The sequence below is a fragment of the Salvia splendens genome, chromosome 7, assembly GCF_004379255.2.
Source record: "Salvia splendens isolate huo1 chromosome 7, SspV2, whole genome shotgun sequence".
NCBI lineage: Eukaryota > Viridiplantae > Streptophyta > Magnoliopsida > Lamiales > Lamiaceae > Salvia > Salvia splendens.
In genome coordinates this window covers 24,513,498-24,585,586 of record NC_056038.1, presented here as the reverse complement: position 1 = coordinate 24,585,586, position 72,089 = coordinate 24,513,498, and the positions used below count along the sequence as shown (strand labels likewise).

The 72,089-nt window shown below is 37.5% G+C and overlaps 2 protein-coding genes, 1 long non-coding RNA gene and 1 pseudogene across 9 annotated transcripts; 2 read left to right on the top strand and 2 right to left on the bottom strand.

Moving 5' to 3' along the window:
* Nucleotides 1-12,249: 12,249 nt before the first annotated feature.
* LOC121741473 lies at nucleotides 12,250-23,357 on the top strand. 7 transcript variants are annotated; one of them, XR_006037876.1, is made up of 14 exons: nucleotides 12,250-12,387; nucleotides 12,478-13,393; nucleotides 13,475-13,821; nucleotides 13,923-14,157; nucleotides 14,240-14,341; nucleotides 14,479-14,516; nucleotides 14,609-14,735; nucleotides 14,820-15,002; nucleotides 15,105-15,235; nucleotides 15,315-15,420; nucleotides 15,500-15,560; nucleotides 22,459-22,512; nucleotides 22,622-22,700; nucleotides 23,171-23,357. It is a non-coding gene; the product is annotated as an uncharacterized LOC121741473 (long non-coding RNA). The 7 variants fall into 7 exon arrangements; XR_006037874.1 differs by having other exon boundaries at nucleotides 22,622-22,721; XR_006037877.1 differs by having other exon boundaries at nucleotides 13,475-13,615; nucleotides 13,731-13,821; nucleotides 22,459-23,357.
* A 25,012-nt stretch (nucleotides 23,358-48,369) lies between these two features.
* LOC121741225 lies at nucleotides 48,370-54,629 on the bottom strand. The gene is made up of 5 exons (XM_042133930.1): nucleotides 53,647-54,629; nucleotides 49,925-49,999; nucleotides 49,537-49,619; nucleotides 49,350-49,448; nucleotides 48,370-49,105 (listed from the first exon to the last, which is right to left on the bottom strand). Exons 1-5 carry the CDS (start codon nucleotides 53,762-53,764, stop codon nucleotides 49,094-49,096), a joined length of 387 nt encoding a protein of 128 aa, XP_041989864.1. The 5' UTR covers nucleotides 53,765-54,629; the 3' UTR covers nucleotides 48,370-49,093.
* LOC121741224 (probable inorganic phosphate transporter 1-7) lies at nucleotides 51,483-53,653 on the top strand. Its single transcript, XM_042133929.1, has 2 exons — nucleotides 51,483-51,511; nucleotides 51,764-53,653. Exon 2 carries the CDS (start codon nucleotides 51,773-51,775, stop codon nucleotides 53,327-53,329), a length of 1,557 nt encoding a protein of 518 aa, XP_041989863.1. The 5' UTR covers nucleotides 51,483-51,511; nucleotides 51,764-51,772; the 3' UTR covers nucleotides 53,330-53,653.
* A 4,475-nt stretch (nucleotides 54,630-59,104) lies between the features above and the next one.
* On the bottom strand, nucleotides 59,105-62,583 carry LOC121810597 (annotated as a pseudogene).
* Nucleotides 62,584-72,089: the final 9,506 nt, after the last annotated feature.

Sequence of the window (72,089 nt, the reverse complement as noted above, 5' to 3'; positions counted from 1 at the left end):
TATTTGGCGATGAAATGAGTGTAGAAACTATTTGAGTAACTGAATCAGAAGATTCATCAAAACTTTCTATCTCTTTTGGATGTGCCAATAGAATCTGGACAACGTCCTCATTGGATATTCCTTTATCATCGGTATAAACCAAGACTTGTCTCACTACTTAAAAGAAAGTAGTTTGACCTTCTTCCTCAAAGAACTTATCGAGTACATGCATAAAATGCATTCTCAAACTTTCTTTATAGAATTTTGTCGAGGAAATGGAGGACATGAATTAGTGAGTACAAACTTTAAGTTTTCAGCAATGAGAATCTTATCCATTTAATATTTCCAGTCTACATAATTTTGGCCTTCGAGTTTGATTTCTTTAAGGTTCGCAGACATTATTAAGAATTTGGCTGAGAAGACATAAAGGAATTTATCACATATTATGCTTAATATATAATCGCAAACAACCACAAAACAATTTATGTATCTCGCAACCGTGAAAACCAAAATAAGTACGCCTCTAGGGAGGTCATACAAATTCGGATTCCAACAATTTCCTGGTCACAATACCGACAGATAGTCCAGAGACCACTAAGGTGGCATGGCCGCCAAATGTTGCCTAAGCATTTACCATAAATATTTGCATCTAGGAATTTCATTTCTGTTTTGATACTCCTTCTAGGGAAGGTCGTACGCCACTAACAAAATTCCATAGCTATCTTATAAATATGCTTAAACATACGAACTTGCAATTTCGTAGGATTATGGCTCCCACTAGGGTGGGTCGCGATAATATTAGAAACAAGCTTCTAGTTTAAGCAACCAACTATAAAGAAGTCTAATCTTATGAACTTGCTATTTCGTAGGATTATTGCTCCCACTAAGGTGGGTCACGATAATATTAGAAACTGCTTCATATATAGACCAATTTATGGAGACCATATACAACACACTGTTGTAATTATCGCTTAGTCATTTTAAATATGGCTTTTGCATAATTATCACATAAGTAGATAAGGCAGATAATCCACTTAAAACATATTAACACCAAATAAATAGATAAATCCATTTAATTCATGGTGATTAATCACACTGGATAATTATTGAAATTATTTAATAAATCTAGGGAGATTTAAATAAATAATTAATTCTTTATCTTATCCAAAATATGAATTTCGGATTTGATCAATTTATCTTGGATAATGACTATCCAAATTAATTTAGGATTTATCTAGATAGAGTTGAATCTATCTAAATCCTTTTTGGGATTATTCTAGATTTTATAAGAATAAAATCAAATCCTTAAATTCAAGATAAGACTGATCTTGGATTATCATTATCAAAATCATACTAGGATATTTCAGCATAGAAACAAATCTATCCAAATCCATAAGACGAAGATAAAATCCAATCGTTCTAAGATTTAAACAATCTTAGATTATTTAGAATAAGAAACTAGAATTATCATATCTATTAGGATTCATACTTGATAAAATTAATTTTATCAAAATCCAATTAGATAAGGATTATCTTGTATTATCTTTATCCAAATTTATCTAGGATGTTTTCTAAATAGAAATAAATCTATTTATATCCATAAAATTAGGATAAACTAGAATTAATATTAATTAATTCAACTAGGATTTAACTAGATATAACTAAATCTATCTTAAATCCAAAAGATAATTACAATACTAGATTAACAATTATCTAAATCTTCTAAGATATATTCTAGATAGATATAAATCTATCAATATCTATAAGATATAGATACATTTAATTATCTAAATCTACTAGGATATTTTCTAAATAGAATTAATTCTATAAATATCCACAAGATAAAGATAAACATGGATTTTAATTATCCAAATCTACTAAGATATATTCTAGACAGATATAGATCTATCAATATCTACAAGATATGGATAAACTTAATTAATATTTATCTTAGTTAATCAAGGATTCAATAACATAGAATAAAATCTATCTAAATCCATATGACATAAATAAATTTAATTATTCATCCAAATTTATCTATTATTTCTCTAGATATAATTAAATATATCTAAATCCATAAAATAAGGATAAAATCCAATGTAATTAATTATTTATCTAGTCTAACTAAGATTTATTCACATAGAATTAAATCTAAATAAATCCATAAGATAAAATAAAATAAGATTAATTATTATCCTAATTTATCTAGAATTTGTCTAGATAGAATTTAATCTACCCAAATTCATAAAATAGAGATAAATCTTCAATTAATCCATGATTTAATCAAAATTAAATTGTAGATAATCCAACTAAAGATAGATTTAAATTTTATTCAAAATTAATCTTGAATTTATCCAAAATTAATTTCTAGGTTTTAGGAAACATAACTAATTTTGAAATTTTCTCCAAATTAGTTTCTAGGATTTGGGAAACCCTAACTAATTTGGAAATCTGCGCTGCCACACGAGCCTGGAAACGCCACCAACGAGCTCCCACTCGGACTGCAGTCTCTGCTGCCCCGTCTCTGCAGCACAAACGCCGCCGTTGGAGCTGTTGCGACGTTGAGACAACCCAGCTTGGGCAGCCTTCTCTCCAGTCGCCGCTGCATCATCCAGGTGAGCAGTCTCGATGGCAGATCGCCGCTGCTTCGGTGCAGCTGCATCGCTGCTTGATCGCTGCTATTGCCTCACCGGACTCCAGCCTGCGTGACGACGACGCTACTGCGTTGTCCTTGTCATCGCTTCGTCGGCGCTGCACTGCGGGATACCGACGCTGCTGACGCTGCGTCGTCGCACCCACTGCTGCCCAATCGTCGCTGCTTTGCGTCTTCTTGCCATGGCTGCCGCGTCGACCATGGGAGACTAGCTCCCACTCAATTTGATTTCAATTTGAAATCTCATAACTATACGTCTTAATTCAAATTGAATCACGTACATTTTTTGTAATCATTACATGGAAGTAATGATAACATATCATCAATTAGTTGCCAAACACGGTCAAAGCATCATAAAAGATTTGTTTCAAGCAGCGGACATATTCGCAAGCATTGTACGTAAACTAGAATTACATACCTCCGTCCATGGATGTTTTCGTTCTTTATGTACGGACTTTGTTTCCATATGAAAAATCACATAAACAACGAACATAAAACGAAACACATATGCATTCAAGCAATTCACGTAACATGAAATTAATCCACATAATCAGAGCCAAAAATTGGCTCTGATACCAATTGTTGGGGATTGGAGCGAGCCCCTTGCACAGCGAAAGTCATGCATTCACAAATAAATCATACATACAGATCTATTTGACCGATTATGGGATTAATTAACTACATATTAAACACAGAATTGCATCCAAGAACGCACATAAATCATGTAAAAGGAATTAAAACCTAAAACATGAATTTCCTACGGATTATAAATACTGATCTGATTCTCCAAAGAATCGACGATTGCTTGCGCCTTCTCCACGTGATGTTCTTCGTACTCAACCACGAATCTTCTAATCTGTATCCCGAACTCATAATCTAACCTTTGGGTGGGCAAAGCTTGTCAGAATCGAAAAGGGCTTGATTAGAAAGAAGACAGAACTTCAGTTCTTCGTAGGACTGAGAAAAAAATCGTTCACTGCCAATGAGGAGCACGAAATTTTAATGTTAATTCTTGTTAAATCTCCTTTCTAATCTCTTTTTATATAGAGTTATGATAGGGATCCATGGAGGTTGGACTTGGGACAAACTTGTTGGACTTTTACTAATTAAATTGAGCCCCAATTTAATACAAGTCCAATAGAATATTATTATCATCCACTATAGTATAACAATATTGACTGCCCGTCCAATCCCAAGTTACGAGTAATCCGGGCTTTACCTCTTTAATTTATTATTTCTTGTGTTTAAGATATAAATATCCATTAATTAATTTAAGTCTGTTATTTGACTTTAATTAATTAATATCTTTTTCCAAAAGTTGTCTAGTTCAAAATCTTTATTTATTATTCTGGAATAAATTTCAACCGGCAGGGTTTCTGAATAATAAAACCTTTTTCGAACACCTCTTGAGGACATTATTAAACTGGACTCACCCAGCACACGATTCATTGCAATAACAATACTAGCACCTCTAGACATTGATCACCACTACCCAAGATACCAGGATTCTTGGATTGCGAAAAATACGCACCATTTGATAAATCAAAGTAGTGCATAATCAATATCGCATGCTCAATGTTATGTCAACAATGATTAAGAAATAACAATCACCGAGACCTCGTCTTTCAGTAAATAGCAAGAAAGACTTATCTCAACTGTTAGATCCTTCAGTGCTATACCACACCAGTGTCGTTTATTTCCAAAGGTAAGGAAACATGCGGACTGACACTGCAACCTTTCACGATAGGTAGCCAAAGCCTATCTAGGTTGTGAAATTATTTTTCTCTTCTACAAAGAACCGACTGCGTCACCTTCTGTGAACGTCGTTCACAGCCAGTCTACTATGCAGAAGAATTAAACTTATATGCTTCTTATACATTTAAATGTTTGAGAAACATCTTATAAATGCATAAGCAAACACCAATGCGATAAAATTAATTCTTCTCGCCTTGGGGTAAAAGTGGATTGTAGAGTTTATTGTATACAAGCAATTCTATCCGTGCAACATGCTCGAAATATGCTTTTGAGTATATCAATCCTAACAGTACCACTATTCATTACTTGAGTTCCAGAGGGACCCACACTATCCGCCTCGTGGCTGATTAACTTTGGGTCATCCATATTGGTATCCTGTTGGGGTTCGGTGGCAAAGGGACCAGGGCTAAGAATCTGGAAAGTAGACAAGGTTAGGTTGTGTGGGTGGGGAGGGTTATTTGAGGATAAATTACGTTTTGCAAGGATTGAGGTTGGGAAAGGCCGAGTTCTATAAGGTGAAGATCAGAATTTTTGCAAGGTAAAATTGAGGGCTTGTGTTTTTCGAAGGGTAAGGTCATAGGTAGGTTTTTGAAGGGGATGTGAGAGGTTATTAGAATCAGCAAGAGAGTTCAAAAAAATTGAGAAGGTGTTGGGGTCCATATGTAGAGAAACCATATCACGTACCTTGTTATTGAGCAAGACATCCCCGGTCCGATCAGCCACATCCTCAATCTGAAGAACTTGTGTTTCCAGAATGTCAAGACCGTCATCTTCTTCCAACGAGCAAACACTCTTCGAACTTTGGCTGCTTTTAGAACGATCAAAAAGGCCAACCAAGTTCGACACCAACCCAGCCTTTACCGATTCAAGATTAGGGGCTGTCGTTCTCTTCTCCAAATCCGTCGTGATCTTATCATCACCGGACTCCTCACCACTAACATCCTTCACGCCTCCATGGATTGCGATCACATCCGAACAATTGTAATCTGGTGAAGAAGCTACAACTGAAACCATATTATCGTCTTCCCCAACTCCACAACCATCATCTCCACCATGAGGGTCGGCCATTGAAGGCGGAACCCTAAGAGCGTTGGGCAAGAGCAAACAAAACCCTAGCCACCGAAAAGACTACACCACCAATTCCGACGAGCTTCAACTTCCCCGACGCAAGACCACGCTATAACTTAAATGACTTGAGAAGAACAGACCGAAACTGGTCGGACAAACTAGCCCCAGCCGATGACGAAGACAAAAATACAAACCCTAGACAAACCCTAATTTGCGCCGCCACCCACAGCCGCCGCCACCCACAGCCACCGCCACAGACCTCCGCCGGCCAAGCCCACCGGACAACCACCACCAAGGCTATGACACAACCTTGCCGGAAAAGCACCCGCCGGCCACCAGAAAAAGACACGACGATGGACACGACTCTAGAACTGAAAAGGCGACACTAGACTCAAAAAATAAAAATAAAAATGGCAGAAAGCAACAAAAAGACACGATGAATCCAATGAAACAAACCGGAACGAATTCCGACGGGTAAAACTAAAGATATTGGCGATTTCTGCATGACAGAAATCGAAAACTTAGAGAGAGAAAAAAAGTATTATGTGTTAATTTCATTTTAGTTTGTCTCATAAAAGATGTCACATTTCCTTTTATGAAAAAAATCTCTCACATTAATATAAATATACTATTTTCTCTCTCTACTCAACACAAAAAACATCTCCTAAAATCTCATCTATTATGGGACGGATGGAGTACTATTTTTTTCCTCATTTTATTTTACTTTTTTATCCTCCAATTGATCCAAAATCATCTATAAATGCCTTATCCATCACATACGTCCTCTGTCAGTCATTTATAGTTTCATTTTTACTCGACATGAATTTTGAGAAATTGTTTGATTTTGTAAATAAAAATTGGAAAATGAATTAATAGAATGTGGACCTCACTTTTATTTATTAGTTTTATAATAGAATTTGAATGTAATGATTTAGTTGAGTGGTGGGTCCACTTACTTGAAAGTGGAAAGAGTAAATGAGACTTTAATCGCAGATATCCCAAAATGGCAAAATGACACATTCTTTTACGGACACAAAAATAACTCTATTTCACTCACTCATTTTTCTCTCTACAAATTTTCCATCCTTATTCTCTAAGTATGACTAACTCAAGGGAGGAAATGACTCGGTTGCTTGCACAAGCACTTCAAGAAAGAGACCGGGAAGAAGCCGCAAATCCATCTCCCACACAAAGAACTTGCCGCTACATCCATCGTGAGCGAGAGGAAACCGGCCAAAGGCTCATTCGAGATTATTTTTATGAGCAACCACAGTGAGGAGATGAATAACTTTCCACGTTGTTTCCGTATGTACTGACATTGCAAATATATTAGTGGTTCTTGACGAGTACTTCCAAGAACGATTCGACTGCAGCGGTCGGCAAAGTTTTACAACACAACAAAAGTGTACATCTGCAATCCGACAGCTTGCTACTGCTATTGAGAAATCAAAGATCGTTCTGGCACTTGGAGAATGGAGTAAGAGAATAAATAGGAGCGTAGAGCCATCAAGATTCTACCTTTGGGTTTTATTATACATATAAGCTTTCTTTCTTTATTATGGATTTTGTTCCTTCATTCATGAATAACTAATTTGTTGAGTTTGGGGGATTGTAAAGTAACTCTTCATGTTTATTTGATTCATATTTTTTATATCCAAGACTTATATTTTGATTCTTAAACTTATATTTACTTCGTTCAATTCTATCCTATAATGCTTCAAGTGGTGTGACAAATCTTGTCGATTTAATGGCATGTGGGGGAATCAAAAGAAGATCCATATGTTAGATTCGGATTGAGGACACTACATGTAATATCCCAAAAAAGGTAAACCTAAGAGTGAGTGCATTATAAGGGTCTAATTGTGCTTTTAGGAGTTAGCTAAGATTGACAACCTTAATGCTAGTAATCCACGTTGTTCGGTCAGCTGCTGTAATTAGGTGACTCGCCCTAGTAATACTAAAGTCATTGTTTGGATATGTTTTTTAAATAAACTGAAGTAATGAAATATTATCGTAAAATTCCCTTGTTTCATCTGTTTTCTCAAATTAAATCATTCTATTTTGCACATTTTTCACAAAACACGTTACAATATCAAATCATACAAATATAACATTTTAAGAACATATTTTGCATGAAAGATAGTCAAAAAGAGTCAAATCTATATCTTAAAAATATGAAAAATTCATCTTTTTTGTCAATATGGACGATTTTTCCTCATACTTTGTGTAGGAATCATGTCTTTTCTCTATTTAAGACATAGACAGTTTTGATAAGTTTAGCCCACCCACCCTATGATCAAAAATAAAGTTTGGGAAACAGTCAGAAGATCTGTTATTGAGATCTTAAGATTATTACGTGGAGAAGGCAAACAATCTTCAAGTCATTGAAGATTTAGTTCGGTAATTCTAAACCGTGAATTCATGATTTAGGATTTAATTTTTTTTACATGAACTATTTGCCCTCTAGCATGCAATTAATTGTTTAACATATGATTTGATTAATCACATAATCGGTCAATTAGATCATATATCTATTTTTATTTATTTATGCAAGTCTTCGTTGTGCATGGTTAACCATAACCCCAACAAACAATCTATCGTGAACAACTGATAGTATGAATCCGAAGTTATTCTTACCTTGGATAGTTGATTACACTGAAGTGTGGTATAGTACCGAATAAGATCACGTTGAGCTAAGCATTTCACGCTTGAGAAAATCAAGTACATGATTTCAATGACTGTTTATTTCTTAATCTATATAAATAACAATGAGCATAATGTGTTGGTTATACGCTACTTTGTCTTGTAAATATGTGCGGATTTTTCGCTAACTTAATAATCATGTCATTTTGGGTAGTATTAGTGATCAACATACGAGAAGGGCTAGTATTGTTATTTGATAGAATCGTCTTTCCGTACTCCAGAACTAATACTATTTCCAAGAAATATTCCAGGCAAGTTTTTAATTTACAGAAATCTAGCTAGTAGTTGAAATTTATTCTATACAATAAATAAGGCCTTCACTCCTTAGAAAAGAGAGCACTTATTTATGATACTCAACAAGCTTTTATTAATCAATGAACATAGAACATCTTAAAAATGGGATAATTGAATTTAAAAATGTGCTCAAATTTGGTAATTTGAATTTTGATTGGAAGTTTACATACTTAAATAACTCAATTTTTTAAATTTTCGTTACTTTGGTAATTTTGATGGGATAGTCCTAAGCATATTAGCATTTTTTTTCAAAACATTTGAACATTTTGCTATTTTGGTTACTATGTTTGCTTGCTTCGTCTTCCAAAAAATTATGAATTTATTCATATTTTGTTAAAATTGACGAAGTCATTAAATTTTGATGATGTTGAAATTTCAACAGTGGGTTTAAAAACTCAATCCAATATTCAGAACCCCTTTTGATGCCCTGCCATTAAATCTCACACCTGCAGGGAATTTTGAAGACGAAGTTAGAGCCTGAATTTGAGCTTGCGATGAAGTTTCTTCTCATAATTTTCTACAATGGTAGTGTTTGAATCTATCGGCAACAGTGGTAATGTGATTCAAGGTTTGAGGTTTTCATGCTAAATCCTAATTTTGAAATTTTTGGAAATTTCAAAATTTCAAAAGTATGATTTTTTTGTAAATTGTTTTTTGAAAAACAATAATTAATAATTCCTCATTCTCACAAAAATAGAGACTCTTTCCATTTTGTACATCCCGTAAAAATAGTCCACTTCCATTTTTGGTAACTTTTTCTCTTTAACGAGGTGATACCTATTATCCACTAATAATACTCCAATAGTTTTTTCTTTCTATCTCTCTCCCACTTACCAATCATGCATTACCCATTTTGTCCCAAAAGTCTCTACTTTTATGGGACGGATGGAGTATATTTACGTGTGTATTACTAGCATCGTAAATTCTGAGGAGAGCGACATCGCGTGCCATATTCAGGTCCTGGTTTCGCCTCTAAAGTGCACCACCAATGTGCGATTTAATGGTCGAGCATTAGAAGTTTTTTCCAACATTCTTAGTCGATATCAACTGAAATATTTATTGGAATTAACGCGATTTACATCGCGAATGAAATCCTGGACTGTCAAATTTAACGGGCCCATCAATATTTTACAAAATACTCCTTCCGTCCCATAAGAATATGCACTTTTTCCTTTTTAGTATGTCCCACAAGATTATGCACTTTCTAATTTTAGAAAGTCTTTTCTCTCTAATAGGCGAGACTCATTCTCTACTAACAATAGTTTAATTATTTTTTCTCTCTACCTTTCTTATACTTTACCAATTTTACATTAAAATCCGTGTCATACCCAAAGTGCATATTCTTTGGGGACGAAAGGAGTAATGAACAATTCATAAGTAAGCTAACAAACATATTATTTTGGATTAAAATTATAAAATTATCATATATTTAGAACCAAAATGACCCTTTAGTTTAATATGGAACAATTAATTTTATTAATTTCTATATAAATTTGTTAGGTATCAATTCAAAATCAATGTTTAGAGGTTATGAGTTCTATTTTAAACATTTTGATTTTATTATATTTTCATTATTTTATTAACGAAATGAAGCTCATAAATTGTTGGAAATTGGAATAGTGGAATAGTTTCGAGAATTTAGTAAATTGAAATGAATAAATGGAACGTTAACACTGGTGGGTCAGTACCTCTCCCTCTTCCCTCGCCAAAAAACCTCCCAATCCACACAAGGATTCAACGGCTCCGAAATCGTAGGGTTTTCAATGTCGCTCTTCTCCATAAGGCCATCCGCAATGGGCGGACGATGGCACGCCCGATGGCGCGCATCGTCCGCGCCATCGATCGTCCGCGCCCATTGCGGATACGGACGATAGGTCGCGGACGATCGTCGCGGCCGATACTAAGGGCGCGGAGGATGGCGCGCCCGATGCCTATCGTCCGCGCCATCGTCCGCCCCATTGTGGCGTACACGGACGATGGCTGCGGACGATAGGCATCGGGCGCGCCATCGTCCTCCCCATTGTGGCGTACACGGACGATAGGTCGCGGACGATGGCACGCGGTTTGGTTGTTTTATAAATAGAGTTCATTCGTTTTACATTTCATTTCACAATTTCACTTTCGAAACTTACATTTACATAATTACTACGAAATGGCTTCAAGTCCAAATAATTACTACGAAATGGCTTCAATTACATAATTACATTTACATAATTACATTTACATTTACATTTACACAAGGCCCTCAAGAAGTGTACCGACCCCGACGAAGCCGAATACCTCCGGGCATTGATAGATGAACTGCGTCGGAAGTTGGGAATTGCACCGACTTAGTTTTTTTTTTTGTAAGTTGAACGGTGTAACTTCTTTTTTTATTAATGTGTCCCCGTTTGTTATTTCGACCTTTTTATTTACTCGTTATTAATTGTTAGTTGAAAACATTTAAATCAATTAAACAAATAAATAAAACTGCTGACGTGGCGCGCCATAGGGCGCGCCTTAGGGCGCGCCTTAGGGCGCCCCATTGCTAATGCCCTAAACCCATTCTCACTACTCACTCCTAAACATTAAAAATTAATTTAAAAACTCTGACATTGCCGCGGATTTTGCATATCTGTTCTGGCCGCGGATTTGTGGAAATCATGTTCAAAGCTGTGATCACGAATTTTGGTCATTGAATGGTAATCAGGGTTCGGTTCCTAAAATAAAATGGTATGTTGATGGTTTTAATTTGTGGATGCATTTTGCATGTGCTTTAAACTCTAGCTGAAATCTTTGCTGAATCACGTTTTTGTTATCTTGAATCTTCTCTATAGATCCGGCAATATCCATACTTAGAAGTGATGTGTTTGATTTCATCTAAGGATATTTGGAAAATTAAATAAATTCGCCCCACAACTAAATGAAATACAGAAAAGTTGGTAGAGAAATAGTGATATTGTGGAAGCATGATGATGCTGATGTTAATACTTGTTTAACTTTATTTTTTGTAAAATTTTAGGAATCACTATTAACTGAAACTTCGTAGTTGAACTTCTTGTATCCAACATATGCTCTTACATTTTCTTGCAGGGCACCCCACCCAAAGTATATGAAGGTTCTCACATTTGTGTCGAGGATCTGGAGGTTGTTTGGATTAATGGGAAAGTACTAAAGATTCTCGGGGAAAAAGTTGAATCGAAACATCTGATGGAAGGACGGTAAAATAGCATTGTTTTTTAGCTGAAGCTTTTCCTCTTTTGTATGGAGATGGTGTTGTTCTAGTATGGTTTCAAGAACTATAGTATAGATCCACCTCACTTCACTATCTCATTGCTCGTCTTCTTTAGATCAAAAAGTACAATTTACCACCAAAGAATTGTTTGCTCTGAAACAGTGAAGATAAGTTTCCATAATTTAGTGTAATAAACATACTTTTCTCTGATACACACTGTCAAGGTTAATCAAACTGCAGTCTAGTATGATTTCCTTCTTCTTATTGTTATTTTTAAAATCGATCTTCAACTGTCAAAATGTTGCCTGTTTTAGACACTTGAGATCTGTTTAACTCTTTCCATTGTTAAGGTTACTGCTAGTATATCTAAAACATACCCGAAAGATGAAGAGGACCATGCTGAGGGATTCGACGACATGAACGAACTGGAGTTCTGCATAACTTGGAAATAAGATACCAGATCAATAAGATTTATGTAAGATGATATCTCCCTTCACTTCTAACCATTATGTTCAATATATGTCCATTATGATAAGAGTAAAATTGAGCATCTCCTTTTCACAATGTTTTTACTGACTTATAGTAAGGGAATTCTTATTGCCGTTAACCCGTTTCAAAGACTTCCCGACTTATACGACGTAAAGATGATGGAACGATACAATGGAGCACCATTTGGTGAATTGAGTCCACGTGTATTTGCAATTGGAGAGGCTGCCTTCAGGTAATATATAGTTGCCACACTCTTGTTCTTGGTGGTTTTTTCAATGAAAAGTAAATTACAGTTATGACTGAGTCTTGTAAGATAAATTAGAGACATGATGAATGAGGGGACAAATAACTCAATACTGGTAAGCGGAGAAGTGGTGCTGGTAAGACTGAAACTACTAAGATGCTTATGCAATATCTTACTTATTTGGGTGGCCATAAAGAAGGTGAAGGAAGATCAGTAGAACTGCAAGTTCTTGAGGCAGGTTTTGTCTTCTAATTTTCTATTTAATCACTGATAATCTTATCATTCATGGTTTATTTTCTTTCAAAATATTATCTTGAAAAGGTTCTCATGTAGAATATGTTATAACGATAATTCTTTCGAATTAGTGAGTAGCAAAGTTTGACTAGTTGAACTGGTACCATGTGTACAGTCAAAGGTGTTTCTGGAAATGAAGTGTACTGTTTGCCAGGTAAGGTTTACAACTTCAAAATGTGGTTAGGAAATACTTTTTCCTTTGCCTATTAAGTGTCCTATTTTAAAAAGTATTGTCCCCGAATAACTCTCTTATTTGAAAATTATATGCAGAAATGATGGCACCAAATTTACCCTTTGTTCAGTTTTTCAATATTATGACTTTGCAGAACTCTTCATATTCCCCATAATAATTAGGGGAGAAACAGTAAACCTTCCCACTTTCTTGGAATACGAGTTTTGATGGTCGGGAACACTAACTCGGCAATTACCACTGTTTTTTTACCTTTTGTGTGAAGCGCCAGAGGAGATAAGCCGCTTCTACACCATCTTCCTGTTTATGCTTCATCAAAAGCCAGTAATCATATTTCTTATTATTTTTGTCAGGACATTAAGAAGTATAAGCTGGGACATCCATAGACATTTCACTACCTAAACCAATCTACTTGATTTGCGCTAGATGATGTGGATGATGCTCATGATTATTATTTATTTGGCAACAAGGAAAGCCATGAATGTTGTTGGAATTGGTCAAGAAGAGCAGGTACGATCTTTAACATATTAGGATCCCCTTTGTCCCATATGCTCTCTTTCTGTCACTTATTTATATTTTCTTATTCTACAGGATTCAATCTTCAGAATTGTCGCATCAATTCTCCATCTTGGTAATGTTAGATTCCCCAAGGGGGAAGAGATTGATTCATCTCGAGGATGAGAAATCAAAGTTCCATCTTCATACAGCAGCAGAGCTTTTAATGTAGAATAGGTCATTTATACTTGCAAGACTCCCTTTTTTCGCATTAGTGTAATAATTGTCAATATTAGGTGTGATTCTAAAGCTCTGGAAGATGCGTTACTGAAGCGTGTGATGGTCACTCCAGAAGAAGTTATTAATAGATGTCCCGATCCTGATGGTGCAATAGTTAGTAGGGATGGATTAGCTAAGACTATATATTCTCGCTTGTTTAACTGGTATGATATTTGTGCACCATGTGCTACACTTTTTCTTTTCTAAAAATTAATCAACTATTCGTTTCCTGGTTTACCTAATTTCATGTTGTCTGCATATTTAGGTTGGTGGAAAAAATATATTTATCCATCGGGCAAGATTCGTCTTCGAGAAGTCTAATTGGAATCCTTGACATATATGGTTTTGAAAGTTTTAAAACTAATAGCTAAGCTTTGATTGAATGGAGAAACTCTGTATAGGGCCATAGACACCCGAACTAACTAAAAGTTTATGGCTGCAGTTTCGAACAGTTTTGCATTAATTTTACCAATAAAAAGGTACAGCAACATTTTAATCAGGTATTCAGTTTGACTTGCTTTTTAGCAGCTAATAAATCTATGCTCAGCACAATAACTTATTTTTTCTTTATACTTTCTTCAGCATGTTTTCAAGATGGAGCAGGAGGAATATATCAAAGAAGAGATTGCCTGGAGCTACATAGACTATGTGGATAACCAAGGCGTTCTAGATCTTATCGAGAAGGTTTGTATAATACTAAACCATCTCTCTCTAGGCTACATTATTTTGTTATCACATTGTACTTTGCACCTAAACATAGACATGGTCTATAATCTATAGCAAATGCAAATTTTTTTACAACTGCTTTTGATTGGATGCAGAAACCTGGAGGAATCGTTGCTCTTCTTGATGTGGCCTGGTATGGTAACACATGTCAGCCTTTAGGTAGTAAAGGATGTGTAATTTTAAACTTCTGTTGATGTCAGAATAATTCTATTTTTTTGTTTCCAGTATGTTCCCAAAGTCCACACATGAAATATTTGCAGAAAAGCTTTATCAGACATTTAAACCCAACAAGCATTTCATCAAACCAAAATTGTCACGTACTGAACTTGCAATTGCTCATTATGCTGGAGAGGTAAACTGGGTCTAATTATTTTTCTAGTGCATGGTTTCGGGCTCTTCATTTTTATTGAAAATTTAATTTTGCGTTTTCTCCAAGGTTCAATACCAATGTGATCAGTTTTTGGACAAAAACAAAGGTTATGTTGTCCCTGAACATCAAGTCCTACTAACTGCTTCACAATGCCCATTTCTAGTAGAACTTTTTCCTCCAATCCCAGAAGAGACAACCAAATCTTCAAACAAGTCTTCTAAATTTTCATCAATAGGTTCTCGCTTTAAGGTATGTTTACTCTCTCTTTCTTTTCCTTCATTACTGTTCGAACGTATTTGTTGTAGCTTCTTTAAAAAGGGTTGAAGCTGATAGATTGGTTGATTGGTACAGTTTCAATTTCAACAATTGATGGAGACACTGAATTCTACAGAACCTCACTACATTAGAGTGTGAAACCTAATACCCTTTTCAAGCCTTGTATTTTTGAAAATCCCAATGTCATGCAGCAACTCCGTTGTGGTGTGAGTGCCTCTTACTTGTAGTCTTCAATAAATTTCTATATGCTTCTCAAACTTAGCACTATTTTTTGTCTACTGGCAGGGTGTTTTAGAGGCAATTAGAATTAGTTTATCTGGTTATCCTACTCATAAGACTTTTGATGAATATTTCAACGGTTTTCTATTCTGGTCCCAGAATTGGAAGGAGAGTAAGTCGTTTTCTTCATATAGTTATGATCTCATGTGATTAACCTGATGGAATTAACTGTTTTATCCCCATACGAGCAGCACTGACACACAAGCTGCATCCATTATGATCTTGGAGAAGATGGGCATTGATGGAGCTCAGGTATTAATTTCTTTTTGTGCTCAATATGGAAGTATTCCTTTGCCCAGAACTGCAATATAGAGACATTAAGAGTGGCCATTTTATCTCTTGCTTTTTTTTGCTTAACCCTTCTTTCGTTGACATTTTATGTGTTCAATTCATAATTACGATTATTTTCAAATTTAGTTGAAACTATTCTGGTTTTTAGATCATCTTCGATAGAATCTTTGATGAAAGGGTTTCTCAGTAAACAGTTGAAAAAACTAGCTGACATAAATTATAATCTTTATCTTAAGACAAAAAGCTGATCTTGAGCTTGAGTGCCAAATACCAATCAGCACCAAAATGCTTATATTGGTTTTAACAACGTTTAGCTACGGTCTTTTGGTCTTCTTGGCATCTGTTGTTCTTGCACAAATAGTTTTAGTTCTTAAAAGAGAAAACAGTTTGTGAAGGTTCGACGTGAATTTCTAGACTCCCAGATTCATGGAGATCAGGTCTGTTAAATAAAATATCTTTTTATTCTCAATTTTGTATAATAGAAAAATAAATTGTGAATAACCTTTTATTAACTTCCTTTTCTATGCGAACTTTGAGGACTCTCTTGTACTTGTAGCACATTCTTAGTCAATAATAAGCATAATAGACAAGGTTTTGTTTAAATAAGATTATTATATTTAACTTTACCACAATTTTATTTTAGACAAGGTAATAGAACGGACTAAAAGTGTGGGAAACAAAGACCTTATGCTACATGCTTTCTCCTCTTGTAGTAGAACGGGCTCAAAGTCTGTCTAGCTGTCACATGGCTTATTTTTTTATAAAATTTCTCTTTGTTATATTGCTGCTTTATGTTTAAGGGGATTGCTTCTGTTTTATCAAGAAATCATGTGAAGTTTAATTTTGTGATTGCATATAGGAAAAACTAAACTCATTCAATTTCAAAGCTTCATCGTTAGATTGAACTCTAAGAAGTTTCTTTTGGTTAACTTTATAACTTGGCAATATCTCCAAAGATAAGATGAATTGATGGTAGCATTCACAATATTTTGTCGACTACCTTTAAGAACAACTGACAAAATTTGTCTAAACTCACCACCCAAAACTACAGTTTTTCCACCAAATGGCTTCTCCATACTTAACTCATCACATACACGCATAATATCCCTCAAACACCGATCCACAGCTTCAATCCAATGTTTGTGAATCACCGGAGCTTCATCCAATAATTAGCTTAGCTCTCACAATCAATTCAACAAGTGGACTACCTTGATTAATATTGCACATGGAATCTTCATTCACGTTGATAGGAATTTTAAACCGTGAATGTGTTGTTCTACAAACAGGCAACAACAATGAAGCTATACCACTGAAAGCCAGATTTAAAACAATATCCCCCTTCAATCAAATCCTAGCTGACAACGTACAAAAGACATTATTGTATCATGCACACATGCACATGAAGTTGTTCATCAATGAATTTGGAGATAGAGTCTAAATATTCTTTGGAAATGCTTCACTATCACTAATCAGTCGATTTTAAGATGTTTCAAAATATTCGGTACTTGGATATGGCATACAGTGAAATTCCCGCAAACTTTCTTCCAACATTTATCAACAATTCCCGAATTTTAACCAATCCAAAATTCTTAATTTCATCATCATTTAACAACAAACCTACATTAACAAAACCCAAAAAATTGTTGGAGTAAAAGTCGGTCATTAAATTAACAAAACAAATACTAAAAAATACACAATAACGAAACATATAAGTTACCTTGATGACTCTCATCAGTTTCTGTTGGTTGTAGGTAACATATTCACATAAATATTTCCAACAACTTTGCTAAACAACATCGGGGTGTGAAATAGATTCTGATATTACAAACTAACAAACAACAGTCTCAAGGAATTGAGGTTGGGAAAGGCCGAGTTCTAAAAGGTGAAGATCGGAATTTTTGCAAGGTAAAATTGAGGGCTTGTGTTTTTCGAAGGGTAAGGTCATAGGTAGGTTTTCGAAGGGGATGTGAGAGATTATTAGAATCAGCAAGAGAGTTCAAAAAATTTGAGAAGGTGTTGGGGTCCATATGTAGAGAAACCATATCAGGTACCTTGTTATTGAGCAAGACATCCCCGGTCCGATCAGCCACATCCTCAATCTGAAGAACTTGTGTTTCCAGAATGTCAAGACCGCCATCTTCTTCCAACGAGCAAACACTCTTCGAACTTTGGCTGCTTTTAGAACGATCAAAAAGGCCAACCAAGTTCGACACCAACCCAGCCTTTACCGATTCAAGATTAGGGGCTGTCGTTCTCTTCTCCAAATCCGTCGTGATCTTATCATCACCGGACTCCTCACCACTAACATCCTTCACGCCTCCATGGATTGCGATCACATCCAAACAATTGTAATCTAGCGAAGAAGCTACAACTGAAACCATATTATCGTCTTCCCCAACTCCACAACCATCATCTCCGCCATGAGGGTCGGCCATTGAAGGCGGAACCCTAAGAGCGTTGGGCAAGAGCAAACAAAACCCTAACCGCCGAAAAGACTACACCACCAATTCCGACGACCTTCAACTTCCCCGACGCAAGACCACGCTATAACTTAAATGACTTGAGAAGAACAGACCGAAACTGGTCGGACAAACTAGCCCCAGCCGACGACGAAGACAAAAATACAAACCCTAGACAAACCCTAATTTGCGCCGCCACCCACAGCCACCGCCACAGACCTCCGCCGGCCAAGCCCACCGGACAACCACCACCAAGGCTATGACACAACCTTGCCGTAAAAGCACCCGCCGGCCACCAGAAAAAGACACGACGATGGACACGACTCTAGAACTGAAAAAGGCGACACTAGACTCAAAAAATAAAAATAAAAATGGTAGAAAGCAACAAAAAGACACGATGAATCCAATGAAACAAACCGGAACGAATTCCGACGGGTAAAACTAAAGATATTGGCGATTTCTGCATGACAGAAATCGAAAACCTAGAGAGAGAAAAAAAGTATTATGTGTTAATTTCCTTTTTAGTTTGTCTCATAAAAGATGTCACATTTCTTTTTTTGAAAAAAATCTCTCACATTAATACAAATATACTATTTTCTCTCTCTACTCAACACAAAAAACATCTCCTAAAATCTCGTGTCACCCAAGTGTATCATCTATTATGGGACGGATGGAGTACTATTTTTTCCCCATTTTATTTTACTTTTTTATCCTCCAGTTGATCCAAAATCATCTATAAATGCCTTATCCATCACATACGTCCTTTGTCAGCCATTTATAGTTTCATTTTTACTCGACATGAATTTTGAGAAATTGTTTGATTTTGTAAATAAAAATTGGAAAATGAATTAATAGAATGTGGAGCTCACTTTTATTTATTAGTTTTATAATAGAATTTGAATGTAATGATTTAGTTGAGTGGTGGGTCCACTTACTTGAAAGTGGAAAGGGTAAATGAGACTTTAATCGCAGATATCCCGAAATGGCAAAATTACACATTCTTTTACGGACACAAAAATAACTCTATTTCACTCACTCATTTTTCTCTCTACAAATTTTCCATCCTTATTCTCTAAGTATGACTAACTCAAGGGAGGAAATGACTCGGTTGCTTGCACAAGCACTTCAAGAAAGAGACCGGGAAGAAGCCGCAAATCCATCTCCCGCACAAAGAACTTGCCGCTACATCCATCGTGAGCGAGAGGAAACCGGCCAAAGGCTCATTCGAGATTATTTTTATGAGCAACCACGGTGAGGAGATGAATAACTTTCCGCGTTGCTTCCGTATGTGCCGACATTGCAAATATATTAGTGGTTCTTGACGAGTACTTCCAAGAACGATTCGACTGCAGCGGTCGGCAAAGTTTTACAACACAACAAAAGTGTACATCTGCAATCCGACAGCTTGCTACTGCTATTGAGAAATCAAAGATCGTTCTGGCACTTGGAGAATGGAGTAAGAGAATAAATAGGAGCATAGAGAATAAACAAGCTTCGATAATCTCATCAACATATTCTTTATCATCATCTAACAACCCCAACGCATGGCAGGCATCTTGAAATGTATCATGTTGAACGCCATTCACACATCTAATGTCTTTATAAGATGTAGCTCACTTAACAATATTCAACAAACATCTCAAATAATACATATCACCAAAACCTGGAGCAACATAAAACAACCGGTCAATCGAAGATCGTTGTTTCCGAGGTTGCCAATGATCTTTTTTCACACAAACTTCGCCAGAAATTCTTCATAGGTAAGATTTTTTCCTTCAGCATATACTGTATTGGCTTCCATCCAGCCGAAACTTCATCAAAAATTATAATTTGCTCATTTGGAAGATGAAAACTAATCTTTCAACAGAAGGATCCTTATATTGAATCTCAAATCCAAATATTCTCCATGAAACTTCACAAGACAGTTACCCACAATCGTAAAACAAACTTACTTTAACCTAACTTTTTTCGGACCCTTCCGCATCAGACTAGAAAAAATATGTAGTCGCACGATCATAACCCTCATTTATGTACTTGAAAAAAATACTTAATGGACCGTGATTGATTACATCATTCAACATTAATATGTCAAGCATATTTCATAAGGAGAAAACGATTATGCGACACAACATACTTATTATCTAATGGCACACCATCCTTCAGAACAACACGACCATTATCTCTACGCCTATAAACGGGATTACCATCCTCATCAAACATAGTGTTTGTCAGCAACATATTTCTTTTAGAAATATTTTGAACATCGCCCATTAGTCATGCAAGGAGATGACTTGCGAAGTACGCCAAACGGCCCATATTTCTTCACATTTTCATAATCTTCTGAATTATGAAATTGTGAAGAAATTCATGATGCATGGGATGTGTGGCGTACTTTGCAAGTCATCTCCTTGCATGACTAATGGGCGATGTTGAAAATATTTCCCGAAGAAATATATTGCTGACACTGTTTGATGAGGATGGTTATCCGGTTTATAGGCGCAGAGATAGTGGTCGTGTTGTTCTAAAGGACGGTGTGCCATTAGATAAAAATAAGTTGTGCCGCACAATCGTTTTCTCCTTATGAAATATGGTGGGCTTATTAATGTTGAATGGTGCAATCAATCGCGGTCCATTATGTATTTGTTCTAGTACGTAAATAAGGGTTATGATCGTGTGACTAAATTCTTTTTCCACTCTGATGACCGAAAAAAGTTGGGATTATGTAAGTTTGTTTTACGATTATAGGTACCTGTCTTCCTGTGAAGCTTTGTGGAGAATATTTGGATTTGAGATTCAATATAAAGATCCTTCTGTTGCAAGAATGATTTTTCATCTTCCAAATGAGCAAACTATAATTTTTTATGAATCAGAGTCATTGGATAGTGTATTGGATCTCGAAAAACGACTTACGAAAACAAGTTTTTAGGTTGGATGAGATGATGGTAACATTCACAATAGACTGCCTTTTGGAACAACTGGCAAAATTTGTCTAAAGTAACCATCCAAAACTACTTTTTACACCATATGGCTTCTCCATACTCATCACATACACGCATAATATCCCTCAAACTCCGATCCACAGCTTCAATGCAATGTTTATAAACCATCGGAGCTTGATCCAATAATAAGTGGCCTACCTTGATCCAACTCTTCAAAATCAATTCAACAAGTGGCTTACCTTAATAATATTGCATATGGAATCTTCATTCACATTGATAGGAATTTGAAACCGTGAATGCGTTGTTCTACCACCAGGCAACAACAATGAAGCTATAATGGAAGCCACATTTGAACAATATCACTCTTCGATCAAATTCCAGCGGCAATGACTTCCATATGAAAGTTTAACCGGTACCACCATATCCACAGACAAAAAAATCCCACCATCATTTGAACGAACAAAAGACATTATTATATCATGCACATGAAGTTGTTCATCAGTGAATTTGGAGATAGAGTCCTGAATATTCTCCGGACAATGCTTCACGATCATGACACAACTTTCACTAATCAATCAATTATAAAATGTTTCGAAATAATGTGAACTTGGATACGACATATAGTGGAATTCACGCAAACTTCTCCCAACAACAATTTCTGAATTTCAACCAATCCAAAATTCTTAATTTCATCATCATTTAGCAGAACACCTAATTAACAAAACCCAAAAAATTATTGAAGTAAAAGTGGGTCATTAAATTAAAACTTATAAGTTACCTGGATGACCCATCAGTATCTGTTGGTTATAGAAAACATCTTTACATAAATATTTCCAACAACTTTGCTAAAGAACATTGGAGCGTGAAATATATTCTGATGTCAACAGACTAATAAACAACAATCTAAGGGAATGAGCAGAGGCCCAAAACGAAACTTCGATAATCTCATGAACATATTCTTTATCATCATCTAACAATCCCAACACATAGCAAGCATATCGAAATATACCATATTGAACATCATTCACACTTCTAATGTCTTTATAAGATGTAGCCCACTTAACAATATTCAACAAATATCTCAAATAATACATATCACCAAAACCTGGAGCAACATAAAACAACCGGTTAATCGAAGATCGTTGTTTCCAAGGTTGCCAATGATCTTTTTTTCACACAAACTTCGTCGGAAATTCTCCATAGTTAAGATCTTTACCATCACCATATACCGTATTGGCTTCCATCTTATCTTTGGAGATATTACAAAGTTCTGAAGTTAACCAAAGGAGACTTCTTGACTAATTTCAATGTTTTTTGGAAGTTAAACCATTATTTCAGTCGTTTATCCGTCTTACTTGAATTACGATGTATTGACTAATTTTTTGCATTATCATGCGATTCTTGCTTCAACTTTCAGTCTGGTAGAAATTATTTGAGCTCTGATAAACTCTGATGGAACAGATGGTTATGCCGAAATACATTTTGTTGAATTTCTGAACAATTTGAAATTTTCAGGTACTCCTAATCATTGTTGTTGAAAGTTGGACTCCTATCATGTTGTTTAGAAATGTAGATCACTCACATGGATTGTGTAATGGGACCTGATTGATAATTGTTCAATTAGGTGACCATGTTTTGGAGACCGAAGTTTTGGGTGGTCATATAGTTTTGATTCCTCGAATGTCCTTGGCATCTGATCCAAGGTTGCCGCTCAAGTTTCAACGGTGACAATTTCATTTGGTTGTGTCGTATGCTATGATGATTAATAAAAGTCAAGGTCAATCACTTTTGCATGTTGGATTGTATTTGAAGCCTGTCTTGTCTTCAGTCATGAACAACTGTATGTTGTTGTATCAAGAGTTATAAGTCGTGAAGGATTGAATATTTTAGTTTGTGAAGATGAAGTTGATAGCAGTGGTGTTTACAAAGAAGTGTTTCAAAACTTATGAATTTTTAGTCTGGTGTTCGCTTCTAAGTTTGAATTTACAAATGTCTTTAATCCTTACTTTGTCATACTATTTTTTTAAAAATTTGTTTACAATTTATGTTTATATTTCAAAATTTATTGGTCTCATATATATAGTACAGGAGTCATTTTTTCTTTTATTATTGTTCTATTCTCATTAGCCTTCTATATTATACTTTTGTTCTCTCTTTTCGTTGCATTTTGCAGGATCTGGAAAGTGGAAAAATGGCCGGGAGGAGGCATTCGGTGACCTTTTCTGATGGAAGTTGTTCTGTCAGTGTGTTGTGTGTATATCTTCCCTAGTTAGAAATTAGTTGGGCTAGATTTTAACAATTTGATGTCACAGCAGATACCGCAGTTAACATGGAACACCACCCACTTCTTGTACTGACATATCCCACATGTATATACAGAAAATGTTTAACATCAACGTTTATTAGTTTCTTCTACGTAACCAATTAACACGGGACATGATAATGCAGGTTATAATAATACACTGGCATACAGTATTCAAATCTAATTCAGCTTTAGTCATTTCGTTTAGCATGCTTATAACTTAACGGGAGTTTATATGAATTTATTGAGTTACTGCAAAACTCAGAAGCTTGTTTGGTCTTCTGCAGTGGGGTGATAATAGATAGTCTTCCTAGCCAGTGTTTAGTACTCCCTCCGTCCCATAGTAGATTTCACACTTTCCTTTTTAGTTTGTCCTACAAAAGATGTCACATTTCCTCTTTTGGAAAAAGTTTCTTCTCACATCAATTATAAAATTATATCTTCTCTCACCACTTAACACACAAAACAACATCTCCTAAAATCTCGTGTCATCTCCCAAGCGTGCCATCTTCTTTGGGACGGAGGGAGTACTATCTTAGTGTTTATTTATACAGAGTACCATCTTCTTTGCCATATCTACTTATCTCTGCTTAGGTTCCTTTCCTTTGAAGTTCCAGCTTGTTTTTCATTTAATTTTGAAGACACGATAATCTTAGTGGTCAATTTTTGTGTAGCTGTAGATCTTCGCATACAATTGTGTTTACTACTATCCATCAGCTCCATACGGATTTATTCTGTCCAGACTGATTAATCTGTGCAAGGTCCCAGACAAGTATTTTAGCAAGGAAAAGAAAACCGTTCAAGGGTCATGTTAGGTTGACAACTATTTTAAATTAAATTGATAACGGACAATTATGTCAGTAACCTACGCTACGGATGTTAACTCGAAGACAATTTGTATGTCAACTAAATGTAGTTATGTCTTATGCTATATTTAGTTAACATACAAGTATCTTTCGAGTTGACATCCATAGCGTAGGTTGGTGACATAGTTGTCAGTTATTATTAATTTAAGATAGTTATCAACAGATCATATAGTAGAATAATATATGGCCCTTGTTTTAATGACATTATGAATCTGCATCTTTTCTTCTCCCTTAGAACATACATGTAATACATGTAAAAGGTAGTTTTACCCAATCCCTGCTTCTTCTTGTACAGTTTCCACAACGTAAAATTCCCGTCCATTTAGTTAGGTCTTAGAAATGCTTAGAGTTAAATCTCTTGTGATCTAATCTATGCTTTAGTTGGCACTGACTTATTTCATTTCCTACCAAGTTGTGGTTGAATTCCTTATTGCATAATTTGTTTCAAGTTCAAGACTTATAATGGATTGCTATGTTAAACAATAAATATCTTGAATATATTTAAGTCGAAAAAAGGCATTATTCAATACTCTTCTGATGGTGGATTGTTTTGGCTTATTTGACTTTGCATCAGTATTCATCTCTTTTAACTCAAGGAGTTACGACTGAATTTCATGAAGTTTAGTTAAACAAACTTTCCCTTTTTCACCCAACTTGTGCCGTTGCGTCTATTAGAGTCGTGGCATTGATGTATTGAAATGTGACCTTTTTCTTTTAACTCTTTTGCTGTTGTAATGTGTGTCTATTAGAGTCGTGCAATTCATCTTCGACACGAAAAAGGATGTAATTTCTTCATGAGGTCTACTTTTATGCACTTAGGGTTTGCTGTCATGACTGTGCAGATTCTTCAACTGCCGGTTTATGATACTCCCTCCGTCCCTAAAGAATATGCACTTTGGGTTCGACACAAGTTTTAATGTAAAATTGATAAAGTAAGAGATGAGTAGAGAGAAAAAGTAATTAAAATATTATTAGTGGAGAATGACTCCTACCTCGTCAAAGAGAAAATACTTTTCAAAATTAGAAAGTGTATATTCTTGTAGGACGAACTAAAAAGAAAATAGTGCATATTCTTATGGGACGGAGAGAGTAATTTAGATCTTATTTGGATTGAGTGAATGTCTCATATTTTATCCTACATACTGGGTCTTGCTTGGACTCTAGCCCTATTGCCATGAAGACATTCATAAACCTTATCATAAATATGTCTGCTTATTCGGTTATCCGATTCCCGGATAACCAAATCGATTTTAATCGGTTTCGTAAAGAATAAAAAACTAAACCACCGGTTTTCGGTCTGATTTGGTTACAAGATTTTGTTCTCATCGATTTTCAGTTCTATATGGGAATCGATCGGTTTTACCCAGATCCTTCAATTTTAATTTTATAATTTATAATTTGTTATTATTCAAATAAAAGTATTATAATATTAATATAGGATAATGAATAATGAATAATGATTATTATTGTGTGTTGATTTCAAGTTTTAGGTATTGAATTTTAAATTTTTAACCGAATCAGTTCGAATTAAATATGGATTAGGAATATGTTGTTTCAACGGATTAATTTAATTTCATCATTCAAATTTGAAAAGGAATCAGTTTTTTGAATTTAAGCATAGTTAATTTAATTACTAATTTTTTGAACTAATAAAATTGAAGTAAAACTCAGTTTTTCGGTTCCTACACTAACAGATCGGTTCTTAACCATTCGTTCAATGCTGGAACCAAAAACGTATTCGATCTAGTTCTGGTTCTTGGATTGCGAAAAATCTGAAACTGAATAATCGGTATTTTAGTCTAATTAGAACCAGAACCAGCCTAATAAGTAAGCCCTAATTGTTAGGGTTTTGTATACTAGAAATCACCTTTCGAGTGATTGCATACTGTAAAACTCTAATGGTTATTTTCCAATAAATGCAACAGATTATTTTTGTCATAATGTTGTTATGTTTTACATTTAATGGTTGTTTATTGCATATTTAAATGTATAAGCAAACGTAACAAAGTCTAAGTCTTTGTTTTAGTAGACCGGTTATGGGTGTCGTCCAATTTAAGGTAACACGATCAGTTCTAAACAAAGAAAAATAAGAATTTCACAACCTAGATAGGCCTAGACTACCTATCGTGAAAGGTTGCAATGTCAGTCCGATTATTTCTAAGCCTTATTGAAATAAGATGACGTTGGTGTGGTATAGCACTGAATGGATCTAACAGCAAGACGAGTCTTTATGCTATCTACTGAAATACGAGGTCTTGATAATTAATTTCTTAATCAATGTACGTTAGCATTGAGCATACGATATTGAGTATCCACTACTTTGACTTACCAAAGGTGCGGGTTTTTCGTAACCCAACGATCCAGGTATATTGGGTAGTGGTGATCATTATCTAGAGGTGCTAGGATTGCTATTATGTTGAAACGTGCGCGAGGAGAGTCTCGTTTGATAACATCCACAAGAGGAGCTCGAAACAAGATTTTATTATTCGGAACCTAGCTAGTTGGAGTTTAATTACTCTATGAATAATAAATAAGAGTTTCTTGCTAAGTCCACTCTTGGAGAATAAAATATGTTAATTAATTAAGTCCATAGCAGACAATAATTAATTAATGGATGTTTCTATCTTAAGCACGGGAAATAAATTGAACGCGAATAAAGGAAACTCGGAATACTTGTAATTTCAGATTTGGAAAGGCAGTGCAATATTACTTCTGTAGTGGCTGCTTGTAATATTCCAATATAAGCTTATATTAAATTGTGGGTTCAATTTAATTAGTAAAAAGCGAATTGGGTGAGGCCTGATCCAAATTCTTCCTTAGATCCCTGACTGGGCCCAATATGTGACTTATATAAATAAGAGAATAAAGGAGACAGAAAACACACCTTTTTCCACTCACAAATTTTCATCCACTCCTTTGAGAGAGAGAAATCGAAAATTTCCTTCCTCCGTGAGCTGAGTTCTGTCTTCGTTATTCAAGTCCTAATACGTTGGTGAGATTTGCCTACACAAATATCGGCGTATAGTCCGGGACACCAGTCAGAAGATCTGAGGTCTTGTATTGAAGATCTTCACGTGGAGACGGAGCGAGCCATCATCGATTCTTGATTGAATCAACGATGTAAATTGGCTAATTCCGTAGTAAGCATGTTTTAGGGATTTTATATGCTAAAGCATGTTTTAATTCAAGTTATGAGCATGATTCATGTGAAAATTGCGCGAATAGAATTTGTCTAAATAATCTACTAAAAAGATCAAATTCATGTGATCGGATATTGAACGCGCTTCCGCTGCCAACCCCTTCAATTAGTATCAGAGCCAGTCTTTGGCTCTGATTATTTGGATTTAAATTTCGCAAAATTCATGTATGCATGTGTTATTTGATTGCGAAGCATGTTCTTGGTGTTTTTGTTTAATTTTATACATGATGAACTCAAGAACTATCGATTCAAAGAACTTGAATTGCTCGAACGCACCACGTGCGATCGAGGTAGGGATGTCGAGACAGTGGGAGCCGGGAGCCGTGATCACGGGGCGACGCGCAGATGAGTGGGGGCTCGTGCGCGCCGCCGGCCGAGACCACACGCACCAGACGGAACCCGGGTTGAGGTCGACTTGGCGGTGACTGGCGCGGAGTGGTGGTTCGTCCGATAACCACCGAGACACCGCGAGATACCAGGCCAACCCTAGGTGGAAGGCTTCCCGAGACGAAGCTCCAGTCGTGGCCGAGACTTGTGCGCCATAAGGTGCGACGTGTGCCGAGACGAGAGGAGAATCCAGGCTCGGGAGGGACGAGACGGGCGATAGCAACTGGCCGAGAGCAGCGCCGCAGTCGTTATAGCAACTGGCCGAGAGTCGCGGGACCCGACGAGCCACGACACCGAGACGGACTTAGCGGCTGGCCGAGAGCTGAGGCGCCTGTGCGCGTCTCACTGGCTGAGAGCTGCCGAGACACCGACGAGCCGGTGGTCTAGCCAGGCGGCCGAGAGCATGTGCGCACTTGTGCGCTGCAGGCCGAGACGCTTCATGCGTCGTGATCCGACGACGAACTCGTCGGATTTTCATCGTTCATCGTTCGTACGAACCTCGTGCGATGAGATAACGATGAATGATTATTTTAATGATTATTTTATTAAAAGATATCATTAAAATATTATTATTTAATGGAAATAAAATCTTTTTGGAAGATTTGTCTAGATTTTAGGAATATTTTTATTATTATCTATATCTATGGAAATAAATAATATTATTTTATTCCTAGATGATATAGATGAGAATAATTTAATAGTTTCTTAATATTTATCTAGATTTAAGGAATATTTTTATTATTATCTATATCTATGGAAATAAATAATGATTATTTTATTCCTAGATGATATGGATGAGAATAATTTAATAGCTTCCTAAAATTTATATATCTTAGATCCTAATAAGGATAGATATGTATGAATACATTAAATAATAAAATATCTCTTCCTAATCTTGAACAAGGAAATAATTTGAATTTATTTTTCATGTCTTATTAAGGATTAAATAATTTGTTCATTTTAGATATACCTTATAGTAGACATGAATAAGAATAAAATTCTAGATCAACAATTTCCTACAGGAAGAAAACAACATTAATCTAAAGATTTAATTATCCAGTAGATTAAATACCAACATAATTTAATTAAGCTTTAAACTGCCTCAAGGCTAAGGATAATTAAAGTAAAACCATAACCCAAAATATCTAAGCTATAATTACGAACTCAACGTTTGTATATGGTCTCCAACAATTGGTCTGCAATTTATGAAGCCTTTTTTCTAATATTATCGCCACCTGCTCTGTGGGGACAATAATCCTAAGAAAATAGCAAGTTCATGAGGGCGGACTTCTCAAATATAAATAGTATGAACTAGAATGTAGTTTCCAATATTATCGCCACCTGCTCTGTGGGGACAATAATCTTAAGAAACTGCGAGATTCAGAAGTTCACACAGGATTTATGAGATAGCTTGATCTTGTTAGCAGCACATGAGCATTGTTATGGGAGTGTGTTGTAGAAATGAGACTCTGTAATGCTAAAGAGATGGTCTTGCTTAGGCAACATTAAGCGGCCATGCCACTCTGTAGTCTCTGGACTATTCGTCGGTGTTGTGACAAGTAAAATTGTAAGATTTTAATGCATATTGACTTCCTCTGGAGGGTACAAAATTTTAATTTTACAGTTGTAAGATTTTAAAAAGTTTTATGGTTATTCTAATCAAACTTCTTACATAAGTTTATGACAATAGTAAAATACTATGTTTTGCAGTGCAAATCAAATCGTCAATATGTCGTTTAATCCTCTTTCCGCAATTCTCAAAGAAAATAAACTCGAGGGCCAAAATTACATAGAATGGAAACAAAATTTGGACATCGTTCTCTCAGCAGATGAGTACATCTTTGTGCTCACCACCCCGCGACCTCCAGTGCCACCGGCTAACGCTGCGGCAGGAGTCAGAGATGCACACAGACGGTGGCATAAGGCGAATGAGATGGCTAAGTGCTACATGTTGGCTTCTATGTCTTCGGTACTCAAGCATCAGCATTCAGCCATGGAAACAGCCGCCGAGATTATGCAGAATCTTAAAAATCTTTTTGGTACTCAGAATCGAACGGCTAAATCTCAAGCCTTTCGGAGTATCATGTCGAAGACAATGAAGGAAGGCTCATCTTTGAGGGATCACGTCCTCGAGATGATGGGCCACCTCAACCAAATTGAGGTCTTGGGAGGGACCATCGATCCCGAGTCCCAGGTGACTATCATCCTTCAGAGTCTTCCCCCTAGCTTCCAACAGTTCAAGCTCAACTTCGAGATGAACAAAAGGAATTACACCTTGGCAGAGCTGTTGACTGAACTTCAGTCGGCAGAGGACCTTATGGTCCAGGCTAAGGCAGCCATGATGATTTCGGCGCTTCGTTCCTCTGGCTTAAAGCCTAGCAAAGGAAAAAGGCAGGCACCGAACTCAGGACCGGCCAAGATAGCTAAGGGAAAGAAGAAGAAGAGGGCTAACAAGAAGCCCACGAGGAAGTGTTTCAAGTGTGGAGAGAAGGGGCATTGGAAGCCAGACTGTCCTAAACGGGGCAAGGCTACAGGTATGCACCAAGCTCTAGTAGTCGAGTCTTGTTTGACTTCGACATCAATCTGCACTTGGGTTATTGACACAGGAGCCATTGATCATATTTGTTTTGATCCTGACTTAATGCAGGTGACAAGACGGCTACATGATCGCGAGATCGAAGTCCAGCTGGGCGACGCTACCAAAGTGGCAGCCGTTGCAGTGGGAGACATTTATTTGCATTTTAGTAGTGATAGATTTTTTGATTTTGAAGAATGTTTTGTTGATACCTTCTTTTAGAAGAAATTTAATTTTAGTTTCTAAATTGGTTTATGATGGATATTCGATTTCTTTTAATGACAACTGCGTTATTAAGAAATATGGTTCTTATATCTGTCGTGGTATCATGGAAAACAATCTGTACACAATCACTTCTACACAGTTTAATAATCGCAAATCAGAACTCAATACAACATCGAAAATTTCAAAGAAACGAAAGGAACCTTCAAGTTCAATGAACGAAACGTACTTGTGGCACCTTAGACTTGGTCATGCCAATGAAAGGAGGATCCATTCTCTTGTTCAACAAGATCTTATCAAAGGTCTAGAGGAGGAACCTTTTCATAAGTGTGAGTCATGCTTAGAAGGCAAGATGACCAAGAGGCCTTTTAAGGCTAAGGGCAATAGGGCCAAGGAAGTACTTGAGCTCGTTTATTCCGATGTATGTGGACCAATGTCTACTGAGGCAAGAGGTGGTTTTCGATACTTCATCACATTTATTGATGACTTCTCGAAAATTGGATATGTCTATTTGATGCGTCACAAGTCAGAGTCTTTTGACAAGTTTAAAGACTAAGACTCTTGTGGAGAAGTATCATGGAAAAAATATCAAATGCATACGATCTGATCGTGGAGGTGAATACCTCAGTGACGAATTTTTGGACTACTTATCGGAGTCGGGAATTGAATCCCAACTGACTGCGCCGGGCACGCCCCAGCAGAACGGCGTGGCTGAAAGAAGGAATAGGACCTTGTTAAACATGGTCCGTTCGATGATGAGTTTTGCACGGTTACCTATTTCGTTTTGGGGACATGCCTTGGTTTCTGCAAGTCACATTTTAGACAAATTACCATCAAAATCCGTACCTAAAACTCCATATGAGTTGTGGACTGGGCGTAAGCCCAATCTAGCACATCTCAAGGTTTGGGGTTGCCCGACTCATGTATTGGAAAATGATCCAACTAAGCTAGGATCAAGGACGGAGGTATGTTTGTTTATAGGGTACCCTACTGGGACGAAAGGCTATGAATTCTTTAGCCTCCGAGACAAGAAAGTCATTGTGAGTACTCACGCGACATTATTAGAGTAAGACTATGTAATGAATCATAAACTCAGCAGTGAAGTTGTAACACCCCTTACCCGGTAGGTAAACCCACCGAATACGTGATGTCACGTTTCAGTATCGACAACCCGTACTGAAATTTTCATATTTTCTTTTTAGCTTAAAAAGCATAATTAAAATCTATTACGTTTAAAAACTTAACATTTATCCAGCAGAAGATCAAGATTGAACTATTATACAACATGCCACGACTTTTAACCATGTTGACCACCAGTGACCCGCCAAAAATTGCAAAGCTGCGCAACCACACTGACATAGTATCAACTCTAACCTGCAAGGGGGTAAAAGAAGATAGGAGTGAGCTTTCCACAGCTCAGTAGATATATCCAAACTATGAAAATCAATTCTCTAATCTAAACTATATTGAGACTTTTACATTATTTATCTTTTACTTATAACCATTTATTCTTAGGACTTTCCACTTTCATAATTTACTATATTAATCTTTTGCTCGTCAACACATATTAATTTCCGTATCGCCTTCCACATGTTGTCATTTCTTAAGACATCATATATCATCATTCTTTTCTTGTATTACCACATATCACTTTATTACAACATCTATACGTTCACCATGTTTTCCAGATAATATCGCATATCAATACTATCACGTTGCACCATAATTCTTCATATACTTACTTACAAAATACATGTTTCCATATAATTCCCTAATTTACTCAATTAGTTAATTATTATTTATTCACACTTATTCTTATCTTATAAGCATATTACTTCCCATAATCTGTCATACGTCCTATTTCCATATCCAAAGTCATTCATTCATTTATAACTTTATGTCACAGTCTTATCCACACACCAACGCAGACAAATCGCAAATGTTAACCCATTTCAAACACATATAACGATCACCAAGGTACTCATATACTGAAATACATATAATCAGAAATAATATATAACATAATTTAAAAACAAACCATTTCATATTCATATGCATATGCCACTCCATTCAATTTATTATTCTGTAACAGTCAAGCCTGGTATCTACTCGGGATTCCTCTATGACCCGAAGGTCTCTCTGTAATTGGACTCATAGGTCCCTCTGTATTTGACCCGAAGGTCCCTCTGTAATTGGACTCATAGGTCCTCTGTATTTGACCCGAAGGCCTCTCTGTAATTGGACTCATAGGTCCCTCTAAAATTTCAGATCCAGTACAAGGCTGTCACAGATCCTCTTTAATCACATGATTCATGTACTTTCAATACCATATGTAAAACATCAATTACATATTTCTATCATATAATTCATTTACAACATTATATCCATATCATATTCCACCATCTATATCAAATAATTCATAATCATATCAATTTCACACCATATGATCCAATAATTCACTCCAATTCAACATATAACAATCAACCACATAACACATGTAAAACTAAAAGTGTGATTTATACACACTTCAACACATGTTATCACATTTCACACCATATTATTTCTATCATCATCATATAATTATATTTATACCATTTCTTTGTAGAACTTTCATATCAGGTTTATAAATATCATAATAATTCCATTTGTGTGTTCTAATGACATATATACAATTATCACATAGAATAACACATTATTATACATTTAGTTCACATAGTTCAAATCAGAGAAGTAAAGTTTATAGTAAGGATATCCTACCTCTTAGGCTTATGAACATAAGCATATTTCACCTTGATACTTCTCTACCTTCTAGGTTCACTCCTTTGTCTCCAAAACGCACTATAGGTTCCTTCGCCTGGATATGAATGATAATCTAACTGCACTTTTGATTCCATTTTCCATATATAAACACCGATCCTCATCTTTTTCCTCTTGACTTCGTTTCCTAAATATTTCTTCCTCTACCACTCTTTATATTTTTTTTACTGTTTTCTTCTCTATCTCCCTCTCCTTCTCCCTATGACATATACTTAATAATAGCTACATTGTGTACACGTAGTTATTATACAGTGTACACGTATAGATATTCTATAAAACATACATAGAATTGGGTGACTAACCTATTCCATGCAATTACACGTGTATACACTGATATACATATACGAGCATATAACATATTTTATTATATTAAATTAATTCTATCTCACTACATATTTGCATGCACAAAAATAATACTTCCATACACACTATCTCGTTTATTACATATGCACATATGACTACTATTTAATATTTAAGATAGCACATATACATATAATATATAATAGTATTTATTTGTAATTACTTTAAAGGGTCTAAATCTCAGATAATTAATTATATTGACCATTAAGATTATCAGATACTATATTACTTTTGTAAATACTCTGCATTACTTTTATAATACTCATATACACAATAATTTCAGATTTTTCAGATTAGGGATGTTACAGAAGTGGCTCTTGATGAGCTAACTTCTGTCACAAGTTCCATTAACCAAGAACAAGTACCAAGTGTACAAACAATTCCCCGAAACTTCAACTTCTACTCAAAATATTGTAGTGTCGCGCGGCAGTGGGAGGGTCTCGCAAGAGCCCGACAGATACATTGGTTTGGAAGAATCTATGGATCACTCCTCGGACAGCAATGTATTAGATCCCTGGAACTTTGCGGAGGCGCATGCAGATGTCGATCATTGCGAATGGGTGAAAGCAATGGATTCGGAACTACAATCTATGATAGACAAAGACGTCTACGATTTGTCCGTCCTACCCGAAGGCTGTACTGCCATTGGGAGCAAGTGGATATATAAACGTAAACGTGGACTCGATGGACGAGTTAAAGTCTTCAAAGCAAGACTAGTGGCCAAGGGGTATACCCAAAAGAAAGGCATCGATTATGATGAGACCTTCTCCCCAGTGGCCATGCTCAAATCGATCCAGATACTGTTGTCTATTGCAACTTATATGGATTGGGATGTATGGCAGATGGACGTTAAGACTGCGTTTCTAAACGGCAGTCTTGAGGAGACCATCTACATGGAACAACCCGAAGGATATTCCATAAAGGGCAAAGAACACATGTTTTGGAAGCTTAAGAAGGCTATTTATGGCCTCAAGCAAGCATCTAGATCGTGGAACCAATGTTTCGATCAAACTGTTTGCAAGTTTGGATTCGAAAAGTGCCCAAGTGAAAGCTGCGTGTATAAGAAAGTTGATAAGGGGAATGGAGTGTTCTTAGTTTTATATGTAGATGACATTCTTCTAATTGGAAACAATAAAAAGATGTTGTCATCAGTTCGAACATGGTTATCAAACCAGTTCGAGATGAAGGATATGGGAGACGCGGGACATATCCTCGGGATCAAGGTTCTTCGGAATCGAGAGAAGAAGATGTTGTGCTTATCTCAAGAATCTTACATCGAAACAGTACTTAGTTGTTTTAGCATGCAGGATGCCAAGAAAGGTTTCTTACCTTTTAGACATGACATCCATTTATCTCAAGAGATGTGCCCTAAAACGCCGTCTGAGATACAGGAAATGAGAAGGATTCCATATGCTTCGGCAGTTGGAAGTCTCATGTATGCTATGCTTTGTACTAGACCTGATATTTGCTTTGCTGTTGGCATGGTGGCAAGATATCAGTCGAATCCGGGCCAAGGACATTGGACTGCCGTAAAGAACATACTCAAGTACCTTAAACGGACTAGGGACTATGCTCTAGTTTACAATGCAGCCGAGCTATGTCCTTTGGGATATACTGACTCAGACTTTCAAGCTGATCAGGACTCGAGAAAATCTACTTCAGGATATGTGTTCACCTTAGGAGGTGGAGCCGTAATTTGGAAGAGTGTGAAGCAGAAATGCATCGCGGACTCGACCATGGAAGCCGAGCATGTGGCCGCTTCGGAGGCTACAAAAGAGGCTGTATGGTTCAAGAACTTTCTTATGGATTTAGGTGTGGTTTCGAATCTGCCCAAGAGCATCACCATTTATTGTGACAATTCTGGTGCTGTGGCAAACTCGAAAGAACCAAGAGCTCACAAAGCGAGCAAACACATAGAGCAGAAGTATCATATCATTAGAGATATAGTGCAGAGAGGAGACATAAAAGTGGTCAAGATTGCGTCAGAGAACAACCTGGCAGATCCTTTTACAAAGGCTTTGGTGGTGAAACCGTTCGACTGCCACGTTGAAGGGATGGGAGTTCGACTCATTCAAGACCTCAACTCGCTTTCAGTATAAGTGGGAGAAATTTAGACGTGTGCACTACCATTTTGTATACTCGAAAGCTGTTTTGAGTATAAGTGGGAGATTGTTAGGGAACTAGAAATCACCTTTCGAGTGATTGCATACTGTAAAACTCTAATGGCTATTTTCCAATAAATGCAACAGATTATTTTTGTCATAATGTTGTTATGTTTTACATTTAATGGTTGTTTATTGCATATTTAAATGTATAAGCAAACGTAACAAAGTCTAAGTCTTTGTTTTAGTAGACCGGTTGTGGGCGTCGTCCAATTTAAGGTAACACGGTCAGTTCTAAACAAAGAAAAATAAGAATTTCACAACCTAGATAGGCCTAGACTACCTATCGCGAAAGGTTGCAATGTCAGTCCGATTATTTCTAATCCTTATTGAAATAAGATGACGTTGGTGTGGTATAGCACTGAATGGATCTAACAGCAAGACGAGTCTTTATGCTATCTACTGAAAGACGAGGTCTTGATAATTAATTTCTTAATCAATGTACGTTAGCATTGAGCATACGATATTGAGTATCCACTACTTTGACTTACCAAAGGTGCGGGTTTTTCGTAACCCAACTGTTGGGATTTACTCACACAAGGCTTTCACACACTCAAGAAGATCACACACACACTCACTGTTGTATGAGATCACACAATGCAGAAACACACACACTCACACTTTGAGTATTGAAGATGATAATCTTGGAGAGAAACTGGAAAACTCTTTATTGATTAAACTACTAACTACATACACGGTTTATGAGCTATTTAAAGCTCTACAATCAAGTAGCAACTGCTACTAACTAACTACAACAAGAATCAAGAAAACAAGAAGAATAACCGCTACATCTCAGCTAACTAACTGCTGCTCCAACGGCTAGTTTCTCTAGGTTGCTTCTTCCTTCTCGGCTCAAGACCGAACTCCCTTCTCGGCTCAAAACCGAACTCCCTTCTCGGCTCAAAAACCGAACTCCCTTCTCGGCTAGTTCCAGCTCAAAGCCGAGCTTCCTTCTTCTGCCTTCTTCTTCCAACTGAAATGAGCACTCCATTATTACAATTCTCCACCTGAGGGCTCATCTCAGTTCTTGCACAAACATTGATCAACTTCTTGCAATGATCAAACTTGTCTCTACCTAGAGACTTTGTTAGCATGTCAGCCGGATTGTGCAAGGTGTTAATCTTAATCACCTTCACTCTCCCCTTCTCAATCTCATCTCTAATAAAATGCAACTTTATGTCTATGTGCTTGCTCCTTTCATGAAAACCCGGATGTTTAGCCAAGCACATAGCTGAGCTGCTGTCACAATGAATCACCATTGTCTTTTGGTCAAAACCAAAGTCAGAAATCACTCCCTGAATCCAAAAGCTCTCCTGTACAGCTGCAGTGAGAGCTATATACTCTGATTCTGTTGTTGAGAGAGCAACAACACTTTGCAAACCTGATTTCCAGCTGATTACAGTTCCAAACATGGTGAAAAGATAACCTGTTTGGGACTTTCTATTGTCCAGGTTTGCAGCATAGTCTGCATCACAATAGCCCTGCACAACCTCCTCAGATTCACCTTCCCAGCCATTGAAGACAATTCCCCAGCCACTGGTTGACTTCATGTACCTCAATATCCACTTAAGAGCATTCCAATGCTCCTTCCCCGGGTCAGCCATGTATCTGCTAGTCACTGAGATAGCATGTGCCAGATCTGGTCTGGTACAGATCATAGTATACATAACACTTCCAACCACACTAGCATAAGGAATAGACTCCATCTCCTCAGCCTCTTGCTTAGATTTAGGGGCCTGCTCCTTTGAAAGCTTAAAACTCTGGGACAGAGGAGTTGATGCAGCTTTTGCATTTTCCATTTTGAATCTCTGCAAAACTTTCTCAATATAGTCAGTTTGAAGCATCCACAGCTTCTTGCAGCCTCTGTCTCTCTGAATGTGTATGCCTAGGATCTTCCTTGACTCTCCTAGATCCTTCATTTCAAAGCTAGACTTCAAATCCTCCTTGACTTGCTGAATTTCTGTCATAGAAGGTCCTGCAAGTAGCATATCATCCACATAGAGCAATAGATAGGCAATAGGTGTTTTTCCCTTCCTCTTGATGTAGATGCAATCATCAAACTCTGATCTAATGAAGCCAATCTTCTTCATTTGTGCATCAAACTTCTTGTTCCACTGTCTAGGACTTTGCTTAAGACCATAAAGACTCTTTTGTAGCAAGCACACCTTGCTTTCTTCACCACTCTTCACATAGCCCTCTGGCTGATCCATGAAGATAGTCTCCTCTAGGTCTCCATTTAGGAAGGCAGTCTTCACATCAAGCTGCTGCAATTCCCAATCTAGCTGATTCACCACAGCCAACAAAATCCTAATAGAAGTGTGCTTAACAACCGGAGCAAACACCTTATTGAAGTCAACTCCTTCTTGCTGTGTAAATCCCCTTGCCACCAGCCTTGCTTTGAACCTGATTCTGTCTTTATCAGTGGTCTCTACCTTCTTTTTAAACAACCACTTGCAACTGATCAGCTTCCTCTCCTTTCCATCTGTATTCAGCTTGGATTTGTCCACCAAAATCCAGGTTTTGTTCTTGAGTAAAGACTCTATTTCTTCATTCATGGCCTCTATCCATCTCTCTCTGTCTTTGCTTCTCATGGCCTCTTTATAGGTGAGAGGATCAGCAATATCAATACTCTCAGCAGCACACAGTGCATAATAGACCATATCTGCAAATTTCTCAGGAGGCTTTGCATTTCTCCTTCCCCTATCTCTTGCAATCTGGTACTCTCTGGTAGGATCTGCTGTGGGCTCATCATTTCTTCTACCTTGAGCTGGAGCACCATCACCCTCTGGATCAGGTTCATTTTCTGAGTCAGTGACTCCACCTGCTCCTAGGCCAACTCCCATAGGCTCCACCTTGAAGAAATCACTCTCAACTTCACTGGAGTCACTGGAGTCCAGCTTATCTTTCAAGTAGGGCATCTGATCCTCCAAGAACACCACATCCCTACTCACCACCACCTTCTGCCTACCAGGCTCAATACACCAGAGCCTATACCCCTTAACACCCCTCTGATATCCCAGCAAGATACATTTCAGAGCCCTAGCTTCAAGCTTACTTTGCCTAGCATGAGCATAGGCTGCACACCCAAACACCTTGTATTTTGAGTAGTCACTATGAGCTCCATACCACATGTAATCAGGAGTTTCAGATTTCAGGGCAGTAGATGGGCATTTATTGATGAGATAGGCTGTTGTATACACCGCCTCTCCCCAGAACCTGCTGCTCAAACCAGAACCAAGAAGCAGGCACCTCACCCTCTCTAGGATAGTCCTATTCATCCTCTCCACAACACCATTTTGCTGGGGATTACCAGGAACAGTACGGTGCCTCTTCATACCCTTCTCTTTGCAAAATATATCAAATTCAGCAGACAAGAATTCCAAGCCATTGTCAGTTCTTAAACATTTAACACTCCTTCCTTTCTCTAGCTCCACCTCCTTACACCATATCTTGAACTTAGTGAGTGTTTCAGATTTTTCCTTAAGAATATATACCCACAACTTCCTTGTATAGTCATCAATGATAGCTAGATAATACTTTCCTCCACCAATTGAACACACCGGTGAAGGCCCCCAAAGATCACTATGTATGTAGTCTAAAGGGGCTGTAGAAGAGTGAATACCTGTAGGATAGGGTGCCTTCTTTGCTTTTCCAAGTATACACTGCTCACAGGGGTCCATCTTGTTGAAATCTCCAGAGATCAAGCCCTTCTTGATGAGTTCTTTCAAGCTTCCTTCTGCTGGATGGCCGAGCCTCTTGTGCCATAGCATTAGGGAATCATCTGACACAGCATTGCTTTCTCCATCAACAGCCTTAGCCTTCAAATAATAGAGAATATGCTCTCTGTCAGCCTCCATCATCACTGCATCTCCAGATTTCACAAACAATTTTCCTTGACTCATTAATATAGTGAACCCCCTCTGCTCCAGCATTCCCAATGAGATGAGGTTCCTCTTCACTTCTGGAATATACCTCACCCCAGTCAGGATCTTCACAGAGCCATCTTGTAGGCTTAGCTTCACTTTCCCTATCCCTTTTATCTGACAAGTATGATTATTTCCAAGAACAACCGTACCCGATGCTTCTTGAAGATCATGAAACCAGCTTCTATTGGGGCACATATGGAAGCTGCACCCCGAGTCCATTATCCACCTGTGACTGACCCCACTGTCACTAATATTCATAAGTTGAGCCGGGGGATCAGCACTCTCCACACAATCAGATTGGTTGTGTCCCTCAGAGGCCATCTTTCTCTTCCATGCATGACAATCTTTCTTCAAATGTCCAGGTTTCTTGCACCAATAGCAAGCTCTGGTTTCCTTCTGAGCATCAGAACTTGAGGGTTTAGGGCCCTCAAACTTCTTCTTGAAGTTCTGCTTCTTGAACTTCTTCACATTCAAGGCCTCTGCAGCTTGAACATTGGAGCTTGCAGAGCCTCTGTTGGCTGTCTTCTGGAGTTCTTTGGCCATCAAGGCTGAATAGACTTCTGCATAGGTGATAGGTTTATCTCTTCCATAGATAATTGCATCACTTAACTGGTCATACGAGCTAGGCAAGGCATTCAATGTGAGAATGGCCTTATCCTCATCTGAAATCTTGACATCAACAGATCCCAGGTCATCAATGATCTTGTTGAACTCCTCTAGCTGCTCAATGATGGACCTATCTCCAGAAAAACTATAGGCATACAGCCTCTTCTTGAGATACAGCCGGTTAGCCAAGGATTTGGCCAAGTAAACTTCATCCAACTTGTCCAAGATCTCCACCGCAGTCTTGGCTTCTTGAACATCCCTCAAGACCTTATCTCCAAGGCACAGAATCACTGCAGAATGTGCCTTGAGCTGCATCTCCTCCATCTTTGCCTGAGCTTTATCATCAAGCACTGGAGCCTTTCCTTTCTCCTCTGGTTTTGCAAGAACTGCGGCCAAGCCTTGTTGAATCAAAACCGCCTTCATCTTCATCTTCCACAGGCTATAATCATTCTTGCCTGTGAACTTTTCTGCATCAAGCCTTGCTGTCATCTCTGAAACCGTTTGATCCTCTGCAAATCAGCTTCAATATCCCTTCCCACAGACGGCGCCACTTGTTGGGATTTACTCACACAAGGCTTTCACACACTCAAGAAGATCACACACACACTCACTGTTGTATGAGATCACACAATGCAGAAACACACACACTCACACTTTGAGTATTGAAGATGATAATCTTGGAGAGAAACTGGAAAACTCTTTATTGATTAAACTACTAACTACATACACGGTTTATGAGCTATTTAAAGCTCTACAATCAAGTAGCAACTGCTACTAACTAACTACAACAAGAATCAAGAAAACAAGAAGAATAACCGCTACATCTCAGCTAACTAACTGCTGCTCCAACGGCTAGTTTCTCTAGGTTGCTTCTTCCTTCTCGGCTCAAGACCGAACTCCCTTCTCGGCTCAAAACCGAACTCCCTTCTCGGCTCAAAAACCGAACTCCCTTCTCGGCTAGTTCCAGCTCAAAGCCGAGCTTCCTTCTTCTGCCTTCTTCTTCCAACTGAAATGAGCACTCCATTATTACACCAACGATCCAGGTATATTGGGTAGTGGTGATCATTATCTAGAGGTGCTAGGATTGCTATTATGTTGAAACGTGCGCGAGGAGAGTCTCGTTTGATAACATCCACAAGAGGAGCTCGAAACAAAGTTTTATTATTCGGAACCTAGCTAATTGGAGTTTAATTACTCTATGAATAATAAATAAGAGTTTCTTGCTTAGTCCACTCTTGGAGAATAAAATATGTTAATTAATTAAGTCCATGGCAGACAATAATTAATTAATGGATGTTTCTATCTTAAGCACGGAAAATAAATTGAACGCGAATAAAGGAAACCCGAAATACTTGTAATTTCGGATTTGGAAAGGCAGTGCAATATTACTTCTGTAGTGGCTGCTTGTAATATTCCAATATAAGCTTATATTAACTTGTGGGTTCAATTTAATTAGTAAAAAGCTAATTGGGTGAGGCCTGATCCAAATTCTTCCTTAGATCCCTGACTGGGCCCAATATGTGACTTATATAAATAGGAGAATAAATGAGACAGAAAACACACCTTTTTCCACTCACAAATTTTCGTCCACTCCTGTGAGAGAGAGAAATCGAAAATTGCCTTCCTCCGTGAGCTGAGTTCTGTCTTCGTTATTCAAGTCCTAATACGTTGGTGAGATTTGCCCACACAAATATCGGCGTATAGTCCGGGACACCAGTCAGAAGATCTAAGGTCTTGTATTGAAGATCTTCACGTGGAGACGGAGCGAGCCATCATCGATTCTTGATTGAATCAACGAGGTAAATTGGCTAATTCCGTAGTAAGCATGTTTTAGGGATTTTATATGCTAAAGCATGTTTTAATTCTAGTTATGAGCATGATACATGTGAAAATTGCGCGGATAGAATTTGTCTAAATAATCTGCTAAATAGATCAAATTCATGTGATCGGATATAGAACGCATGCTTCCGCTGCTAACCCCTTCACTAATCTTATATACCAAACAATAATCAATTAAAAAATCATACTTATCTTGTCTTTAACTTTTCACAATCTCAGCATTTAATTTTTCATTTCATAATTATTTTTATATTTATCTCTAATTTCATTCTGATTTATTTAGATTGCGATATTTTAAAAATTAAATTTATTAAAATAATATAATCACATGAAAAGTTACATAATTTAAATAAAATTTACCGTCCACCGAATATAGTCTTATTGGTGGACGACACAAACTTTTATGCGAAATTGATAAAGTAAGTGAGAAAAATTATAAAATGGATAAAGTAGGAAAGTGAAAAAGAAAAACTATATATATTTATGATTTTTCTATCTAAAATATAAAAGGAGAGTTTTGAAAAAAAATCACAAAAATGCCATTTAGAACCATTTTCGGGGGAAACCTAATACTCTATCCGTTTCTAAAAAATAGACAACATTTGAAACGGCGTGAGTTTTAATGCACAATAGGTAAAGTAAGTGAGATGGAAAGAAAAAGTGATTGTAGTATTGTTAGAGCATCCACAACCATGCTCTAGCCAACCAGCACGGTTGTGGGTTCGGCCACACTTTTTTGCCTGCTCTTAGGCAAGAGCACAACACCCACATCCGTGCTCTTCAGCAAGGACGAGCACAAGGGTCCCACCATTCCATTATTCAATTTAAATAAAAATATTTCTACAAAATTAAAATACATTAAAAATACCCGGAATAATATTACAAAATACATTAAAAATTAAAAATTACATAACTAAAATCCTAAAAAATAAAAATTACATAATTAAAATCCTAAAAATAAAAAATTACATAATTAAACTCCTACAAATTAAAAATTACATAATTAAACTCCTAAAATTTAAAAAACCCACTACTCGTGGCCGAATTTCACCCAAATGGATGATGAATGTGTGTATTTATAGATGATTTTGGGATTAAATTTTTTAAAAAAAATTTCAAAAAAATTGTAATAAAATCTGTATATTTTTGGGAATCCGAAAACGTATATTTTAAAATTTTTGGTATTATTTTCAATTTTTTTTAAAAAAGAAGAAAATGTCAACGGCCAATAGAAACCCTTCACGTCGCCCTGCTCGCTGGCACGGACGTGCTCATAGCTAAGAGCACATCCGTGCCAGCGGCAAGAGCGCAGCGGCGGACAAGCGTGTCCTTGCCAGCGATAAGGACGGACGGACGGCTTGTTGCCACCGTTGTGGATGCTCTTAGTGGAGAATGAGACCCACTTCATTAGAGAGAGAAAATTTTTCTTAAATAGAATTAGTCTATTTTTAAGGGACATCTCAAAATGACAAATGTGATCTATTTTTAAGGGACGGAGAATGCTCGGTATGGTCTTCATATGCACATAGAGTTGAATTTCCATTTCGGACAGTTCATTTATAGTTGAGTTATTTTCATATATGGTACTAATTATCTCACTTTTTTTCGTGTTTCGTTTTCTCTTACTTTATTTTTCTCTCTTATTTTTTTCTCTTTTATTTTTTCTCTCATTTACTTTATTTACTCACTTAACACATTAAACATCAAATTTTTAATTTTTATGCTAAAAAAACTACTTCCTCCGTCCACGAAAAATATGACATATCGTGAATGACACGAGTTTTAATGTGGAATTGATAAAATAAGAGAGAAGTAGTGTTAGTGGAATGTGGGATAGTAAGAGAGAATGGAAAAAGTAAGAGAGAAGTAGTGTAGTGGAACGTGAGGTTCATATTATTAGTAAGAGAGAAGAGAAAAAAGTAAGATAGAAGTTGTTGAATAATTTTTTTTAAAATGTGCTCTATTTTTCGTGGACGGAGGGAGTATAAAAGAAGAAAGAGTACCATTGAGGTCCAAACAATTCTCTAACTTTTTCATTAAATTGTGCAACCAGTGCGGCTCGAAGACTCAACTTGGCCAATGAAATACGAAAATAGACATAAGGGTGTGAAGACTTACACCTCTACTTCAAAATCAAACTTCTGTGCTCGATAAATATAAAAGGAAAATCAGAAATAAATTTTTAATATTGGAACAGAGTCAGTTTTCATTATAAATACAGATAAATAAAGAAATGAAATTAATAGATGTTTTTCGGAAAAGTCTGTCACTTGAGTTGACGATTCGATGGCGGAGAGATTGTTTCCGTTCATCCGAAAATACATTGAAATTTGAAGGGTGTTTTAAATCTTATTCAAAGGCGGTTTACTTTAGTACTATTAGTTGCATTAATGGACCTCATTTTAATTATAATTCCAACACCAAAGGGGGCTGTATTTGAGTACAAAATTGGCATGTATATTTGTATCATTATAATAGGCTAATAGGAGTAGTATTATTAGTTGGTTTATTGGAGTTCATCGCATAGTTAATGTATTATAACATGGTATTATGATGAAATCCATACGGTTGGCCCTCGTGATAATAGTGTTTTGAATAAACAATAAGCCTGATTTTATAATTAAAAATTAAAGATAATTTATACTCTCATTGTTCCTTAAAAATAGATCATATTTTTTATTTTGGGACATTCCTTAAAAATATACCAGTTCTATTTAAAGAATTTTTTTTCTCTATAGTCTTGAATCTAACTCTTACCAACTAATTCCCAACTAGGGAATATCACCAAACACCTAGAGTGCATTATGATTAAACTTGATTCCCCAATCCAACTCACATCCAACACAATTGATAATCCAAACCCTAAAACTTCCAATTCCATAAACGAATCAATAATTAAGCTTGCAAAAAGTTCAAATCCTATAACAACTTCATCAGAGATCCAAACCGCTACCACCTCCCTCGCCGGAGCCTGGATGTCACGATCATGCGATCAAATCCAATTCCTCCCGACTACCATCACCAAATCACAGATCAAAAGCAACCGATCAAAGATCAGAGTAAAAAATTCAAGCAGCCGAGCTCCCCCGGCGGCCGCCTCGCCAGCTTCTTAAACTCTTTCTTCAGCCAATCATCGCTGAAGAAGAAGAAGAAATCGTCCAAATCCTCCGCCAAGGATTTGGAAGAGGAGAGCCCCGGCGGGAGGAGGAAGAGGAGGAGTAGCATCAGCCACTTCAGAATCACGAGCACTGCCAAAAACACCGCAGCCGCGGAGATCGGATCTGGATTTAGAACTCCGCCGCCTTACGTTATTACTCCGATGAAATCGCACAAGGAGCTGGCGAGATTGGAAAGTTACCATGAAATTACCACTCTTCCCTTTCATAATTAATTTATCTAAAAATATTTTCCATGTGGCAAATTCTGGATCAGTCATTTAATAAAAATGAATGGTGATAATGCATCTCAATTCTCAGTTAGGCTAAAAATCCCAATTGATCACAACTATATATATATATATATATATATATATAGGGTTGTGATCAATTGATATTTTTTTAGGCTAATTGAGAAATGAGATGCAATATCAGTCACTCATTTTTATTAAATGAGTGGTCCAAATTTTGCCACATGAAAAATATTTTTAGATTACTTTATAATGAAAGGGTATAATGGTCATTTCGTGTTTTAATGGGGAAGAAGAACTGCAGCCCCAAAATCAGTTTCCAAAACCACGACTGATCCTTGGAACTTGTGGAGCGGGTCGTCGGGGAAGAATATCTCGGAGAGGCTGAGGCGGAGCTTCTGAGAGGTGGTTCTGGGTGGCGGCGGGCAGACTCTGTGAACCTCCAGCGGCGGAAATGGCGGCATTGTTTCCCCTCCTAGCCGGCTGAGTCTCCGGTTGCCCGCTCCCCGCCGCTTCGCTTCTTTCACTCTTCTCTCCGTCGAGAATGCCACGTCGGAGCCTTCCGCTGCCTCGCAACTCACTGCCGCCGTTGGATCTCCGCCTCAACTGACCATCTCTCACCGCCACATTCAATTTCTCAGTCTCACCGTCTGAGCCGTACTCTCTATTTCTCTCTCTCTACCTGAATTTGATATAATTGGGGAAGATCGACTCAGCTTATGATTAATTCATTTCATATTGATTGGAGATTGCTCGCTGCGTTGTTCAGCTAAACTAATTGAACTGAGTGATGAATATCTCCACATTTTGAAAAATTAGGGTTCTTAGCTTCAGTTGTTTAATGTGTATTTTCGTCGGTTTTACAAATTTAGGGATCTTAGCACTAATTTCGTGTTGATTTGCTGACAGTAGTTTCTGCAACCTGGCTTTTCTGCGCTGCAATTCCAGCCCTACTAGTTAGTGGTTTTTCAATTCCTGTAGCTATTCTGGGGAAACTAATTCAAGTCAATGTTAATGAAGAACTCAGTTTCAAGGATAATCCAATTGTGAAATTATATTGATTTTTAGGCAATGGTTGTAAAATGCAATGATTTTGTTTCTTTGATTGGATGTGGTGACATGCTATACTATCCACTATTTTTCTCCATTGAATGCCTTCAAGAGAGCTGCGGAATCACTGGAGAAGCTAATGGATGCCACGAGGGAAGAGCTGCCGGACACCATGGCAGCCGTTCGATTATCTGGGATGGAGATCAGCGAATTGACAATGGAGCTCAGTGACAATGGTTCCGATTCGGAACTATTCTGCTTCAGATCTCATGAGCTCGTGGAGGTAACGAAATCGTCCGAGGATCTGAAGCACAGTGTGCCAGCGGTGTTGGAGGTGGAGGTGGAGGTGGACCTAGGATACAAAATGCGTCGATGGAGCTGTACAGGAGAAAGGGGGAATTTGCGAAAATCAATATCACAAGTTGTTGACAAGCTGTTGACATTTTGCTATAAGTTGTTGACATTTGATATGCAGGCTATTGACATGTGTTGTATGATCATGATGCCATAACTTTTGTCAAATAAAAAAAATTAAGGTAAAATAGTTGTTATTTTTTAATTACAAGAATTGTTTTTGAGTTGTTGACACTATATACAAGTTGTTGACAAGCTGTTGACATTTTACTATAAGTTGTTGACATTTGATATGCATGCTATTGACATGTGTTGTATGATCATGATGCCAGAACTTGTGTCAAATAAAAAAAATTAAGATAAAATATTTGTTATTTTTAATTACAAGAATTGTTTTTGAGTTGATGATACTATATACAAGTTGTTGACAATTTGTTGACATTTTCATATAAGTTGTTGACATTTGATACGAAAGCTATTGACATGTATTGCATGATCATGATACCAGAACTTGTGACAAATAAAAAAATTAAGATAAAATAGTTGTTATTTTTTAATTACAAGAATTGTTTTTGAGTTGTTGACACTATATACAAGCTGTTGATATTTTACTATAAGTTGTTGACATTTGATATGCAGGCTATTGACATGTGTTGTATGATCATGATGTCAGAACTTGTGTCAAATAAAAAAATTAAGATAAAATAGTTGTTATTTTTTAATCACAAGAATTGTTTTTGAGTTGTTGACACTATATACAAATTGTTGAAAAGCTATTGACATTTTGCTATAAATTGTTGACATTTGATATGCGGGCTATTGACATGTGTTGTATGATTATGATGCCAAAACTTGTGTCAAATAAAAAAATTAAGATAAAATATTTGTTATTTTTTAATTACAAGAATTGTTTTTGAGTTGTTGACACTATATACGAGTTGTTGACAAGCTATTGACATTTTGCTATAAGTTGTTAACATTTGATATGCAGGCTATTGACATGTGTTGTATGATCATGATGCCAAAACCCGTGTCAAATAAAAATTTAAGATAAAATAGTTGTTATTTTTAAATTACAAGAATTGTTTTTGAGTTGTTGACACTATATACAAATTGTTGACAAGTTGTTGACATTTGATATACAAGCTGTTGACATTTTCATATAAGTTGTTGATATTTGATACGAAAGCTATTGACATGTATTGCATGATCATGATACCAGAACTTGTTTCAAATAAAAAAATTAAGAGAAAATAGTTGTTCTTTTTTAATTATAAGAATTGTTTTTGTGTTGTTGACATTTCAATACAAGTTGTTGAACTGATTGACATTTCATATATATTACATACTGCTAAGTTCAAAAGTCAGAAACCAGAATAGTTGTCCATGGTTTGTGTGGGTAGTGCAGGTTTTAGGAAGAAGCTTTCACCAACCCAAAGCTTGATGAGTTTAGAGGCACGTAAAGGAAACAGCCTTGAAGTCTAGCGGGCAAGTAAATGTAGCTGAGAGCCAAGATCTCCAAGTAGGAACCCCTCCCCCATTGAAGCAGCATCAGTAGTATCTTCTTTTATCATTTTCCAGAAATCAATATTTTCTGTCTCCTGAATGAGAAGACCACCAACCATAACCAGTGACAGAGGAAGACCTTTACATTTCTCGGCGATCGATCTTCCAATTTCCTTCAAGTGAGGAGGGCAGAGCAATGTAACTTCATCATTATCATTTTGCAGCATATCACCAAAGGTAAGATAACAGAGGAACTGCCAGCTGTGCTCCAGCCCGAGCGGGTGCATCTCATGAAGTAAACCAGATTATTCAGAATTTTATTCAGTGACCTCCCAAAGTCTATCATTCTCCTTATCTGGCAAGGCGTGCGCGATCCGATCCCAAGCATTATCATCTACGACGATTAGAAACTTGAGATTGTAAAGCTCTTGATGCAGACGCTGGAGCAACGTCTGCTCATAGCCATGAGTGGCATAGTGGCTTGCTTGGTAGTTCTTGCTCTCCATGATTACTAGCAGTTCATGGCCTCACCTATAATTTATTTACTATTGTTAAATATCAAATGAACTTTGTAAATTTGTTAAATTTAGGCATGCATCAAAAACATTATTCCGATATTTCATACTGAGAAACATGTTTTTACAAGCAGGACGACATTAATTGATATCAAAATCATAAAAATAAAAAAATAAAAACACTTTGACGAACTTTCAGTAGCCAACTTCATTTAGAACTTTCATCAAACAGTTGGCAGAAAGATGCAACACTTACATACCGGCGCATAATTCGTGACGCTCTTCACACCTCCAGAACCACCGCGGCCAGCGCGATGGAACTCATCCTCAACGTACAAGCTGATCAGCGCAGTCCCTTCCTGCAAACCACAACAATTAAACCTTATCCACAAACTCCTTAATATTCCCTTGATTCAATCGAATTAAAATTGAAAACGTAAACACAACCTTGAAATAGTTTCCAACTGGAGAAGCATACACCAAAAATGTGTACTCGAAAGATGGCGCCAACCCCAAAACTAGCCCGCTCCCTATCAGCAGAGGCTGAATGTCAATTTGACTATGTCAACAACGATTCTAATAAGTATACACTATGTCAATAACAAGTATATCCTGTTTAAAGCAAGCACAATTATCTTTTTACTATTATATCAATTGTTAAAGTTTATATTGTCAACAACAATCCAAACAAGCATACACTATGTCAACAGTATACAAAATTATCCCAATGACAAGTATATGCCGTTTATAGAAAACACAAGTATATTATCATAACTATGTCAATAACTATTGTATGAAAAGTCAATAATCTTAAAAATTTAAACAAATCCTTAACTGGAAGAAGATGCTTGTTCTCTTCTGTTTTTTCCAGCAGCATTGTTCATTTCCATCTCTTCCGATTCTACCATCGCTAATCAACAAAAAAAACAGCAGAAATCGAATTCATAAGAAAACAAATCCAGATGAGTTTTAATACACTAAAATCGAAGCAATATACTTAAAATTTGAATCAATTTCTTAAGCTGAAGAAGTCGCTTCAACGACCGCCGATTTGGAATGCCTTTTTCTGGCTACAATCGACGCTTCAGCTTCAACAATATCTCCGATCCTCATTTTTGGAAATTAAATGATGTAGAAAACTGAACGAAGTCTAGATTAGGAGATTAATCAGGACGAAGAGAAGAGAAGATGCAGAATTGTATAAGAAACTTGGGAGAGAAACGTTCGAGAGTTTTACAGAGGTTTTTGAATATAATTTAAACATTTTAGAACTGAAATGACAAAAATACCCCCTTGTTGACATAAACTACACGCTGTTGACATCGCACGAAAATTATGAATGAGTGGCTGAGATTGCATCTCAATTCTCAGTTAGGCCCAAAAATCTCAACCTAACAGGACCCTATATATATATAGACGTGTGATCAAATACAAACTCTCTATAATACAAACTATACAAACTGATGTCAACGGAGTGTACAAATTCTGTCAACGGGAGCTGATGTCAACAGGGTGTACAAATTATGTCAACGGGGGTGTACAAGTTCTGATTGTTCGATGTCAACGGAGTGTACAGATTTGTAGGAAATGTTGATATTAGAAAAATCTCTTATATTAACCGTTGATTAATTGTATTAAGTGAGTAGGATTAAAGTTTGTATAGTTTGTATTATAGAGGATTTGTAGTTTATCACACCATTCTCTCTATATATATATTGTAAACATTTTATAGATGTTAAGTTTTGCATACTTAGTTATTTTAGTTTTCAAATTTATGTAAAAATAAAGTCATGTTAAATTAGTTTTCGAAAAATTAATTGAATTGTACATTACATGGGGCTGATACTAGTGTGAATAGAGTAGGAGATAGAACGGTAAAAGGTGAGTAAACGAGAGCTGCAGTTAATAGTAGTAGTAATTAGTAGTATTCCCAACCATTAATTTTTAGTAAAACAAATACACTGAATAAAGGCTGGGATGTCATCACCACATTTTGTAGTTCCGCCACTACGTTATGTTGATCAATCGGTTCTGAGTCTAAACAAACCAATAAAAAATATGAGCCACATATAATTTCAAAATAATAATAAATAAGGAGTATATGATTTAGTATCAATGAATTAGTCAATACGTTATGCGTCTCTAAGATTTACACACTTTGGATTTAATTTGTAAGTATTATTATTATTATTATAGTATAAAAATAAGAGTATTATTATATAGTACTAATATATAAAAAAAACACAGCAAATTTGTAACCGAAATGTGGGTAACATCCAACAAAGAAGCCGAAAAAAGTGAGAATATACCTAAGTAGATCCATCTGGAAACCTCATATATATAAATATACATCTTTGCATACTTGTTTGATCTACACATAACTCGTTCCTTTTCTGACTGCACCAACTCTCTCTCTTAACAGGTGACTGATTTATTTCATGATTTATGAATCTTATTATTTCGTATCAATTTGTTGTTGTGTCTTATTATATATCTGTGATTTCATGCTGAATGCTTTTTTATTAGATCTGATTTACACGCATTGCGACGATTGATTGATAATTTCATCACAATTTCGTGTGTTGATTATTATTAGAGTGAGAATTAATTTGGAGTGTGAATTCATGATTATTGAAGAGTTTTTGAGTATGAATTAATAATTGTGTGTGTTTAGATAGGAAAAATGGCGGGCGACAGCAATCTAAAGGTGTTGAACGCGCTAGATGTAGCGAAGACGCAGTGGTATCATTTCACGGCGATCATAATAGCGGGGATGGGTTTCTTCACTGATGCCTACGATCTCTTCTGCATCTCCCTCGTCACCAAGATGCTCGGCCGCATCTACTACCACGTCGATGGCTCCCCCAAGCCCGGATCCCTCCCTCCGAATGTCTCTGCAGCTGTCAATGGCGTCGCCCTCTGTGGCACCTTATTGGGCCAGCTATTCTTCGGCTGGCTCGGCGACAAGATGGGCCGCAAGAAGGTCTACGGCCTCACCCTCATGATCATGTGCATATGCTCCATCGCCTCCGGCCTCTCTTTCGGCCGCGACGCCAAGGCCGTCATGGCCACCCTCTGCTTCTTCCGGTTTTGGCTTGGCTTCGGCATTGGCGGAGACTACCCCCTCTCCGCCACCATTATGTCCGAGTACGCTAATAAGAAGACCCGCGGCGCTTTTATAGCCGCAGTCTTCGCTATGCAGGGCTTTGGCATCCTGGCCGGGGGCATCTTCGCCATGACCCTCTCAGCTATCTTCAACGCCATCTTCAAGTCCCCCTCCTACGAGGCCGACCCCTTCGCGTCCACCATCCCCCAGGCCGACTACCTCTGGCGTGTCGTCCTAATGGTCGGCGCCCTTCCCGCCCTCCTCACCTTCTACTGGCGCCTCAAGATGCCCGAGACCGCCCGCTACACGGCCCTTGTGGCCAAGGACGCCAAGCGCGCCGCGGCCGACATGGCCAAGGTCCTCCACGAGGACATTGAAGCAGAGCAGCAGAAGACTGATGCCATGGTCTCCCGTCAAGGGGGCTACGACCTCTTCTCCAAGGAGTTCCTCCACCGCCACGGCCTCCATCTTCTCGGAACAACTAGCACGTGGTTCCTCCTCGACATCGCCTTCTACAGCCAGAACCTCTTCCAGAAGGACATCTTCAGCGCCATCGGCTGGATACCGCCCGCCCAGACCATGAACGCCCTCCAAGAGGTCTACACCATCGCCCGGGCTCAAACGCTCATCGCCCTCTGCTCCACCGTGCCGGGATACTGGTTCACTGTGGCGCTCATCGACGTCATTGGCCGCTTCACGATCCAGCTCTCCGGATTCTTCTTCATGACCGTGTTCATGTTCGCCCTAGCCATCCCGTACCATCACTGGACTCAGCCAGAGCACAGGATCGGGTTCGTGGTGATGTACTCGCTCACATTTTTCTTCGCCAACTTTGGGCCTAATGCCACCACATTTGTTGTCCCGGCCGAGATCTTCCCGGCCAGGTTCAGGTCCACCTGCCACGGGATCTCGGCCGCAGCTGGGAAGTTCGGGGCTATTATAGGGGCGTTTGGGTTTCAGTTGCTAGCACAGAGCCAAGACCCGGAAAAGGTCGATGCTGGTTACCATTCAGGAATTGGGGTGAAGAATTCATTGATTGTTTTGGGAGTAGTGAATCTATTAGGATTGTTGTTCACTTTCTTGGTGCCTGAGACAAAGGGCAAATCTTTGGAGGATGTGAGTGGCGAAAACTAGGATTGAATGAGTATGTGGTAATTTAAATTCATTTGAGACCATTTTTGTCTAATTCAGGTTAACTAAGTTTTTCCTTTCATTTTTTTGATTCAGTGTTCATTTGAGTGATGATGTCTCTCCTAGTAATAACGGAGACGAAAGACTAGACTTGTATTAGATGGATACTCGTCCTGTTTTTCCATAGACTATGAACCCGGTTCAATATTTTTACTTATATATTGTGATTTGAATACAATGTTGCACAAGTCTTTATACAAGTAAAAAAGGCAGTAGTTGCAATTTAAGTTAACAACAGCAAGAGAGTAACATTTTTTCACCTTGGTTGTCTGTGGATAACACAGATGTGGAGGTGTCGAGCTCCATTTCAGCGGGGTCAGTGGCTTGAATGCCATCCAACACTTTCTTCAAACTGTTTTTGGAAGTAGCATAGAGCATCTTGGAACGAATTCTACACACTGATCACATTTCATATGTATGGATGGCCTTATTATTATCTTCATGAAAAAGATAGTACTACTTCTCACTAACCAGGCAATGAAGCTCTTTCGACATACACTTGTCCGTTGTGACAAAATCGAAATCAGTCTTGAGCAGGGCCGCCGGTCTTGTCAACCACAACCTCGTTTTTCTTCTCACCGATCTTGAAAATCACGTAACGATAGCCCTTCTTCCTCTTAAGCTCCATGAATGTGTTCTTGCTCTCATCAGCAACTCCCACACCACAAGATGCATTTTGCTGACCAACTTATATATCATTCATTCTATCATTATACTACTATTTCTTAAATTTCAACTAATATAATGAACAAGAGCACATCAGCCTATAACATTTAGCTAACAAGACCAAAAACATGATTTCACAACAATTAATTGCATATCAAATCAAGAAACATACAAGTATTATGTCTGATTCAGGGAAAAGAATATACTAAAATTCATGAAAATAAGCCATCCAAACTGGTAAAACTAAATTAAAAAATTGATGTCATGAATCAAATTTTGTACGACTACTAGATAGCTAATCCCATTTAAATTATACACTTGAAATAATGAATGATCACATAAGCAATGAAACAAAGAGTGATGGTCTAATACATTTATACATAACACACCTCTCTGATTCTGAAGGACATGCATGAAAATCGAAGAGGGCTTCCAATATTTTGCAAGACCAAAAAAAATCCAGTCTTTTTTCTGTTTTTGTGATAGGAATGGAATTAGGAATATGGTTAGAAAGTTTTCGACGGAAAGGCAGAATATATTCGACAACACAGCAAGCAAATGCATAAAAATTCTTCAAACGTCGCTAGGAGATATTTATGGGTACGATGAACTAGAACTTTACCACATCTACTCCTTCCATTACAACTACTAAATTGAGTGAAAACTTTTAAAGTACAGAAACTAAAAAATTATATTAAAAAATAGAAAAATAATAAAGTAAAATAAATAATAGAATAAAGTAAGAATATTTTGTTTTTGTCAAAAGAAATGACTCGACTTAATTGGACATCCTAAAAAATAATACGACTCAACTTATTTGGGACGAATGAAGTAATTATTTTAGTTTCATTTTGAATCTACTACTGATATAAAAACTTCGCTATATTTCTTACGTACTTAGCCCGTTCCACTCAAGATGTTCACATTCTTGATTGACACGTGATTTTAGGAGGAGTTATTAAGTGGAGTAAGTAGAAAGAAAAATACAGTTGAATATTTTAATGAGAAGAGAGAAATTTATTTTCAAATATAGAAAATTGACATTTTAGTGAGATAAAGTAAAAATGAAAAGTGGACAGCTTGAGTAGAAGTAATAATTATAAGAGCAATCATAGTTGACATTAATATAGATAAAATTAAATATGATTTTTTAATCATAATTGAAATTAATATATATGATAATATTAAATATGATTTATTTTTTATAAAAATGACGTCGCTATACCCTGAATCTAATTAAAATAAAATTTCATTGTCATATATACTAATATTTAATTTCATAATTCAATATCATTTTCAATTTTGAATGTATTAAGATAATTGAAAATTTATAATTTAATATTTAAATTTTAGCAAAAATTCATAAAAAGTATAATCTAAATAATCACTTCGTCTTAATAAAAATAAAATTGTGTTTGTCTTTATACTCCTTTCGTTCCATAGTAGTGGAGACGTTTATTTTCGACACGCGATTTAAGAAAAAATGTTTTAAGTGAGTTAAGTAAAGGAATAATAAAGTAAGAAATGAAAAAGGTGGAGAGATGGAGAGAGAATAAAGTAAAAGAGACTAAAGATGGTAACCGAGAGGGATAAGGGATAAAAGGCTAGGCATGGTGAATTGCAGAGAACAAAGTTTATGATTCTCTTATTTCTGTATTTCTGTGTGTTTTACATTGTATACAATGATCTCTTTTTATAGGAGAGAACTACAAGTATATTTGGAAACATATCAATCTATTCTAGGTATAATCACTAATTGGTATTCTCCTAAATAGATTTATTTCTTTCCTTGATTCTTTCCTTGAATTGTGTCTTCTAGGGTTTGACACTCAGCCCCATGTTTGGGAATATGGACAAAGACGGAGCATCCAAATATCCTAGGTTCTAGACGAAGAGATGATGGGATAGTGGCTTGGGCAGATAGGATGTCCAAAGGTGTTTTGAAGTCCAGGATTTTGGTAGGGAGACGGTTTAGAAGGTAGACAACAGTGGCTACGGCTTCTGGCAAAAAAGATTTTGGGATTCGGGATTCGATTAGGAAGGCTCGTGTGACTTCTAGAATATATCAGTTTTCCTTTCTGATACCCCATTCTGTTCAGGAGTATGTGGACAGGTGGTTTGGTGGACTAATCCCTTTTCAGTGAAGAAAGACTGCATTTTAGAATTGACAAACTCCCCCCCATTATCGGATCGAAGGATTTGGATATTGTGTTTGTATTGAGTTTGTACGAAGGTATATAATTGGGTGAACTTGTCAAAAACTTCAGATTTTGTTTTTAAGAAATAAACCCAAGTCATGCGTGTATAATCATCAACAAACAACAAAAAATAGCGAAAGCCCGATCCCCCAGTAACAGGTGCAGGCCCCCACACATCCGAATGAATTAATGAAAAAGGAGTTTTCACTCTAGTATTATTTCACTTAAACGAATGTCTATGGCTTTTGGCCAAAAAACATGTTTCACAATTAAAGGTAAAAGAAGAATTCAACTTAGGAAAAAGCAGACGGAAATATCCTATAGATGGGTGCCCTAACCGGCGATGCCAAAGCCAAGCCTGCTTATCGGTCAGTCCGTGAGACAGCAACGCAGTACTCTGATGGGCCACCTCATCCACATAGTACAGTCCGTGTCGTTCAGTGCCACGCCCAACTATCGTCCCCGTTTGGGTATCCTGCAGTAAACAGAAACGAGGCTGCATTAGTAACTTGCAGTTCAATTCTTTAGTCGCATGACTAACTGACAATAATTTGTGAGATAGTGACGGAACAAATAAGCAATTCGAGAGTCGAAGGGTTTGGGAGATAGTGATGGTTCCCGCCCCCTGAACAGGTGCCAGATCTCCACTCGCAGTTTGAACATGGGTTTTATTTGACTTGGAAATACTTTCAAAATCAGACATATCAAAAGACATTGTGTCAGTTGCACCACAATCAAAAATCCAATTTTTATTCTTTTCTCATATTTCTGAGGTAGATGACATGGCCAAGGCCTCAAAGGAATTTTGGCATTTTATTGTGGGATGTATCACAAGATTTTCACAAGGTTTAGGGGATGGAATGTGTTTATGAGGAATTTTGGGGAGTTTAGAGGAGTTATTTTCGAAGTGGGGTACCGGGTGCAATATGTGAGGAGTTTTGGGGCTGGAAATAATAAGTCTATGGGGATGGGGTAAAAAACGTGATTTGGCAGAACTTGGAGGGTTCAAATGAGAGAACCCCCCTTTACCTTCACTCCAAACCCTAGACGGGTCCGCAGTGTTTGATTCTCCTCCAATCTGCACTCTCGCCGCCGTGACAGTGGCCACGGCTTTCTCCTCCCTGCGTCCGCCATAATTTCTGGTGGTGGTTGGAGTACCGAAGCCACCCGCCGCGTGCTCGGCTTAGGCGGCTTGGCCTCCGACCGCCGCTGCTGCTAATGCCGATGCCCTCGGTCCGCCGCGATTTGCCGCCCTCTGGAGCTTGGATTGGCTGGATACCGGGACGGCGCCGGTGGTGGCGGTGGAGGCTGACTGGTCCTGTTGCGGTCGAATACGATCAGTCCCGCTCCAATTCCGGAGCCTGGTTGTTTGATAGGTTTCAATATTCGCGCATTGTCGGCATTGCGCCTCACCATCGCGTATGCCTCTCGAGGAGTCGGTAATGGCTCTTTGTTGATGATCTCCTTCTTGACAGATTCATACCGTTCATCGAGTGCGGTAAGAAACTGATACACCCTCATCCTTTGGGTCCGTTGATTGTCTTTCTCGATTGACGGAGGATGGTCAATCGTGCTTGGATCTCGGGCGTCTATGGATTTTCACAGATCCTGTAATTTTTGCCACAATGCTTCCAAGGTCATTCCTCCTTGTTTGATCGTCATACATTGTTTGTGTAGGTCGTACACCTGAAATGGATCTCTCCCACTGCCACACGTGATTGCCAGGCCTTCCCAAAGGTCCTTGGCGGTCGCATATTGAGAAACTTCGTTTACAAGGTCGGATTCGATGTTGATAATCCAATTGAAGGTGCAGAGATCTCTCTGCTGCCACCTCGGGTAATTTGGGTCGGTTATTGACGGTTCGGGGTCTGAAACTCCTATTATGTGAGAGGTCAGCCCTTTACCGCCAATAGCCCTCTTCATCAGGTTGGCCCATAGGGGATAGTTGTTCCCGTTGAGCTTTGTTTTGATGGTTACTTCCCCCAGCGATTCTGGCTGGGTTGAGGGGTTTTTCGAGCTCTGCCCTAATGAAAATTCCTTAAATTTCAGGAATTCGGTAAATTGTGCCGCGAAATCTGGTGGAAAATTGGTTTGGTTTGAAGTGTTTATGTTATGTGGATCTGTGTTTGAACTCTCGATGGTTTCTGACATTTTGTTTGCTCACAGGGTTAAGGACAGACGGTCGGGAAAGGTAGCCGTGGGACGGTGATGAACTCTCTCTGAGTCCCCACCTTAATAACCTGCTCTGATACCATCTTGAAGATGGTAACCGAGAGGGATAAGGGATAAAAGGCTAGGCATGATGAATTGCAGAGAACAAAGTTTATGATTCTCTTATTTCTATATTTCTGTGTGTTTTACATTGTATACAATAATCTCTTTTTATAGGAGAGAACTACAAGTATATTTTGAAACATGTCAATCTATTATAGGTATAATCACTAATTGGTATTCTCCTAAAATAGATTTATTTCATTCCTTGATTCTTTCCTTGAATTGTGTCTTCTAGAGTTTGACAAAAATGACTCAACTACTATAAAATGGAGGGAGTACAAACTAACACTACGTAATAATGACCATCGTCATTAGCACGGAGGGAATTGCATTATAAGAAAATTAAGTAGATACTCCCTCCGTCCCAAGATAAGCGAAGATCTTCCTTTTTTTTATTCTAAAAATACACATATATACACATCGCAATAATATTTCCCCGCCTAAACAACATATAAGTACAAACATTACTTCTCACAAATTCACACATGGCCCTTCTACATCTACTTAAATTAACTAGATGAATCAAGTACACAAATAGATGCTACGGACATGATTCAAATAAAAACCGAGCTGCTAACATTATAAAATCTAACCTCCTCAAGATAAGAGGCTACACCATCCTGTCCATCCGAGTAGTCGATGCTCATATCGAACAAGAATCCAAAGTCGTCCTCACACTTGGTCTCGATCAATTTGCAATTATGATTGGAGGCCGATGGATGAGACACAACCTCCTTGTCACACTCCTCGGAGTATATATGCAAATATCCCGAGTGGACGGGATAAGTGTTCGGGTCGGGTTTGGGTTTTGGGCTTGATAGATGGAGGTAATCATGTTTGGATGAGTATTATTGAGCAAGGCATGCTCACTTGTTGGTGATGCAGCCAAATTAGGAGAAGTGTCACCAGCTGTAGAATGATCACACAAATTTTGTGGGCTGCTACTCGATTTATAAATTAATCTGCATAAGACCCAGTCTTCCTGTGAATTATGGTCACAAAATATTAATTACTTATCAAATTTGATTCACATAAAATAACTTAATATTTTGTGCTAAATGAAACTGGACATTATAAATTATTTTGAAGTACAGTTGCATGCTAGCATTTTAGTTAGTAATATATAGCTGGACCATTCTGATGTCTCATTCACGTTCTAGTGTAAAGAGAGAAATAAAATATTTTATCATTCACGTTCTAGTGTAAAGGTAGAAATAAAATATTTTATCATAATAAGCAGTTACTCCATCCGTTCCACAATAATATGCACTTTCTAAATTCACACTAATAAGATGAGGTTCATTCTCCACTAACAATACTTTAATTAATTTTGCTTTCTATTTCTCTCTTACTTTACCAATTGTTTATTAAAACTCGTGCCCAATCAAAAGTGAAAAGTGCATATTCGACTATTACTGGAGATCAAACCTTGCGAAAAGTTTTATACGTAATTATAAAGTAATCAATAGAAATAAAATTCTAAAAGTAATTATAAACCCTCATTTATATTTTTAAAATCAAACAAAAAAGAACTTGATCAGATTGAAGAAAAAAAATCAGAAAAACTACCAATAATGCACGAGTGGGATTTATGATTCTAGTTAGTATAAAAGTAAATAGTTTGCTATCATAGTTAGTTTTCAAGATAAAATTAAGAGAAATGAAAATTATAATACTAACCTTAGGAGGCATAAGAGGGTTCTCAAGGCGAAATTCATGCATGATCCATCCAGTTTTGACCCCATTGGGAGCCCTATGCTTTTAAAAAGACCAATGTTTTTCTCATCCCCACGATGGTCCGGGTGGTAGGGTCGAGCACAACACGATCCTTGCCGGTGGCCTTCCAATAGCCAGAGATGGTGGCCCGGTTGGTCCTGTAACCGGTTGCGTATTTACGATCGCAGAAGCTAAAGAAGTACCACTCCTCTGAATTCAGCTTCGCCATTTCTAAAAATTGTCGAATTGTTAATTGAGCTCAATATATACTTGCAATAACAATTAAAATTATTGTTGCGTGGAAAACGACCTAAAGAATTAGTCCAAATTAACCTAGAACATATGAACATTATTTAGCATCATGTATCATAATATTATTTCTGATTAGGTGATCAAAGTTGGTCAAGATTCATCATAAAAGATTCTCAAGGGCCAAAGTATTTAATTTCCACACTTAATCAAATACTCCTAAATATGGAATTTAAGTTTATAAATTTAACACAAACAAAAGTGTCATAATTGGTTATTAATCCAATGGTTTATTATATATATGTCAAACGAAGTTCGAATCCTTACGCTTGATGCCTTATCCAACAAGTCATTATACTACCTCCGTCCCTGAAAGTTTGTCCTATTTTTCCATTTCCGTCCGTCCCCAAAGTTTGTCCAATTTCACTTTTTACCATTTTTGGTAGTGGACCTCATATTCCACTAGTTCATTCATACTCACATTTTATTATAAAAATAATATATAAAAGTAGGACTCACAATACACTAACTTTTTCAACTCACTTTCCATTACATTTCTTAAAACTCTTACCGGGTCAAAGTGTGACAATATTTGGGGGGCGGAGGTAGTATAATTTATACTCCCTCTGTCCCAGCCTAAGTGAGACATTTTCCTTTTTGGTACGTCCCAACTTAAGTGAGACATTTTTCTTTTTGGTACGTCCCAACCTAAGTGAGACGATTCCTTTTTTGACAACAATCAACTCAGTCCTCTCTCATATTTTTTCCTCTTATCTCTCCTATTTTTTCTTCTTTCTTACTTTATTATCTCCTTCTCTTTCTTACTTTATTCCCTCTCTTACTTTACTATTAATAATTTAATTCATTAAACACCACTACCTAAATTCATGTGCCAAAATAGAAACGTCTTGCTTAGGCCGGGACGGATGGAGTATGTACTTACATAGACAACCTATAAACGACATTTGATTTTGCATAATTTAAAATATAATGCACTAGTTTTTTTCCTTTGATGGCGACAGCCGACAGGGAATATTTAATTTCTTCTAAGAAATGATGAAATTAACTTCAGATAATCCTTTTACAATTGATTAATTTAAGGAAAATAGTTTTGGAAAAAAAGAAAGTGACTTTGAAAATGCTGGCAAATGAAAAAAAATATAAATATTGCAATTTTATTTGTGTAAAGAGAGAAATAAATCCATTAAAGTCTAATGGGTCACTTTTTTATTTTTATTTTTATAATTAATTGGTTTTAGGATAGAATTTTATGTATTTCTATTATAATATTAGAGCGAGTTGTTGACCGTAGGTCAAATTTAATAGATCAAGCAAAGTATACAAACTAGGGCTAATTCGATAGAGCCTTAGTCCAATCCGATAAGAAAAAAGTTCAATCCCTCTAATATTCACCTTGAAGGTTTGAGAAAAGGGTGTTGATAGAGAGAACCGAAACCATTAGATAAGTTTAATGGTCTCATCCTATAATCAATTGACTTTAGGATGGATTTATTTGTTTAAACCATAAAAGAAATATGAAGAAGAAAACATCTATTTCTTCCCAAATTTGACATACAAAATGAGAAAAATCCAGAAAACAAAAAGAAAAGAAAAGAAAAGAAAAGAAAAGAAAAGAAAGATGGGTTGAGTTACCAGGTAGCTGCTCACAAGTATGAAGATCGATTTCGAGTAAAGTGTCTCTAACAAGTTTTTCATTAGCAATCTTCTTATGAAGACAATGGCAAACCAACTCTTCATCACTCGGATTAAACCTAAATCCTGGAGGTATAATTTTATTGTCTCTCCTAAATCATGAACATGGAATCCGACATGGTATCATAATACTGACCTACATACAGAGATACATACAGAGATACATACCGAATTTCGTAAAATAAGCATGTAAACATGAGGATCTGTCTTTAATGATTTGGATACTGATCCATACTGAATCTCGTAAAATCAACACAACAATTAAATCAACATACATTCAAAACTGAATTGGCACATATTCAAATCTCAGTATGTTAAAATGCTCAATCGATGTAGGTTCAAAAATTAATCATGTAGAGAATTTAGGATATACCACACCATCTTACATTTAACATACTATAATACCATTTGCTAATACAAAGTAATTATAATTTTTTTCACATAAAAAGTATTGACAAATTAAAAAAAATTATAGTATTATTCTTAGTTGGAAAATGGTTATTACTAGTTGAATACTTCATCAATCTGTAATACTTTACTAGTATTCCTTTTTAAGTTATCCTAAGTTATTTAAATCATTTCTCTCGGTAGCTAAAAACAAAACATCTAATATTCCATACTTTATATCATTTTCCATACTTTACTTGAATTATAACTCAATTTAACTAACTAAACACAAAGAAAAACTATTATTACAACTCTGGTACAATTTTTCTACAATACTTAATCGAAATTATATAGTACAGTGTCAAAATCTGTGAATTGACATGGTCGACAACGAATGAAACTTTTAACCAATGAAAAGTGGAGTAGTGAACTTGACATTATTGCTTTTCTGGCTACAATTAAAACTTCTCACAAAATTTAAAATTATAAAATAAATTAAATAAAATTCATGTAGTAGTTATTTTTTATCAGAATTTACTTAATTAAATAAATTACATTGAATTATAGACTAAAATTAAATGGAATAACACTCATTTCATACTACATTAGTAATTAACTTTTTAAAAATTCTCTTTTGATGTTAGACCAAAAGTACCCATCGGCATGACTCAGTAATTGATACGATTTACAGTCATCTCAAATCAAACCCATGATCATTTGATTAATGATGTACGAGTCTCATGTTACTCGACCATATTCATTGGATCTTTCTTTATTATTCTTGATTAAACTAATGAACAAATTTTACGCCAGAATCACACACAAATATTGAAAATTGGAAGATTTTGTAAGAATAAGGGCATTAGCAATGGGGCGCCCTATGGCGCGCCACGTCAGCAGTTTTATCCTCCTATCTCCCCACCTGCAGTGGAGCGCCCTAAGGCGCGCCCTATAGCGCGCCACGTCATCATTTTTTTAATATTTACAAAATCCATACGAATTTAAAAAAAATAATACATTAAAATACGAATTTCATAAACTTCATTTCATTTAATAAAAATTAATACATTACAATGCGAATTAAAAAAAATGCAAACTCAGCGACGGCACAACTGAATGAGAAACGAGATTTAAATAGAAAATCAAAACCGCGTGCCATCGTCCGAGTCGATCGTCCGCGACCTCCATAATGGGGCGGACGATGGCGCGGACGATGACCATCGTCCGCGGCCATCATCCGCGACAGCCGCAATGAGGTGGACGATGGCGCGGACGATGGCCATCATCCGCGCTATCCTCCGCGACCAAAGTATAGGGCGCGACTATCGTCCGCGCCCTATGGCACGCACCCGCAATGGGTGCGGACGATGCATGGCGCGGACGATGCGCGCCATCGGGCGTGCCATCGTCCGCCCATTGCGGATGCTCTAAAAGAGCAAAAGAAAATCGTTGCATGAGTATTCTTATCCAATCTTAATATTATCCACAAGTATTTTCTTGGTGAATTATGAGATAAATCATTGGTATTATTCCTTGTACTGAATAATTGAGGATGAGATGTACAACGCCAATCATGGATCCATTTAAGCTAATCCCAATCCACATCATCTGATTGTGGGCCTCCCTCCGAATGTTACTGACAAATTATCATTATACATCTAAGCCATACCCATAATTAATTGGATATAAGCCATACCCATAATTAATAGGAATAGCCCAGCAATAGCCCAGCCACTGCCACATCAGCAGCACTAAAAATCCTCCTGCCACATCATCAAAACAAGCAAATAGCCCAGCAATAGCCTAGCCATAGCCCAGCCACATAATATCCACATCACTATTAACAAATATATACAAAATGAAATAATTAACAATCACACAATATGCGAAATTTAATTTACGACACAAAAACGAGAAAATTCACTAATATTAATAAAATTTAAAAAGTACATTAATTAAAAAAATTACATAATTAAAAAAAACTAACGGCGGTCAATCCTCCGTGCCCATAACTCTTCAATTAAATCCTTTTGGAGTCGAATATGAGCCGCCGTTTGGCGCATGTCGGCATGTGCTTGTAAGAGGCCGGCTTCATCGTTAGGTACCCCACTCCGTACGTTGGGGGCGGCCACGCCGTGGCTTGGACCGGCTTCATTTTCGTCGTTGACCCAATTGGTCAGTTCGCCACCTTCATCTTCGACAATCATGTTGTGCATGATAATACATGCGTACATGATGTCAGCAATGCATTGGACATCCCACATACGCGTTGGACCCTTAATTGCCCCCCATCGAGACTGGAGCACACCAAATGCGCGCTCCACGTCCTTGCGCGCCGACTCCTGCCGTGCCGCAAAGTAGGCCTTCTTCTCATCTCCTGGGCATCGGATCGTCTTCACAAAGACGGGCCACCTAGGGTATATCCCATCCGCCAAGTAGTAGCCCATATCATGTTGGCTGCCGTTGGCGACAAAACTGATGGCCGGACCGACGCCCTGACACTGCTCGTTGAAAAGTGGCGACGAGTTGAGGACGTTGAGGTCGTTGTTCGAACCAGCTATCCCAAAATACGCGTGCCAAATCCAAAGCCGGTAATCAGCTACGGCCTCCAGGATCATCGTGGGATTCTTTCCCTTGTAGCCGGACGTGTAGAACCCCTTCCAGGCTGTGGGACAGTTCTTCCACTCCCAATGCATACAATCAATGCTGCCTAACATACCCGGGAACCCATGCTGACTCCCGTGCATCCGCAACAGATCTTGGCAGTCTTCGGGGGTAGGCTTTCGCAGATACTGATCACCGAATACTTCTATCACTCCCAGACAGAAATTCTTCAGACATTGCAGGGCAGTCGTCTCACCGATGTGGAGATACTCGTCCCACATGTCTGCCGCGCCTCCGTAGGCCAACTGCCGGATTGCCGCAGTGCACTTTTGAATAGGTGTGTGGCCGGGTCTGCCAGACGCATCGTGTCTGAAGCGAAAATACAGATATCGAGACTCCAAAGCGTTGACAATACGCATAAACAGGTCCCTGGTCATCCTAAAACGACGCCTGAAAAGGTTGGCGGTGAACCGAGGCTCCTGTGCGAAGTAGTCTTCGTATAGGCGCTGATGTGCAGCTACGTGATCCCGATCAATCACACTGCGGCGGTGGACCACGTGGGGAGGTCGAGGTATCGCGTTGGTCGTATAGGCGTCCAACGCCTCGGCCATACGACGTTCGTACTCCTCAGCATCCCCTCCGTTACCACCACTACTACCACCAGCGTTACTCATTTTGCGTTGTTGATCTTGAACAGAAATTAAGATAGAGAGAGTACTCGTTAAAACAAGTGGTGCGAATGAAAATGCCGAGCAAAGCGCGTATATATAGTGTTTCGGAAAAAAAAAAATTTAAATTTCGCGCTGGGCGGTGCGCTGGGCGATCCGGGAGCTGCAATAGCGCCGAACGGACCGCCCAGCCGACCGCCGAGCGCCACGCCACCGCCCAGCGCTGCGCGGTTTCTCTCATCACTCAGCCGTTGGGCGGCTGCAATAGACCGCCCAGCGCCGGCGCTCGGCTGGGCGGTCGCTGGGCGCCTATTGTGGATGGTCTTAACATCAATGTTAACATTTAATTATTTTCATGCCCCTAATCAAGCAACTTCATTATTTTGGATTATGGTTGAATAGAGTGATTTTACACTAGCCATTTCCTAGAAACGTCAATGAAACTGATTATTTTTGGTATCCATGTAAGAATGATTAATCATAATACCCATTTCTTCGGGATATCATTTCTCTCGAGGAAGAATGAGTAATCAATATCCGTTTTTTCTGCTAAAATATATAGTTTTATATGATATAGTACTAGCTAGGGTTGAAATTAGTTTATTACTCCCTCTGTCCCATTAAAGATGACCCATTTCGTTTTGCACACTTATTTCGTAAAAATCATAATAAATAGTTAAAGATGAGGAAAAGTAAAATAGCTGAGAGATTGATGTAGAAGATAATCTATTCCATATTATTCTCTCTCTTAATTTACTTTCCCTCCACTTTAACTATTTATTATAATTTTTACAAAACTCATGTGAAAAACGAAAGGGGTCATCTTAACTGGGACGGAGGGAGTACTAAATAGTCAAGAGTCAAGACAAAATTTCATCTATATGATCACATTCCGGGATATTTAGATTTAATTTAAAATGTCTATAGTTGAACATCATTATATTAGTAAATTATAAAAAATTACATTAACCCACGATGATTAAGAGTGGTTGATAATTTTCATTTACACCATGAAAAATTTAGAAATGTACTTTTATAATATTCAATCTACTTCATTGAATGTACCTCATAATACACAAATTACGGGAATTAGTTATTTCTATGACAATATCATTGTAATGCAAGTTGGCCAAGATACTTACATCTTACTTCCTCTTTCCCATATAAATAGACATTTGGGACTATGCCAATTTTTATGCATAATTAATAAATTAGGAGAGAGATAAAAAAAATGTTGTTGGAGTATGTTATTGGAAAATTGGACCCACTTCATTAGAGAGAAGGAAGTTACCAAAAATAGATGTAGACTGTGTTGGAAATATTGCAGTCTTTACATAGACAAACTCTTGCTATTACGAAAGAACAACAAACTAGAAGGTAAATAAAACGAAGTAAGTACAATAAAAAGAAGATGCAAACTATAGTCTTCTTCAAGTCGAGTCGAGGTATCCCTCTCTCCGCAAAACGAGATACGCCCTGGCTAGTGCTCACGGATTGGCGCAATGTCCCCAAAGATGAAACGACTTTCCTCCTACCGAGTTGAAGGACCTCAAACTCGTAGGCTCCGGCGAACTTGAATTGGAGGCGAGAACCGAGCAATGCAATGCTCCTAAGATGCACACTAGAATGTAGAGACTAGAGAGAGTAGAGAATGATTTGTTGGTGTGTTTTCCATCTACAAATCCATGCCTTATATAGGCTAGAGATGGAGACATGAAAGATCATGACATTAAGACACTACATAAAGAATTTGGGGGTTACTCAAAGTGAAAGGCCAAAGTACTTAGCCACATGAAAGGCCAAAAGCCTCTTATTTTAACACGTTTTCAACAATCCCCCACATTGGTTAGAGCACTGCAAGCTCAAACCAACACAAGACACAAATGCATGTATGCATACTCTTTGCTCAATTCTCGAGAAACGATACTGTATTTGGAGAGGTAACTTGTGATTTTGAACCTTTCATAGTCAACACTATCGGACATACCGGTGGGCTAGTGGACGCGATGCCTTGAAATATTCCTCCTTGGTGTATGCCTAGTCAATAGCATCAGAACAATATTGTCTCAATTCCATCAGTTCTCACGTTTGTATCTGTTTCGGCCTTGGAACACCTCTTTGAATTCATAAGTGACACACACACGAAGCGGCCCCACTTCTCACTTATATAGGTGATTCTTTCATGAGTATCCTGCCATACCGCATCTCCTTGAGATTTCAAGAATCATTAAAAGTCAAAAGACTTAGCCTCTTACCACGTGCAGGTTACAACACTCAATGTTTTCTAAAGAATGGGCGAAGATTAAATCTTCTGAGCATTACAACTAGATTTATATAGCTTATTTTCCCATTGAACCAATCCCATGGGATCTCCAATCGTATGGTTGGGTTACCACTATACTCATCTTTTAAGATGTGGTTTTCAGTCACATTCCTTTTAGCAATTGCATTTGATCACGGTTTAAACCTTTTGTTAACGGATCCGCTAAGTTATCCACTGACCTTACATAGTCAACTGTGATAACACCACTTGTGATCAATTGCCTGACGGTATTATGTCGCCGACGAATATGTCGAGACTTACCATTGTATAAGCCACTATGTGCTCTCCCTATAGCTGCTTGGCTATCACAGTGTATCACTACTGTCGACACTGGCTTCTTCCAACATGGAATATCTTCTAGGAAGTTTCTAAGCCACTCGGCTTCTTCCTCTGCTTTATCCAAAGTAATAAACTCAGATTCCATGGTGGAACGAGCAATACACGTCTGTTTCGTTGATTTCCACGAGACAGCACCACCCCCCCACAATGAACACATACCCACTTGTCGAAAATGAGTCTTTTGAATTAGAGATCCAATTTGTATCATAGTACCCTTCAAGTACTTGGGGATATCTTGTGTAATGCAACCCAAAGTTAATAGTATACTTCAAGTATCTCAAAACTCTACACAGAGCTTTCCAATGTTCCTTGCTTGGGTTGCTCGTAAATCGACTCAACTTGTTTACAGGACAAGCAAGATCAGGTCGAGTACAGTTTGTGATAAACATCAAACTTCCAATGACCTTTGCATACTCTTCTTGAGCAACAGAATCACCCATATTCTTGCTCAGATGGACATTGAGCTCCAAATGAGTCTTTGCTGGCTTACAATCAAACGAGTTGAATTTCTTAAGCATTTTTCAACATAATGAGATTGCGTTAAGGCAATTCCCTCATTAGTCTTCAATATTTTGATTCCGAGAATCACATCAGCTAGACCCATGTCTTTCATATCAAAATTTCTTTTCAACATGTTTTTTGGCTCATTAATAATGGCACTATTGCTTCTCATTATCAACATATCATCAACATACAGACACACAATAACAAACCCGTTATCTGTGTTCTTAATGTAAACACACTTATCACATTCATTAATAGTGAATCCATTTGCCAACATCACGTTGTCAAATTTAAATACCATTGTAACGGTGCTTGCTTCAACCCATATAATGACTTTATCAGTTTGCATACTTTACGCTCTTGTCCAGGCACAACAAACCCTTCGGGTTGTTCCATATATATATTTCTTCTTCCAGATCACCATTCAGAAACGCAGTTTTCACATCCATTTGGTGAATCTCAAGATTGTGCAAAGCAGCAATCGCAAGAAGCACCCGAATAGAAGTGATTCTCGTAACAGGTGAATAGGTATAAAAAAAGTCATACCCTTCTTTCTTCTTAAAGCCTTGGACAACTAGGCGAGCTTTGTACTTATCTATAGTACCATCGGCCATATATTTCCTTTTCAGAATCCACTTGCACCCTAAATCCTTACAGCCTTCAGGCAAGTCTACTAACACCCAAGTGTTATTTCTCATGATTAATTCAATTTCACTGTTGATAGCTTCTTGCCACCACGCTGCGTCTAGGCCAGACAAAGCTTCCTCCAATGACTTTGATTCACCATCCAACATGAAAGTTATGAAGTCTGGACCTAAAGTTTTAGCAATTTTAACTCTTTTACCACGTCTTGGTTCTATATCCTCAGGACTTGACCTCGTCCTTTTTGGAGGATTAGAACTAGTGGATTCATCCATCATTCTTTCACTAGAACGATCCTCCTGCTTCTTGCAAGGGTACACATTCTCAAAGAATATAGCATTTCTGAACTCAATTGTTGTTCCTTCAGCCACGCCATGCATAGCTGACTTATGGACTAGGAAACGATATGCACTACTATTAAGTGCATGGCCAATAAAGATGCAATCGACTGTTTTAGGGCCTATTGCAACTTGTTTCGGAGGAGGCACTTCTACCTTTGCTAAGCACCCTCACACTTTAAGGTATGAATACGAAGGTTTCTTGCCTTTCCACAACTCATAAGGAGTCACATCCCTATTTTTTAGTGGAATTTTGTTCAGGATATGATTCCCTGTTAACACAGCCTCCTCCCACATGTTCTGGGATAAACCAAAATTAATCAACAGAGCATTCATTATCTCTTTAAGGGTTCGATTTTTTCGTTCAGCAACTCCATTTGACTGGGGAGAATATGGAGCCGTTTTTGGTGAATTATACCACTTGCATGACATAATTCTGTTAGGGTTTTGTATACTAGAAATCACCTTTCGTGTGATTGCATACTGTAAAACTCTAATGGTTATTTTCCAATAAATGCAACAGATTATTTTTGTCATAATGTTGTTATGTTTTACATTTAATGATTGTTTATTGCATATTTAAATGTATGAACAAACGTAACAAAGTCTAAGTCTTTGTTTTAGTAGACCGGTTGTGGGCGTCGTCCAATTTAAGGTAACACGGTCAGTTCTAAACAAAGAAAAATAAGAATTTCACAACCTAGATTGGCCTAGACTACCTATCGCGAAAGGTTGCAATGTCAGTCCGATTATTTCTAAACCTTATTGAAATAAGATGATGTTGGTGTGGTATAGCACTGAATGGATCTAACAGCAAGACGAGTCTTTATGCTATCTACTGAAAGACGAGGTCTTGAAAATTAATTTCTTAATCAATGTACGTTAGCATTGAGCATACGATATTGAGGATCCACTACTTTGACTTACCAAAGGTGCGGGTTTTTCGTAACCCAACGATCCAGGTATATTGGGTAGTGGTGATCATTATCTAGAGGTGCTAGGATTGCTATTATGTTGAAACGTGCGCGAGGAGAGTCTCGTTTGATAACATCCACAAGAGGAGCTCGAAACGAGCTTTTATTATTCGGAACCTAGCTAGTTGGAGTTTGATTACTCTATGAATAATAAATAAGAGTTTCTTGCTAAGTCCACTCTTGGAATTCGAAATATGTTAATTAATTAAGTCTATAGCAGACATTAATTAATGGATGTTTCTATCTTAAGCGCGGGAAATAAATCAAATGCAATTAAAGGAAACCCGGAATACTTGTAATTTCGGATTTGGAAGGCAGTGCAATATTACTTCTATAGTGGCTGCTCGTAATATTCCAATATAAGCTTATATTAAATTGTGGGTTCAATTTAATTAGTGAAAAGCTAATTGGGTGAGGCATGTTCCAAATTCTTCCTTAGATCCCTGACTGGGCCCAATGTGTGACTTAATATAAATAGGAGAATAAAGGAGACAGAAAATACACAACAATTATTGTCAAAATTTTCGTCTCCCCTCTAAAGAGAGATCTCGAAAATTGTGCTTCCTCCGTGAGCAGTTTCTGTCTTCCATTATTCGAGTCCTAGTACGTTGGTGAGATTTGCCCACACAAATATCAGCGTATAGTCCGAGGGCGACTCGGCCGATCTCGACGTACCTCTTGAACGCCTAGAGAGGATAGAAACGAATAAGATTGTGATTGGAGAGGACTGAAACGAGATAGAGGGAGAAGAAGCTTACCATTTTCTTCTTCTTCTGCTGCAAACAATAGAATGTGTGATTTGGGAGAAGAGGCGGATGTAAAGGGAAAGCAAAGCCTAGGGTTTTTCATTGGGCTTTCGCCCAATATCAATTCTGTTTTTCTTTTTGGGCTTTTAACCTTAATTAACATATGTATTGTAAATAAACACGTACACCCTCGACCACTTTATGCTCTATTCATCCTCTCTCTCATAACAACGAAACTGACTCAAACCTAGGGCACACTAAATGTACTGAAATACCGCAATTATCATACTGAAAATACCGAATTTGCGGTATACCGCAAGTTGTGGTACAGTATGCGGCATGACATTCTCGGTGCGGTATAT

Coding starts and splice junctions, on each gene's coding strand:
- LOC121741224 (XM_042133929.1), top strand. CDS start 51,773: ATGGCGGGCGACAGCAATCTAAAGGTGTTGAACGCGCTAGATGTAGCG.
- LOC121741225 (XM_042133930.1), bottom strand. CDS start 53,764: ATGCTCTATGCTACTTCCAAAAACAGTTTGAAGAAAGTGTTGGATGGC. Junction 50,000..53,646: donor GTTATCCACAGACAACCAAG/GTGAAAAAATGT, acceptor TTTGTTGATTAG/CGATGGTAGAATCGGAAGAG. Junction 49,449..49,536: donor CAGTTGGAAACTATTTCAAG/GTTGTGTTTACG, acceptor TGTGGTTTGCAG/GAAGGGACTGCGCTGATCAG.